The 72,089-nt window shown below is 37.7% G+C and overlaps 1 protein-coding gene across 1 annotated transcript; it reads right to left on the bottom strand.

The window, feature by feature from the left end:
• Positions 1-18,728: 18,728 nt before the first annotated feature.
• On the bottom strand, positions 18,729-41,460 carry gfra1b (gdnf family receptor alpha 1b). Its single transcript, XM_020936691.2, has 10 exons — positions 41,421-41,460; positions 40,949-41,251; positions 40,415-40,498; positions 29,188-29,366; positions 28,870-29,042; positions 26,099-26,208; positions 23,664-23,798; positions 22,577-22,770; positions 18,959-19,006; positions 18,729-18,878 (listed from the first exon to the last, which is right to left on the bottom strand). Exons 1-10 carry the CDS (start codon positions 41,458-41,460, stop codon positions 18,729-18,731), a joined length of 1,416 nt encoding a protein of 471 aa, XP_020792350.1.
• Between the last annotated feature and the right edge of the window lie 30,629 nt (positions 41,461-72,089).

Genomic DNA, 72,089 nt, shown 5'->3' with positions numbered 1-72,089 from the left:
TAAAAACAAGTAAAAGTATAAGATTTCAATCAAAAGCTAAGCTAAAAAGGTGGGTCTTGAGCCTACTCTTAAAAACATGAACGTTCTCTGCAGCCCTGAGCTCCTCCGGCAGGCAGTTCCATAGACGAGGGCCATAGTGCTGAAAAGACGCCTCTCCGTGAGTGTGTGTCCTGACTTTGGGAATGACCAGGAACCTGCTGCCAGAGGAGCGCAGGGTCCGCGAGGGTTCGTAAGGTAAAAGCAGTTCTGAAAGATAAGAGGGCCCAAGACCATTAAGACATTTAAAAACCAGTAAAAGAACTTTAAAATCGATCCTGAAACACACAGGGAGCCAATGCAGTGATTTTAAAACCGGTGTAATGTGGTCCCGCCCTCTGGTCCTCGTCAGGACACGTGCTGCTGAATTTTGTAAATAATTGCAAACCTGAAATACTCTTTTTGGGAAGACCAGAGAGCAGGGCATTACAGTAGTCTATTCGACTGGTGATAAAAGCATGCATCAGCGTCTCGGTGTTGGCCAGAGAGAGAATGGGGCGGACTCTGGCTATGTTTTTTAGGTGATAAAAAACAATTTTTGTGATGTTCTTAATGTGTGGGATAAAAGTTAGCTCAGAGTCAAAAATGACGCCCAGGTTTTTCACTAGAGGAGATGGGTTAAAGGACTGTGTTTGGAATTTGGGTAAAAGTTTCTCTCTCTGGGCCTCAGGACCAATGACTAAAACCTCAGTTTTGTCCTGGTTAAGCTGGAGGAAGTTTTCTGCCATCCAGGACTTAATTTCTAGAATGCAGTTAAAAAAGGGCATCCATTGGTCTGGTGTCATCAGGAGACATGGAGATGTAAAGCTGCGTATCATCTGCATAGCTGTGGAAGTTGATTCCATGTCTCCTGATGACACCACCAAGCGGGAGCATGTACAAGTTAAAAAGCACAGGGCCTAAAATGGAGCCCTGGGGCACACCACATGTGATTTTATGGACCCTGGAGGAGCATGTGTCTACACTCACCATAAATGTTCTGTCTGTGAGGTAGGATGTGAACCATCTGTGAACAGCACCTGAGAGGCCGAGGTGTTTTAGGCGAGTTAAAAGAATAGTGTGGTCTACTGTGTCAAAGGCAGCGCTCAGATCCAGTAGAACCAACACGGTTACCTTTTGTGAATCATAATTTAATCTAAAATCATTTAAAATCTTTGCCAAGGCGGTCTCGGTGCTGTGGTTCACCCTAAAACCAGACTGAAATTTTTTCCAAGATGTTGTGATCGTCTAAGAAATTATTTAGTTGGATAAAAACAAGTTTTTCTAAAATTTTGCTTAAAAAATGGTAGGTTAGACACTGGTCGGTAGTTGTTAAAATCATTAAAATCTAAATTGCTCTTCTTCAGCAGGGGCCTCACCACCGCTGCTTTGAAGGCAGAGGGAAAGACCCCCGTCTGAAGAGAGCAATTCATCATGGTTAAAAGCTCATCCCTAAAAGATCCATAAAATGACTTAAAAAATGGAGTGGGAATTGGATCTAAAAGACATGTGGTGGGCCTCACTGAGGAGAAAACTTTGTCAAGCATCTCAGCATTAACCAGAACAAAACTGTCCAGTGTTTCCTCTGGTCTAGACAAACACTCAGATGTACTAAAAACAGAGTTTTGACAAGATAAAATATCACATCTGATAGTGTTTATCTTACCCGTGAAGTGGTCTGCAAACTGCTCACAGAGAGAGTCAGTGGGTGTTAAGTAAAATGTGCTAAAATCAGGGTTTAAAATGTTGTTAATGGTTGAGAAGAGGACCTTAGGATTATTCTTGTGATTGGTGATTATTGTGGAAAAGTAATGAAAAGTAAGAACTTGTATACTGTATAGTTGACAATGGTTCTCAGTTTTATGCTATTAGTTATAGTAAGGTTTGTTAGAAACACTTTTCAAAATTGTTTTCTAGATAGCCAAACATCCACCGTTTAGAATAAATAGAAAAACTAACTACACAGAAACTACTTTGAAAGTAACACACCTACTTGTTTACAGTTTTTGTTAGTAAGTGCAGTACAGTAGACAAAGCTAACAAATAGAAACTGTAAACAAGTAGGTGTGTGCATTTCAGAGTAGTTTCAGTTTTTGAACATTTTCAATCAAAAAAAAACTTTTGTCTAGTTGACAAATTGAATCCTTTGCTATGGATTAGGGATTTTACAAACAAATAGGAAAACTGTTAGGAAAAGCTAGAAAAACAGCTATGAACATAAACTTAACTGTAATAAGTCACCCACCCATCACCCACTTTGTCCACTTTCTTTTTGTTTCATGTGCGGACGAAGAGGAGGAGGAGGAGGAGAAGGAAGAAGAGGGTCCGAGGGTCCCGCATCATTTTGAGATGAGTTTTTGACAAAGACTTGAATGTATGGTTTCTTTTCTTGAAGATGCTACTTAAGTGTGCTGCTTATTTTCTGCAGAAAAGTGACGATGGATATTCATTCTGTCAGCAACTTTTGGGATGTACTTTGCCAGGTCATGGTCAGTCATTAATGGAATGACAGTTTCGTCAATCTGAAAAAAGAATAAAGACAATGTATTAAATCATATAATCAAGCATACAAATGAACACACCAAGGCTTCACATTTGTGGCACCCTGGACATATTTGCTATAAAAAGACACCCCACAATAAATTTTTATTTGGTAATGTTCTGACTGTATTTTGGTTAATTTATGTGTGGCACTAATTCACTTTTAATTATTCTTATAATTAAAATACCAAATATAATTAATACAAAATTAATCCAGTAGGTGTTGGTAATGGCACAATGACCTTTATTGTTTATATTATTGTATTACTATTGTGTATAATATTAATGTATAATTCCAGTTTATATTGCATATGTAATTTCAAGTGCAGGTGGTACAAAGTATTAAGTATGGGGTTGCTTTTATGGGCTTACTTTTTATAGGGTTACTTTTGTCTCATTAATATTCACAAATGCACAGATGGTGATCTACAAATAGTCATTGGTTTGTACATGTGTTTTGATATCCACAAATGCCAATTTAATATTTGTAACTTGTATTTTGCTATTTACAAATAGATGGGCATTTGTAAATATATATTTTTTTCATTTGCAAAAAATAATTTCATTTATAAAACTGAAAATTCTGTTTGTAAAATGTGATTCGCATTTGTGGATCACCAGTTCCATGAATCCACCGATTCCCGGTATGACATAATTTTGAGACGCTCAAACTCATAACAGATCCACAAATACAGACACGTTCTTGACCAGCAGGTGGCAGCAGCTGGCACGCGAAACATTTGACTGTTGAAATGGAAGCGTTTCTTGCTAACTTAACGTCACTTAGGCTAATTTTTACCTTTATCAAACGCCTCAACAGCTGAGGACTAAACCAGAACTGAACCAGGACCGAGTGTCTGAACGACCGGAATTGTGCCCGCGGTGGCGGTGGGTGGACCGGCTCAGAGCTCCGCGCCCCGCGGGGCTAAACGCTCCCGTCACCTGAACGCGCTCCGCGGATTTGGGGTCCTCTTTCTCTCTCTCGCTCGTTCGCTCGCGCTCTCTCTCTCTCTCGCCTTCTTTCTTTCAAGTCCAGGACTAATCTTTGTGGAGAGAGAGGGGACGGGGTCCTGGTTTAGTCCTGTTTTAGTCTAGTTCAGTTCTGGTTTAGTCCTTAGCTGTTGAGGCGTTTGAGAGACGCTTCCATTTCACATGTTTCCATTTCGCATGAGTTACACACTGTATTGGCTCTGGATGAAATAAATCGAGGGGTTTCTTGTCAAACTGTTGTGGCCCTCTTTATTTTTTAGCGTATTATTGTCCAGCATAGCGTTAGATTTACGAAATGTTTATTACGTGGTCGTTAGCATATAACTTCATTTCGATGCTAATCGCTACGTCAATGAACAATGCAAAAACAATTCTACATGTGGCAGTGATTTCTATCAGGCTCTGGTGTTACTCACGTGTAGTTGAGTGGTTGTAAGTCTTCAAAACAGTCCTGGTATTTCATAGTTTGTGGTGATAAATGGCTAACGCTAAGACGAAATTGGGGCTAACACTGGGTCTATACAGGTCTATTCGCATTTCATCCAAATCGGTATCTTACATTCTACATGGATGTGTGTTTGGCACTTGTATTGTAGGCTATAGATGTTACGAGATCAATGTTCTGAGGTGGAAAAACAGAGAAACTTACATTTTCATCCTTCAGTGTCTGGATGACTCCCTCCTCTGTGTTACGCTCCCTCAAAAAAGCAGCAGTTGAGCATCTATTGCTACATGAACACACGGTAAACAATTAGGACAATTTTACTGTCACTTTACTCCATAACATTTCCACTATAAGCAAGCAGCATTAGCTCACTAGTGTTTAAGCTAGCATTTTGTTTTGTTTTCTTATTTAGCTATAGCATGCACACTATGCCACGCTACTACACGATCCTGGATTTTATGTAAGCCTACATTTACATAAGCATACATTTGAGTAGGGAACAATATACGTTGTCAAAAATGGGGGGGAAACATATAAATAATGATATATCTTACCTTTATTTGTGTCTGCTGAAGTCTGAGGTCCAGCTAGCCATGTAAGAAGGACTTGCCAAATCAACCGAACACCACGCCCTGTTTGTTTAATTGGCGGCATTTTCTTAATTCGTGGGAACGATTTAGCTAAAATGTGGGAACGATTTAATCAAAACGTGCGAACGATATATCTAAAACGTGCGAACGATATATCTAAAACGTGCGAACGATATATCTAAAACGTGCGAGCGATATATTTAAAACGTGCGAACGATTTAGCTAAACTGTGGGAACAAATTATATATTGTGGGAACGAAATAGTAATTTGAGGCGACGATTTAATATCTTTTTTCGCGTACGTCATCGGGCGGGCTCCGTAGTTTTCTGATCTGTTATAATGTTGTTTGCGAATCACAAACATAACTGGAGTTGTGTTTTGTTTCATTCACACGTTTAACATAGATACACTGAATAGTTAAGTGTTTTTCTATCAAACAAAAACACACTTTTTGATAATTCCAGCTCTGGAATTGCCAATCTCTACTGAACTAAAGGTAAAATGTAGCTGTTAACTTGAAAATCACCACTACATGACATCACAAGGTGGAACAGAGCATTTTGAGCTTTAGAGATGTAGACAGGCTAATAATAAAGTGTTACTCAAACATGTGTGAATGAAACAAAACACCAACTAAACTCCAGGAGGTAACAACAGCATTATAACAAGGCTTAAAGCTCACATGAGGCAATTTTGTGTAATCTAGGACCTTTAATGAACTGGAACAAATACTGTAGTCCTTACTGTTTTGCAGGAGCAAATTAGACTAAACTTTGCACATTTTATTGTTCGAATGATCAAACTACAAAGCAGTTATGAACGAGGTGTACTATTGAGAACAGTTGTTTTTGCAATGTACTGAAATTGACAGAAATGGTGACTCCTGTTTTTGCTCTATCCTAACAAGTGTGTAAACAGTGTCGCCTGCTGATGTTGTGAGTGGAGATTTATAAAATAAATCAGATTTGAGCCACAGTGTACTCTGAAATAGAACAAGGACATTTCCGATCCAGATGAGGAGGGTCGGCTTTCTCATGTGGATGTGATTTGAGCGGCTTACACTGGACCAAAGTCATCCATTAGTAATTACTGTCAGTTCATTAGCTCTGATTTGTCTATCTGAGCTGTTTTACTGTTGGGTATTGAATATGCCTAGTCAGAAGTATTTCTAGGTCATCACCCCATTTTAAATAGTAATTAAGCAGAAAGTACAAATTATACACATTTCTGTACTGTACAAATATTATTTTCTTTATTTTATTGCCTGAACTTAATTGAGTAAAATAATGAGTACAATAAGCATTAGAAAGACAGTAATAATAGTAGCACTTTAATTAGCCTTAATAAAGCAGGAAGGAACAAAGACTTAAATCATAATAAACAAACAGTTAATTAAGATCAGTAGGCATAGTAACTACAGCACTTAGGGTTAGGAATTAGGTTATTTAGTAGTAGTAGCAGCAGCAGCAGCAGTAGTAGTAATAGTAGTAGTAGTAATAGTAATAGTAGTAGTAGTAATAGTAGTAGTAATAGTAGTAGTAATAGTAGTAGTAATAGTAGTAATAGTAATAGTAGTAATAGTAGTAGTAGTAGTAAGTAGTAATAGCAGTAGCAGCAGCAGTAGTAAGTAGCAGTAGTAGTAGTAGTAGTAATAATAGCAATAGCAGAAGTAGTAGTAGCAGTAGTAGTACTAGTAGTAGTAGTAGTAGCAGCAGTAGCAGTAGCAGTAGTAGTAGTAGTAGTAGTAATAATAGTAATAGTAGTAGCAGCAGCAGTAGTAGTAGTAGCAGTGGTAGTAGTAATAGCAATAGCAATAGCAGTAGCAGCAGCAGCAGCGGTAGTAGTAGTAGTAGTAGTAGTAGTAGTAAGTAATAGTAATAGTAGTGGTACTAATAGTAGTAGAAGTAGTAGTGGTAGCAGTATACAGCACTTTTTGGCTGTAGTTGAAGTAGTAGTAGCTCTGAATGTAACGTGTTTAGCAGTCACTCGTTACTAGTAGCAAAAGTAGTAGCAAGATCTGAAGTATCAGAAAAAGTATGTATACCATTTACTTTTTAATAGAGTATAGACTTTGAGTTTCCCTTCACATTTCCAGTAGCATGCCTGACTAAAGTACCCCCAAAGTTTAGTGGCAGGTACATGCCCAGGTACATTTGCATTGGCGGAGCTGTCACTTGAGGAGATGTGAGCATGTCTGTGTAATGGGCTGAGTGAGAAAGGTTCTCCGATCAGGTCAAAAAGATCTCTCTGTGCCAGCGCCTGATCCACTTAGTCATCAGGGAGAGTCATGCAAAAGACAGGAACATTGGGTGAAATCAAGAGAAATTGAATCATTTTTACTTTGAAAAAGGCCCGATGATTATGTGATATCTCATTTACTCACATGCAGTATTGCAAAAGAGAAAAAACTTCAAGGTGTAAAGATTTGAATTCTAAAGAAGCAGCCTGTTTATTCACATTGAAAATCAGAAATGAAAGTTGTTGCCTTATATTGCACTAAATATGAAAGTGGGGCAGCGATAAGACTATATATTACAAGTATTGATTCATAAATAGTAAGTAAGCATTAGTTGGCATAAAGGTGGCTTGTGTAACTTTTCTGGTGGAAGGTCCATCACTTGCTTATTTCTATGGATATATCATTGCTCTGCCTGGAATGTTCCACAGTATGACATTAAAGCTATACCTTAAATGTATTCAATTACAGGTGTTTTACAGCTTAAATAAAACATGCATTCTGACTGAGCAGGGTTGCCTCTCCGCAGATCTGACCTGTAAGTTGGTCTGTGAAAATACTGTGAAACACTCCAGACGAAGCAAAAACATCCTCCACCAACCTCAAACCTCCACCAGAAAAGTTGATTATATTAATATTTGGCATCTAAAAGACTCATATTTGCATGGAACAAAGGTTTTTATCATAAAGAATGCCTTATTAAAATTAAAATAATAACATATGATTGGTGATTTTGAATGAAAAATGAACTAAATTGGTAAATATTCTCCATCAAGGTTGACTTGTTGACTACTAAAATAACAAGTTAGTTGCGGTGGTACTCCTGCTGTACTTTGAAGGGCGTTGTCATGGCACTCTGGTCCTTGAGTTAGATAGATGAACCCCTCATTGCACATTAATATGGTAATGTTTATCTTTCAGAAGACTAACTGTCAGTCAAACGCCCTTGTAATCATGCTATTACCCCCTCCTGTGATGCTCCAACCACTGATACTATTAACACCCTACAGCCTCCTGAGCAGTCATTTGGAATAAGATATAAATCAGATGACCTTCTTTTTTATTTTTATTATCCATTTGTGGGCCTGTCAAAATTATTACTATATTGACTTAGCATTCAATATTATGAAAGCTGGAATAATATTTTTTGGGGTCAATATTTACTTGGGTACTTTTTATTTGTACTAACAGGGAATTTGTGATTATTTTTTGACTACATGATCAAATTAAATAGTAAAAAAGTTGAATTCATGGCTTCTACAATTCATTACAAATACAAACTAACTTGATTCTTTTATTTTTAACTATTTTGTAATAATGTTTAGAATACTTTTGTGATTTAAAGGTGCATTGTGTAAGTTTTCTGGTTATTTTTTCCATGGAAACGTGATTGCTTTGCCTGGAATGTTTCACACTTTCTTGGTATTTAACTTTTCTATCTTCGTGGAGACTAAACCAAACCAAGTTACAGGTCAGATCTGTGGAAAGGCAACCCCACTCACAGTCAGAATTTCTTTAAGGTATTGTTGAGCTATAAAACCAGCTGTAATTGAATAAATGTAAGATAGAGCTGTTTAATGTCACACTGTGGAACATTCCAGACAGATGCCAGATACCCAACCAAAAAGTTACACAGTGCACCTTTAAATCTGCTCCTGGGTTTGTGTGTCTGTGGCGTAAATTTGTTTCAATATTATCGTTTATCGTCTATATTTGCTTCAGCAGCATATCAGACTTCAAATTGTGGCCTATCCATATTTGCCGCTAGAATAAAACACAAGTTGATACTGTTTTAATAAACCCACTAATTTCTCATAGTCATGCTCTGGCACGTTTTGAGTTTGTTTGGGGCGTGTGATGATTGACCTCGAGTCTGAAAAACATCCAGTCTGGGGGATTTTGACCAACCTGGCGCCCGCTTCAAGGTGTAAGTGACAGCTATTTTTCAGCGTGACAGTTCAGTGAGCTGGGGTCAGTGCTAAGTGCAGGAGAGGCTCAGCTCAAAATATTCAAAGTGACTCCTCTGACAACTGTCCTTTACACTAACGCGACCATGGGCACAAGTGACTCCGCAACTATCTGTCATCCTTGGACACGCTAAATATTTTGTGTATATAATTTAAAAGTGTGTATATATGTTTTTGGATGTGTACTTTGGAGTATAAGCAGTAAATAGTGGTTATCTGTTATATCTGTCACTTTAGCCTTTTTGCTTACAATAGGATGAGACCTTTTGAAAGATACAGAGACGGTGTTTGACAGAAGGAGCTATTTTTCCAGAGTGTTAACCTCAAAATATATAGAAGATTATGTTGTTTTAACACAGGTTATCTTTGTATGGGGTACAGTTAGATGCCTATGAAACATCTACTATTTTACATTTATTTGTGGACATTGTTAAGCGTCTTAAGCAGGGGTGGGCAAACTTTTGATTCGTGGGCCACAAAGGGCTCTAAAATTTGACAGAAGGGCTAGACCAGTAGTAGATGGATCCTCAAGAGAAAGAAAAATAACATTGGAAATAACATATGCAGAAAACATGCCCCATGTTATTGAAATATTCCGTAATTTAAAATCATTACAAAGCATTACATCTAAATATCTGTCTTTCAAGTCCCACAGTATTTACTATTTATTGAAATTACTTTTAAAACACTGAAAATTTTTATTATTATTACTATTATTCAAGTTTGGCAGGCCAGATTAAAAAGATTAAAGGGCCCCCGAGCTGTAGTTTGTCCACCCTGGTTTAAAGTATACAGTTTCAATGGTAAATAGGTATGTGGTGAATCAAATTTGAATATTCAGCGCAAAATCCCTAAATCCTTTGGGGACCTACTTGGAAGAGGGTGGAGAGCTACTGGTAAATGTATCCTATGACCACATAAACTACTATGAGCTACTTTTAGGGTTGCTATTTATGAACTACTACTACTATCCCATATATCCTATGGTCGGTTCCTATAACCCCATTACTACAAATACTGCTATATTACTTTTACTGCAAATACTACTTTACACCAACTCTATGGTCAGAAGAGCAATCCCAACTTCAGCCAGTGCATACTAGTATGTGTTGTTGTGTACTTGGACAAGACTCGTCACCACCTTTCCCATGTGATTATGGTGATGCATGAGTGAATGGTGGTGATTGGAGGGGCCTGGGCTGGAGCAGCTGTGCCGAAGTAGAAGAGTGAATGAATAATGCAACGATTTGAGAATCTTGGAAAGAGCAAATCCAAGGGTATTATTACTGCTAAAAATTAATTCATGCCATTTAAATGTTGCTAAGCATGTCACATTAACATGAAGAGCTCAGCCATATGGGAGGAGCTTGGAGTAGAGCTGCTGCTCCTCCACACTGAGAGGAGCTAGCTGAAGTGACGCCTCGAGAGGAAGGATTTGGTGGAGGAACTATGCCTTTTAGCTGACCTGGGAACACCTTGGGATCCCTCTGGAGGAGCTGGAGGAAGTGTCTGGGTGAGGGAAGTCTGGGAGTCCCTGCTTAGACAGCTGACCCTGTGACCTGGCCCTGGACAAGCAGAAGAAGAAGATGATGGATTATTCCATTTTTAAAGATGTACTACGTAACTTTTCAGGTTTGGGTTGCTTGTCTCTGTATAGATGATCTTGCTGTGCCTAGAACAGGGGTCTCCAACATTTTTCCTCCAGTGAGCTATACCTTTACAAATCAAAAATGCTAAAGAGCTACTAGTTTTAGGGAGCACAAGAAACTGAGTAAATATAAGAGCCACGGCGAGCCTTAGATGAGGTACAGATGTCTATACAACTTCAAACATTATCCATAGTAGGAAACAAAGTTAGGCATCAAAGTGCTATATGCATAATGGTAACAGGCATTTAATTAACCAAATTTTACTTATTCAGCACAATACTTGTGATTCACAAGATCCTTGGCGAGCTACTTGGAAGTGGGTGAAGAGCTACCAGTAGCTCCTGAGCTATATTTGGACCCCTGGCCTAGAATGTAAGTGAATAAATATAAGGTAGAAGATAACTTTCATACCATGGAAGTGTGTGGCAGAACCTCCACTAGAAAAGTTACACAGTGCACCTTTAATACTGGTGTGATTTATCTGTGAGTTCACATTGGAAGGTAAACAACATTAGAGAACTGGCGACATCAGGTAGATTTAAAAATTAAATCAGACTGCATTTTACCCTTTTATGTGAAATCCCTTTGACTTTCTCCTCTTGTGCAGTTCTTAGCCTGATCCTCCTTGAGCACATGTAATCACCAGCTTTTATGTGGCTCTTCAGAAAAAGCTGTTTATTGTCACACATGAAGAGCGCAGTTACCTTCAGTGTGTGCCCCCCTCCGCTCCTGCCCACTTCAGATCGGTGGATTAATATCACGCTTGCTTTGCCATCCCTCGTATCATAATTACATCTAAACTGCAGCGCCTGTTCTTTACAGTGGTGCTGCTGCTGCTGCATGTGGCTGCACCCATGGGCCACATTAAGACTGGTGTAATGACGGACATCTGCCGTGTACGATACGCGTGCGTTTACGGGACGCTGCTTTCTCTCCTGTCAATTTGCTCGCGGGCGTAATTGAAACGTGACGCAAATGGAGTGATTATCGGAGGTTTTGTGTGCGCAGGTAGCTCACTCAAGTTTGGTTTGCAGTGAGTAATTGCTTTTTTAAATTTACTGTCCTTTATGTAAGTGTTATAATTGGTTGTCGCCACTGCTGGAATGTAACAAAGAAAAGTAACAAAGTACTGTATTTAAGTGAATATTTTCAGTATTTGTACTTTACTTAAAGGTGCACTGCATTTCTAATGGAGGATCCGCCTCCTGCTTGTCTTCATGGAAATGTCATTGCTTTGTTTAGAATGTTCCACAGTACAGAATACACGTGTGTAAGGAGCGAGGGAGACAAGCATGTTATAAAACTACACTACATTGCTATTCAGATCTGTGGAGAGGCGCCCCCTATTCACAGAAGGAATAGGAGCCACTCTATTTGAGCAATAGGAGCACAAGTAATGAACAAATACTAGATGGATATGTTTAATGTCATACATGAAACATTCAAAGCAAAGCAATAATATTTCCATCGAGAAGTACGCAGAAAAGTATAGCGGACCCCCACCAGTACAGTTTAAAATGAATACATCACTACATTTGAGAGCAGGTATGTGCACTTTCTCCTCCTTTTGAACAGGACTGAAAAGTAAAAGTATTTTTTATTACTGTGTGAGACCTCCAGAAAAGCCTACAGGATTTACTTTTATCAAGGTCATAGTTTGAGCAAACAAAAATATACAGACAAAAAGAGGAAAAATAAATAATTCAGTTGTTTCTGTTGAACCAAATTCAGTATAAATCTTTGTAAAAAATCACTACATTTACTTTACATAAGCTTTATTAGATCTCAAAAAACACAGATCACAGAGGACTGAAAAATATTGGGGATTTCTGGAAAATCAATCAGTGAAGCCCTAAACTCTCTATATAATATGAGGTGAGAGAAATGTCATTTTATTCAGTGTCATTTAACTAATGAGCTACTCTGTTTCACATACAAACCTGTCCAGCCAGAGGCACACACTGTGACAAGACTTTACAAAGACAAGTGGATCTGGAGCTGTATCTTGTCTCCCTGACTTTAGCGGGTATGATTGACAGGCAGATTAACTAATCAAAGAGACGTCTAAAACAAACATGACTACTTACAGGTTAAAAAAGGGTGGAATAAACAACATAAAGGACTGAGAAACAGCCCATATTTGTGCAGAATCAACAACTGGAGCACCAAACTATTATTTATTTATTATTTAAGAATTTCTATATTTTGTTCTGAATTATACAAGAATTTTGGAGAGTTTGGACAGAGGGTTTACACAATCAGACACTGGTCCAATTCCAGTCCCCTCTGGATTTGACCAGAATGTAGAAGCAATTGGCTGGTCAGGCAAATGTGTCATTGAAAAAAAATTTTTTTTTAAAAACAAAAATCTGATTGCATGATCATGTTCGGTTGTCTCATTTTAGAGACACGACAGAGGGAGAGGTGACCAGAATGAAATTCCTTTTCTGGTTTTGCCAGGCAAGGACTCTGGGGAGACTGAAAGTTCAACTTGGATCTAGTCTCCACTTTAGTTTTCATGACTCACCCAAAATATCAGTACTTTTAGTTGATACGTGACACTCACTAAAACTATAATGAAAATATTTGAGCTGCATTAACAAAGTGAAAGTTCATGTTTTCCCCAGTTATAGGATCAAACTCACAACCTCTCAGCTCAAAGAAAACAAGACACTAATCACATTTCAAATGTGGTGCAACTCCACTCAAGAGGCTGACAGCGTGTGGGCTTAAGTGTGTTTCATCACTTACATAGAATGAACTCAGAATTAGCCTGGGGTCTCTTTTTTCCATAGACTTACATGTAGTGCCAGGAAACACACAGGTAATGATCCACAGGGCCCTAATGTGACGTGATGTGTTGTTTTGGCAGAGCTTCAGAGAGAGGAGTGCTTAAGTGAATGTGCAGCTGGCTCAGGTCTGGCCTGCCTCAGCGGAGTTTGTGTCGTGTCAGATGATTGGTCGTCAGTAATTTAAAGGAGCCATAGTCTCCTGTGGCCCGGTCATTACAGTGATGGAGAACATCTGGAGCTGGATTTTGATTGGCTGCTGTCAGCTGGAGCTCTCCGTGGTGCTGAAGGGGAAGGGAAGTACACTTGATTTCTAAACTCACAGAATGGAGGCGGTTTTGTTTTTTTTGAGGGCCAGAATGAAACCTCTTCATACAAGCGTGTAGGTCATGCACAGAGGGAAAGTCAGAGTAGACATAACAAGATATGTTTCACAAATCATATTATAAAGACACTAAACTAACATACGAAATCATCCAGCTTCAAATTGAGTTATAGCAAGTTTGCCTTTACAATGTTTTGATCTTGAAGTTGGCTTTTTTGGTCATGATTTTATGTTTATTGAGTTACTGCATCTCTGAAAACCTTTGGCTTTACCTTTGAGCAGTCTTGCTGTCTCACTGCTTGACCATATTACCATATTATATGTCAGTTACATTCAACCCTGCCAAAGCTACTGGGTTTCAACTTCCATTTTGAGAGTTCTTTTCTTCATTCAAAAGATAAGAGAAAGAATTAATATGATTTGTTTTTGTTATTGTTAGTTGCTATGTCAAAGTTCTTATTTTTTCATCATTTTGACACCCATAGATACACATAATTTTTGGATTTTGTTGGACTCTATTCATGTTGCATTTACATTGACTGTAATTAAGCTTAAAGCTGCACTTGTTATCTTTTCTGGTAGGGGATCTGCCACGAGCTTGTTTCCATGGACATATTATTTCTTTGCCTGAAGGGTTGCACAGTATGGCATTAAACTCAGATGGTGATAGATAGATGATTACATTGACAGTACACTTTATCAGGGATGATTACATAATTAAGTATCGTATAATTACAGCAGACGATGGTACAGTGATAATCCAATTGTATATACAATTTTGGAGTTACAAGAACTCTCTTTTAGTCCTTGTCATCATATTATTAAATGGTCCCCTTTTTTAAAAATCTATGTTATAATGGTGTTTACTTACTAAAAACATACCTTGAGTTCTGTTTTGTTCTGTTTTGTTTCATTTGTTTTCATTTTTTTCAATTGAAAATACTCTGTTCCACCTAATGTCATCTGGTATTAAAAGTAAAAGGTAGCTGTTAATTTGAAGACTACCACATCATGATATCACAAGGTGAGATGAAGCAATTTGAGCTTTGGTATTAAAAGGGTTACTTAAACATGTGTGAATGAAACAAAACACGACTATATTTATAAAAAGGTAACAGCATTCTAACATGACTTAAAGCTCACTAGAGTCAATTTTGTATAATATAGGAGCTTTAGCATCAGCATCAATAATTAGAAAATCTGAATATCTTTACCATTTATCTCCCATCTCTTGACAGATTTCCAGCTAATAGCAGAGAACAAAACGCCGTCTCTCTTTAGCAGGCCTCTGAGCAGACACTTGTCATTTTCATTTCATGCATTACACGGCGGGGTCTGTGCTCCTTCTCCGCTCCTGTGACACGTCTAATAAATCTGCTCCGTTCTCTTTAGGTCAGGCACTCCATCATGGACCAAAGCAGGAGGACATATTCTGAGCGAGACGTGTCCCCCCGACTGTCCACCAGGCTGTCCTCCGCGGGCTGTGTCCTTGTCTGCAGTGTCATTCCACCATGGGACAGATGTGATGGGATTGCTAATGTATGTGTGTCTGCTGTCTACAATCCTGTTAAAGTAAAAGCTGTTTACCTAATATACTTATGAATGCATTAGTTTGATAGGAAAAGAGAAGGATATGGGAGTCTGATCTGAACAAGGTACCATTGCTTTTCTTGCTTTTTGATTGCATTTGGATGGATAAGGAAACGTAACGTAACCAGATTCTGCAGCTTTTCAGAAAAGTTAATAATAAAATGTGAAAATATCAGTGGTTAAAGAGCCTTTATTACACTGTTTTCTGATCTGTTATGTTGTTTCCTTACCAAAAACATACCTGGAGTTTTGTTTCATTCACACATGTTTAACACACAAACCCTGCGTGTTTAGGTTTTTCACTCAAACAGAAATACTCTTTTCCATCTTGTGATGCCATGTGGTAATACACGAAGTGCACTACTGTCTTTTAAAACTCCACATACTAGAATCATTTGGATAATTTCAGCCTTGGAATTGTCAATCTCTACTGATCTAAAGGTAAAAGGAGCTGTTAAAAGTCGAAAACTACCACTACATCATAAGGTAGAACAGAAAATTTTGAGTTTTTGAGAATTACACCAACAAGTGCGAATTAAACAAAATACAACTCCAGTCATTTTTTGATGAGGTAACAACATTATAACAAAGCTTAAAGCACTCAAGAGTCAATTTTGTACACTGGGTCGTGATCCTCAGGTGTTTTGCAAGAGATTTTTTTTTGGTCACCTTGTCACGATCTGCATGTAGTTCTGGAATATACAGGGCTTATTTAATGTCCAAATAGGTGACTTATGGATATCATTATTGCTGGTTCAATTACTGTTTTTCATAGTTTAAAACTTTAATAATACTAATTGTTCAGAGAGACACGATCACTCAGTCAACAATAAAATATCCTCATTAATGTTCAATGATGCTCAAATCCACCTTTATTTTGTGATTTATGAATAATGTCTATTGACTTGGGTTGCAAAGATTTGTGGCTTTTAAAATATGGGTCCCCAGAAAAAGTTTGGGAAACACTGCAATAGAAGACTTTACTATTCTAGTAGGGTATGCCACTTGCTTGTATCCTTGGAGGAACTGAATATTCTACAGTATGGCATTACTGATCTCCATGGAGACGAGCAAGTGGGAGACCTTCCACAGGAAATGTTACATCTTGCACATTTTTAATTTTAATGTTTGTGACTGTCTTTCAGGGCAACAACTGAGATGTAATTGTCCATATTGTTAATATTTTACATCATTGCAATTATCTCACTGTTGGGATTTTGCTAATGTAATTCTAATGGCAGCAATTAGAGGCAATGGTTGATCAGAGCCAACAAACCCCTTTTATACTCTTATACTGTATAGTTCACATTTCACATTGACCAAAATAATAATCATAAAACATTAAAAATATATATAATTAACATGGATATTAAACTAATGTGATGCCATAACCTTCTAACAATTCAAATTTGAGATGTTGCTTTTCATTTTTAAAAAGTATTGTGTATCATATTTGCGAAAGTAATCCCTCATTCACACAGTGGTCCATGGTAGAAAGATGACATTTGACCTTTTTGTAAATCACTGGTAACAACATCATATTTCCATTTTTCATTTAATACATTTTGTTAGATCTTCATGTTACAGTTAATCCTCCATAAATATACAGTTTTCACTTGGTGATCAAAATAGAACAGACTAGAGTCATGTCTTATTAAAAGTGATAGTGTTTAAGCTACAGCTCTGAGGCCTGATCTCCATAGACACTACCAGACGCTAGAAACAGCACAGACATATGATACAAGCTCATCACAGCAGCAGTGTACTGTTACAGAGTGCACACCTCATGTTTGTATGCTCACTGGTGTTTCTATGTACAGGCGAAATGTGTGTAACAATCTGTGTGACATGAGACTCTGTTTGGTCCTGGATTGAGTCCATGATGTGGACTTGGTTTGGTCCTGTTTTAGTCCTTGTTTAGACCTGGTTTAGTCCTGGTTTTGTTTCAGGTTTAGTTCTGGTTTAGTCTTGTTGTGGTGTATGCGCAAGTGTGAACGCACCCGAACCATGGGCCTCCTTGGTGTGGCTCTCTTTTGATCTGAGACAGGACTTAGATACAGTGATAAAGAAGACATATTATGCTTTTGTCTGCTATACAGTCATTATGTACGACACCCATTGATCATTGTATTATAGTTTGAACATGACTTCATATTGACTGAAAAATAAGATTATTCTTTTTTCATTTGTGCCTAAATGGCTTCTTGAGGCTGCGTATCACCCTTTAATAAAAAATAAATAAATAAAATAATTGAGAACAAAGTTAGTGAAGCGCAGCACGGATGGATTAGCCAGGATAGCGCCACCTAGTGCCTCCACTCAATTTAATTTCTCTCCAGCGACTAGGTCAGGAATTGGAATACACTAGACGGTTTCAAGTTCAGGCCAGCCAATCAGTGAAGAGTCATACATTCTGTGTTGACAACGATTCCCAAGATCGACGATTTAAAGCCGAAACAAAGAGAATGTTTGGTGAATTTTATCAAGGGGAAAGATGTTATTGTCCTTCTTCTTTCGGAATTTAGGAAAAGCTTAAAATACCAGTTAGCCCTGTTAGCGGAGCATTACATATGTCACAATGAAATAGTAGAGATTGGTTAAATTAAAAAAGTGCCTGCCTACTGTTGAGTGAACGAATCCTAACACTGTGAAGTCAGACGGTTTCTACGAAGTAAAACTGGCTAATGAGGCTAGGGATGGACAGGAGGTCAAGGGAAAACTGGATTTTTTGCAAATGCGTCTTGAATGTAGGAGAATAAAGATCACAGAACCACTCACCTATTCACACACACACACAAAACATTTTTCTGTAGCGCTATTCTACCTGCAAGGCACTCAAAGCACTTTACAACAATGCGACTCACCCATTCACACACTGGTGTACGCAAACGCTGGGGGCAAGGGGGGTTAAATGTCTTGTCCACGGACGCAACAACAGCATTCATCTGTGGGAGCTGGAATCACACAGATGTCAAGAGTGGGATTCAAACCATCAACCTTCGGAAGAGGAATTTTGTATAATATGTCTCCTTTAAGCTTTTGGGAAAACTTTACACAGGCCTAAATGGTCAGAAAACTGCATGATAATGTCAAGTCCACAAAGTATGTCATTACAATATCGAAACAGTCCTAACAGTTGAAACAAGTACTCCTATTTGTGTTGGTGTTTTGTTCTGTGAAGATATTTTAAACTAAACTTTTCCCAGGACTTGATCGAAGCAACATCAGTAAAATAAACCTACTTTTCTTTAACATGATCCACTGAGCAGCATTTTGTTTTACTTATAATTTTGATCCAAAGTGGTGCTTAGACACACACAGCACAAGAAGCAGAAGATAGTCCACGATGCCATCCATTTGAATGTATTTATATCCAGAATGACACAGTATTGAAGTCCATCCAGGCTTCTCAACACGTAATCACAGTCTAGTTTGCTGTAGTCTGTTCAGCCATTTTGTCAACATGAGCAAAGCACAGTCACCAAAAGTCCCTTGGTTTTTACAGTCTGGTAAATCATGTCCACACTCGAGTCAGGACCAGCAATCAAAACAAAATTATTTCTTTCAGTTCTTGGGAAACTCTCTGGATTCTACCAAAGTCTGAATTCTTCATAAAGCTTCACTGATGATGAGAAAGAAAAGAGAATGGCCAGGAGGAGAGTGACTGGATGTGAAGTCAGAGGTCCACGTGAGCCACTGCGAGCTATGGCATTTGAGCTGGATTCATCGAGAGGGTGGTTCTGTGCATGAAACACAACAAAAAATGACATTAAAACACAAAGACGCATTATACTTTGCAAATGTTCATTGTTAAACTTACCTCACAAAGAGAAGTGTCCACGGAGAGATTAGACACCAGTTTCTGAGCCTGCGAAATCAGAAATATTTGATTAGACAAAAGACACATTTGACAGTACACACATTATTACTGGATTTATATGGTTTTTACCTTGACCTACATTCATTTCCTGCAGATGGATCCAAACTTTAAAGGTGCACTATGTGACTTTGTTACACTTACACATCTCTATGGAGACTAACCAAATTACAGGTCAGAACTGTGAAGAGGTCACCCTGCACACAATAAAAGTGCAATACCCTCCACCAGAAAAGTTATAGTGCACCTTAAACCATAATTACTACTTAGCTAACTGGCTGAAAGTACATTTTTCATTTATTTTCCCCATAGACTTTTAGAAAATTTCAAATATTAAAAGTTCAAAGGCATCACAGAGGGTAAACAGCTAACTAATATGTATAATGCAATTTTAAATACAACAAGCACATTTAAAGCACAAGATTCTGTGAAATAATAATAAAGTTTAATAATATAAGAAAAATAATAAGAAAATCTATGGGAAAAATGAATGAGAAATGTACTTCTGGAACTAAGGAGTGGGGACAGTCACTGTTGAGCTCCATTTAACTTTAACTTTAACCTCTTTTAATCAATATCTGAACTTTAAAGCATATTCTTGATCTAATAATAAAGACTGTACTTAATGGGGAGGTGATTTTGTCCTCATAAGTGAGTGTGTCAAGAGTGTGTGTAAAGTTTTTCGTCCCCACACTCTGATAAACACCCACCCATGTCGAAGTATACTTTTAATACTTTTGCACTATCCCAAGTTTAGTTAGAACTTTTTGATATTCTTTCTTCCTCCGCTTTCTTCACTCCCCACGGGGCAGATAGGACTTTGTTAGTGGTTTGTTGGCAATGGCCGCAGTTTAAGCTCGTGACAGTTCAATGCATTAAAAAGTTTCTCTCACTATTATATTCACATATCTACAAGAGTCGAAACCACCAGGCCCTCCTACAGATGCAGAGATGGACTCTGGCGAATGATAAAGTGACTCTGGGAACACAATAAACACCAGGCGTAGTGTGTTTTAAGTGGAGAGAATCGTAAAGAGAAGAATGATTAATTGCCTCATAGGAGGTCTTTTTCTCTGGTCTGTTTTTCTGTTATATTTTTTCAGTGATAAATCGTATTATCACTATTAAAAGCCAATATGATCGAGTGTGGAAGTAAGGCATGTGATATGATCTCATTTAAAAATATATAGCTCCGTGTACTGTGGGATTATCAGGACTGAGCGGAGGTCTGAGCCAGAGATGGGGAAGTAGAAAAGTCATAAGAAGGCCACGGGCAAATTATGCTCAAAGAGAAAACTATAGTGTTAATTTAAATGTAAAGTAGTTTGATTCCAGTTGCTGAGTTTGTAGCAATCCATTTGTGTAGATACATTTGCTTGAGAAAGTTATTTTAGAATGTTTTATCCTGCTTTTATCCTGCTTTATGTTATTTTGAAGTAAAAAATGCAATGTTTTGTAGCAGGGATGTCCAAGCGTTTTCATCAAGGGTCACAATCAAAACACAAACAAATCAAGGGCCATAGACTGGTGGTCAATACAGTGAACAATTTAAAACAGATTAGAATGAGTCACCAAACTTGTATATGCTTAGATCCTCACCAGGACACACCAAATATTTGATGTTGGGTTTATCAAAGTAGATTTTCAAAAACTGGCAGTAAAAATACCACTTAAGGCAAGGGTCTCCAACCTGTAGCTCGAGAACTACCAGTAGCTCTCCACTCCCTTTCAAGGGGATTTCTGAATTATGCGTATTGCCCTGAATACTCAAATCTGATTAATTAAATGTCTATTATTAATCTATCATTTTGATGCCTGATTTTGTGCACTCATAAATTAATATTATCTTATGTTTATCTAACTGTACCCCATCTAAGTCTTGTCATGGGTTTTATCTATTCTTTATTTCCTGCAACTGTTAAAATTAGGAATTTTCATTTTGTAAAAGTAGCTCAACCTAGGAAAAAGGTTGGAGACTCCTAGCTTAAGGTATTATAGGCAAATCCACCTAGAAGTCTGAGCACTGAGAAAAATAATGCCTGATCGTACCCATACTAGTACGTCGCAGCATTTTATTGTTTTTTTTTTCTTTCTTTCAAATTATTAATTAAAAGGTGCACTATGTAATTTTTCTACCATCTGCTTGTCTTAGAGATATAATTGTCTTTCAATATCTTTCATGGTAAGACATTGAACATACCCATTTTGCCTTTAATCAATAGCACATGTTTTTATTACTCAAAAAGATCTTGAAAGACCTACATTCTTACTGTGAGTGGGATCGCCACTCCTCAGATCTGGCCTGTAACTCGGCCTGGAGGCATCACCTTCTTGTGTACATGGATTAAATGCCATAACATCTCAGTGGAGTGGGGATGTAACAATAACATGATTTAATATCATCAAAGTTCTCACAATAATATCATGGACCATCACAATATATCGAATTACAAGTCTCTTTGCTTAAATTAAGAGTTATGGTGCAGCAATAGCTAAAAAAAGACAGAGGGAACGACATAGACCATGATCCTTTGCTCCATTTCAGTGCAGACTACAAGAAGAAATAGCAGTTCTAAGCACTTTTAAGTCTTAGTTCTTTGGATTAAGTCTTGTCAAGGCATTTTACAAGGAAAAAGTAACATATTAGCCTCCTAATAAATATAAATATAATATCGTGAAAATATCGTACCGAGAGATTTGGATATTGTTACATCCCTAATCGTGAGCCTCCCCACCATATCGTGAGCTTTCCCATGATATCGCAATAAATATTGTACTGTGAGGTTCATACCCTGACAATATCATATTGTGAGACTTGGATATCGTTACACCCCTACAGTGGAGACAAGCAGGTAGCGTAACCTCCACCAGAAAAATTACATGGTGCAGCTTTAAGTTATTTGGATGAAAAAATGATCTTACATTTGTGGCTACTTAGCCCAGCTCTGTTAGTGAACTTTATAAATATTCTGAAACACAGACACATAAATCCCCATTATCACCATGGGACACTGGCGAGGTTACCATAGCGACAATTAGCTTTGACGTGACAGATATGGAAAGGCTCTCTTCTCACTGTGGGCTCGTCTTTCTGCCCAGGAGCGAGGATCTATCAAGGTGTCATGGCCACACGTCTTTCAAATCCACTTCTCCCCTCAAAATCCTCCGCCCCCTCACACAAAGAAACCAGGAAACTTGAGATCCAGCAAAGTGAGTATGACAGGTTTGCTTCATTTGGTGGGTTAGTTCTTGTGGTAAATATTTAACATAGTTTTACATCAGTCAGTTTGTGAAGAAAAGTTGAAAAATGAATACCTCTATCTCTGTCATCAATGCACAAAATACCATAAAAACCCAAAACAATTTACAAGCAAGGAATACAATTTTCTGACAGCTTAAACATTTATTTTAGTTATTTAGTTATTTATGTTATTTATGTTCACAGCTGTTGCTTATGTCCAACCAGGAAATAAAATCATAATCATAAATTTGACCAAAATGCTCAAAAATATAATGAAGTTAACTATATTTTAGTGAGTTGTGCATGTGCTAAAATCTTACCTGCATGCCACAGGTGTTGAAGGAGGCGTCTGCGTTGAGGTCCAGTCTGCTCATGTCCGTTAGCGTGTCCAGAGAGTTACTGTTGTGGTCTCTGGTCCTGGTCCGGGTCAGGCCTGGCTCTGTGGGCTCAATGGGGGGCTGAGGCTGCCACACTCCCACATCTGTGCCATTACCAAATGCCTGGATGGCATTACCTGCAGCACAACAAAGTCCACTGTGATGTGAGGAAACAGTTAAGATAAGTTCAGCACTATGATTCAATATGATGTAGTTTAGGGACTCAAAACTACTTTACACTCTCTAGCCTTGGCACAGTAGTATTTCACTTAATTATATGTGTGTATTCTTGGTACAATGTAGAGAAGCTTTTATCAGAAATCATCTCTGTTTTTGCGATTAAGGCACTTCGGCTCCAATCCAGAAACCATTTTATATTGAGGACGTCTTGATCACTAAAACAGAGTCCAGACGACCACAGATGAAACCTTCTCTACTTTCAACCTCTCCTGGATGAATGAAGGATCACACAATCTCATAGTTCTTGGCACATTCAAATAAAATGATTGATTGAAATTAAATAAACAAACACAAAACATTACAACATGGTTAAATGCTCAAAATAGTACACTTATAATATTGTTGACTTATATATGCAAAAAACATTTTATAGATATCAAATTTCAACAGACATGTGCTTTTATTTGCATTATTGTTAAGCCTGTAACCCTATAACAAGAAGGTCAGAGGTTTGAAACCCTAGGTCTATTGGTGTTTGTATACATGATCTGCTAGTGTTACACTGATTTGTGCTTACAGAGGCTTACAGAAGTAGTCTTTTAAAACAGTATGGGAATGAAATAAGACGTGCACTTAAATGTACGGTCATTTTGATAGTTCACAAAACTTATATATGACTAATAAAACATTTGCAATCAGTCTTTTTATAACTATTATTCAAAGTGAATTAGAGAAGTTTCATAAGATGAATTAGACTAAATTAACATCACATTAATACTAAGAGTAGGCATCTTATTCCCATCTGAAAGCTTTCTAAAGCAGCTGGAGTAGGCTGGGCTGACACACTCACGGAGGCAGCGATTGTCTGAAAAGAACTGGCTGAATCTGTCACAGTCGGGTTTGTTGTTGCCGCTGCTGCTGCAGTCGCACCAGGGTGACAGGCTGATCCCCTGGGAGCGCACGTAATTGGGTGTCATCACTGTACCTGCACACAGCAAAAAACACATCTAAGTTACATTTACTGTCAAAGTGTGGGGAGGATTTAGTTAGAACCTATGTCTTAACAAAATGAAACAAACTAGACCATGTGCAGTAATTAAACCTGCTTATTTCACCTCTAGAGGAGTACACAGTATTTGCTGTATTCTGACACTTTTCTGGTTGTACATATGTTTGTATGTTGAATCAGACCACGTAGCCTATTGTGTTGCCAGTTAAACATTTTTCCTTCCTGGTACTCATTTGATAGTTGTAGATCCCCAACCATCACACCAAGGTAACTTTAGAATAGCATTTAATTTACTGCATTATGTTATTAAGTTATAGATGACACCAAAACTTTGCCTTCACTTTGCTGGTTTGATAGTTTTGGTAAAGTTTAGCATGTTACTTCCTAGTTAGACATGGGTTGCACATGTGGGATAAGTATTATGTATGTCTAGCATTTACTTAACAACAATATAATAAACAAAGGCCCAAACTTGTCTAATTTACTCAAATGTAATGATTTGGCAAATGCATGATTATAACTTTAAAGTAAGGTTTCATAAGGCTCTGCGTTTTGGATGAAAGTTTATTGATGTAATAAACATGGGGATGTGAAGCTAACTATATGCATTACACTGTCTGAAGCTCTATTACTCAAATTAAACTTAATCTGAGCTTTATTTTAAAACAGTCTGACCAGAAAGAGCTGATTTGGTTGAAACAGATGAGATGATTTGTGCACTTAAAAAAGTCTCTCACACATAAAATTACAGTCACAAGCAAGCTCACTTTCACCTTTTTGTCGAAAATCAAACTCCTAAACTGGGCCATGAACACTCGTATTGATCACAGGCTCTTGAAAATTAAACCCATTTTCATCTTAAAACCTTTTGGACAGTATTTGCTAATGTGTGCATAGTGTCACCAACTGCTGAACATTCCGCCAATAAAGATACATGTAGAACACACCCAGCATAATTTCACTACAAAATATCAATTGTTGACATAGATCGAGGAATTTCCTGTAATTTTCAGCTTTTATTTTTCAGCTTTTTTTCACAAACTTACACTTTAAAGACTGATCAGTATATATAAATAGTAGGGCCGGGCACGTTAATGCGTTAACTTTGCGTTAACTAATTAAGTCATTAACGCCGACAATTATTTTAACGCCGTTAACGCAGTTTTTATTATTTATTTATTTATTTTATTGTAAACATCTGTTTCTCACTGGCTTTTATTTTGAAAAAGTCCACCGCGAGCGTTTCTTTAAGTTTGACATCCTTTCTTTACACTTTTTTCACTTTTTTCTGACCACGTGAGATGCAATGTGCCCGAGCCTCCGCGAGCCGCGGGCCCGGCTGCGGGTTCGGCCGCAGGCTCCGGCTCCGGCCGCAGGCTCTGGTCGTAGATTCAGCCGCGGGCACCAGCTCTGAGCTGAGCTTATTTCTTTAGTTCAGTGATGGAGTAACTGATTTACCCAGATACCATTGGAAGAAAAAATGTGATTGGTCCATTTCCATTCCATTATATTAACCCTTTGTTTCCTAAGAAATATCAGTCCAAGTTTATAACACTGATCTAGAAATTATTACTCATGTAGAGTTTATTACTCACTGCATAAAAAATATTCAATAAATATATTAGTAGTACAAACGTCCATTAAGTATTTTTTCTTGAGCCTTCCCTGAATACCTTGAAGACTCTGAGGATTCCACTGTGAAAGAAATGCTGTTTGCACAACAAATGTGTGGCTCTTTCATTTACATTTCCAATAAAAGAGCGCTATACTCTACTTTTTAATTCATTAATTGATTTTGCGTATAACATGTGATTAATTGCGATTAATCGCTCGAACTCATGTGATTAATCACGATTAAATTTTTTAATTTTTGCCCAGCCCTAATAAATAGTACTAATAATGTTTTGCCAAAATCCCTGTGCTAGTTTCTACCTTTGGAGCCTTGGTTTATGTGGTGTTTTGAACAGGTGAGAGGTGGAGCTGTGGGTTCATCCAAGTGTACCCAGTGTGAAGCCAAGTATGACTAGTGCTGATTAAAATGTCCACAGCGGCTCCCCTCCATTCAATCCTTATTATTTCGATTCAATGGGACATAATTTTGCCTCCATAAAACCACCGCGAGAGAGAGACAGGATGAAAAAAGACAGCTATTTCTGCACCTTGGATTGAAATTTGTGAACAGTTTGAGCTGGATGGGGTTGGTAATTGTGAAAAGGCTAAAAATGTAAGAGGATTTTGTGTATATGAAAATAAAAAAGTCATAAATAAGAGCTTACCGATGAGGCCAGAGTAGGACAGGAGGCAGTCTGCGTAGTTTTCTCTCAAACAGCCGGAGATGGAACGTGGCTCGGGCTGGCAGTTGCTCAGGAAATCTGCTAATCTGGACCTATGAATACAAGTGATATTTTTTATATTGCTGGAATGAAAATCACCTATAGAACATTGACAAATAAAAGTGATTATTCTTGGTTTTCGCTGGGATAAGGTTCACAAAAGCACCATATTGATCTTGTGTCTTAGAATACTATAGAAAAAAACTCTGTGCCAGTTTTTGTTACACATGAATAGACCCAGTATCCATAAATGCAAAGAAAAGTATCTGCATTTTCTAACACTGAATTCCACTTAAATTTTTAAAGTGCACGGTGTAACTTTTCTGGTGACCTGCTTCTCTCAATGTTATTGCATCGAATGGAATGTTTGACAGTACGAGATTAAAACCGAACTGGACTCTAAAGAGATAGATTTTAAAGGGACGGTTTGGAATTTTGGACATAGGGCCTCATTTCCTAGTGAGCCAGAGTGTTGGAAACATGTTGAGACACTTTTAAAAAACTTCCATGCAGTGTTTGTATTTGCAGAGGTCGCTGGTGCTAGGCTAGTGCATGTTAATGGCCATAGTTAGCCTGCCACTAAAAACACTTACCCACTCCTCAAAACACCTGAAGCAAATCTATTATTACGCCAGACTGTAAATGTCTGTGTTGATAGAATAATGTTTGAAATAAAACTAACCTTGCATCGCATGAATTGTCTCATGTTGAGGGACTATTTTCTCATATATCAATTTGCTGCTGCCAAACTTTCTATCAGGAAGTACTACTCGCTCCTGCTGCTCAGACAGAAATCCTTCAAATGCAAGGTTGGTTTTACTTCTAAAATTATTCTATTGACACAGACATTCACAATGACAGTCTGATGTTATAATTGTTTTGTTTCAGGTGCTTTGTGGAGTGGGTAAGACTGTTTTTATTAGCAGGCTAACTATGGCCATTGACATGCACTAGCCTAGCACCAACAGCTCTGCAAATACAAGGACTGGATGGAACATTTAAAAAAGTGTCTCCACATGTCTCCAACACTGAAGCAATAACATCCTCATGGCGACAAGCATGTGATGTATACGACCGTGAGGGCTACACACTCAAATAGAATATAATAGATTTACTAAGAGATTGGGCCCCAGGAGGATGCTTTGAGGAAAAAAGGTCATGGCCTGTGACTGAAAAGGTTAAGAGCCCGTGACATATCGTGCCCCTTTAACCACAGACTCACAGAACAGGACAGTCCAAACTTTTTTTCATAGAGGGACACATATTGAAACATTTTCCACAGTGAACAAACACAGACTGGTGTCAACACTGTGACTCATTCAAATTGGTGGTGTATATAGTTTTGACAGAGCCACTCCACCTTTAAAGGGCCCATAGTACACTATTTTCTGTTCTATGTTGTAATGTTGTTAATGTTGTTTCCTCATCACAAACAGACCTGGAGTTGAGTTTGGTTTCATTCACACATGTTTAACACACACATTCTACATATTTAGGCTGAGCTCTTCTCTCCCAAAAAAAAGTGTGTTCTACGTAATGTGACTAATAGAGATGTAACAATGACCGAAGTATTGTGAAATCGTATCGTCAAAGTTCTCACAATAATATCGTGGACCATCACAATATATTTAATTACAAGTCTCTTTGCTTAAATTAGGAGTTATGGTGCAGCAATAGCTAAAAAAAAAAAAGACAGAGGGAACTACATAGACAATGATCCTTTGCTCCATTTCAGTGTAGACTACAAAAAAAAAAAGAAAAAGGTTCTAAGCACTTTTAAGTCTTAGTTCTTTGGATTAAGTCTTGTCAAGACATTTTAAGAGAAAAAAGTACCATATTAACAGTTTTGTTTTCCAATAAATATCATACCGTGAGATGTATATCATGAAAATATCTTATCGAGAGATTTGGACATTGTTACATCCCTAATCGTGAGCCTCCCCACGGTATCGCAATAAATATTGTATCGTGAGGTTCATACTGTGACAATATCATATAGTGAGACTTGGATATCATTACATCTCTAGTGACTACAAGTGCTCCTCTGTGTTTTTAAACACCATACACCTTCACTAGAACCATCTGGATCATTTCAGTCCTGGACTTGTCAATCTCTACTGAACTAAAGGTAAAAGGTATCTGTTAACTTGATATCACAAGGTGGATGTATTTTTTGTTTGATATTTTTTGAGAGAAAAGCTCAGGCTAAATATGCTCTACACCCTAGACAGATTTATAAAAAATAAGGATTGGAACATGTGTGAATGAAACAAAACACAAATCTGTGTTTGTTTTTGACGAGATAACAACATAACATCTATTAAAGAGTCAATCTTTCGCACTATAGGACCTTTAATAAGGCCTGCACATTAATGTAGGTCTGTGTAACAATGCGATGTGATGCAATGTGATGTTATTTTATAGTTGGAGAATCATCCAGTTTAGTAGAAGCCATTAAGACCAACAGAAATAGGTCTGAGGGCCACAATTGATCCCCAAACCACAGTTTGGACACCCCTGCCATAGAATGTTGATTACACATGAAAGCAGTCAATGAACATGTCCAAAGTGTGAACAAAACCAGACCAATGATTTATTATAAATCTAGACAAAATCTTCTTGTGTGTCGCATCTCATCTTGTGGGAATTGTCTGATCACAAGATTTATATTTTCTTATTATGTCAGCGCATGAAAAAGCCTTGATTTATCAGACCTGCAGATGTAGTTGGCCTTGCAGGTGTTCTGGAGGGACAGACAGTTGGGCTTGTCCTTGTCCTCATAAGAACACACAGGCACAATGGTCTGCCTGCGACGCTCTGCACACGCCGTCTGATCCCCTGCTGGACACGAGCAGAACAGCATGCCATAGCTGTATTTGGTGGGCACCTGCTCACCGCACAAAAGAGACCGACAAGAAAGCCACGCATTAGTCACATCAAATACACCCAAATTAGTCTAAATAAAAACACGTCTCTTTTATGAAGTCTTTGATAGCTGACAGAGGTGTTTGAATCACAAAGTGGGCAATTACCTTGTCAAAGAAGTGGCGCAGGGCCTTGTGGCATTTTCGCTTATTGCAGACCTCGGACGCGGAGACTCTGCTGGTACAGGGGTTGATGTACGCCGAGCGGTACTTCTTACACGTATCATTCAGGTTACACGCTTTGGCTGCGCTCAGGCAGTTGTTTTCCTTCGCGGAGGGAGGCTCAGCTAACACACAAGAGGAAAGCAATGCCAGAATAATTAGCATTGTAGTATTATGTAGGATTCTAGCTCCTGTTTAGGAAAGGGCGTGCAGGTTAAACAGAGAGGCTGGGGTTGAAAAATGAGGAGAGTGTAACTGAGTACACACAAAGAGAAAAGGGGAAAGAGAGAGAGATGACAAAGTTACATAGTGTTTTGTATGTGTGCAGTGTAATCAAGTTATAGGTAGTGACTACTGATATTGCTCTATTGTTCTGTTGATATTATATTATGACATTAGCAACAAACACAGTGGAAGCTACTGAGGTTTCCAGTAGTAAATGAACAATTACATTAGGAGTTGTCACAGTTAATTAATATAAATGCTTTTGGCTAAAACAATGAGTGAAAATAGGTTTGCTGGAAGTCCAGCAATTACCCTTTAGCAGTGTTGGGAAGAATACTGTATTTAGTTACAAAATACTGAATACTGAATACCCCAATTAAAATGCATTTTGAAACGTATTCTGATCCATTGTCCAATCAGAATGCTGTATTCTGTAAACTTGAAATACTTTTACATCATGTTGCATTATATTATAGTGACAAAACAGTCATAGCACAACTTTATTTTAGTTGTTATGCATTAATTTGTGTCTAAATAGAGACAAAAACATGTACATGCCCACACTGCAAGAGCTGCGTTTCCTATTTTTTCACAAATACTCTGCAGTTTAAAGCCAAGTATTCCTTTGATTTTAGAAAAGTAACTGTATTCTGAATACCATCAAATGAAGGAGTAACTGTACCGAAATAGTTACAGGTACATGTATTCAGTTACTTCCACTGCTTCACTGCAAAAAACAAAATCTAGTCAAGTGGAGTTGACTTGAATCAAGAAAGGTTTGTCATGATTTGAGTAAATTTCACTTGACAAGTAAAATGATCTGCCAGATAGATCTATCTATCTATCTATCTATCTATCTATCTATCTATCTATCTATCTATCTATCTATCTATCTATCTATCTATCTATCTATCTACCTTTTAGCCAGATGCTCTTTCCTGACATCACATCCCTAAGTGCTCGAAACTCCTGTGTTTGGATTACATAAAGTTTCGGTGCCCTTTCAACTAATTAATTTAACAAAAAGTATTTAAACTGAACACTAATAACTTGTTGTACTTTATACAATAATACCCATAATTAACTGAAGTATTACACACAATACCAAACAGAAATCTATTGTAAAGCCTGCATGCACACCTCTCCTCAAGGTGACTCCTCTTCTTCCACAACACCACAACTACACAACTCAAACTAACACACTGGCTCATTTTGGAGCTCTAAAGCTGTTATTGCTCCTCTGATTGTGGTACTAACGCAAGTGTAGCCTTAGCCGTTAGCATGGAAGAGTGCATTTGGTAATTGTGACGTCTGAGGAGGAGAAGGAGCTCGGTACAGGCTCTGAGCTCCGTAGAGTGATTACATTTGAATGGAGTCTTGAACCATGGGTTAATCACACATTACCAGAGCCATTACTTACACGTGACCGGGGCCTTCAGATCTCCTGCTGTGTTAGACTCAAGGGGCGAGCCTGTGACACCCTATGTCAGTGGTTCCAACACATAATCGTGCTCTTTAAATAGGCTATTCATTAAGGATATAGGCTGAATATATGACGTACTGAAGCAATTCAAGTTCCCAAGTGCGTGTATTTGCATTTGAGCTTGTCCTCTCTGATAATAGGCCTGTCACAGTAATTACTATATCAACTTATCTTTCAGTGAATTACAAAAGGAATATTATTTTTTGGAAGAGCAATGTTTATCGAGACGTTTCTGTTGTTTTTCTGTTCTGAGGGTTGAATAAATGACTTCTATGACTCATTATAAATACAGACCAGTGTTGGAACGCACTTTCTACTACACATTTTTTAACAGGACTGAAAAGTAAAAGTATTATTTGTTATAGTTGGAAATCTGCTGAAGAGGCTGAGGATGAAGAATCAGAGGTGGGACCAAGTCATTGTTTTGCAAGTCTCAAGTAAGTTTCAAGTCTTTGACAAGTCAAGTGAGATACAGGCCTACAATACATGACTGTCAAATACAGTCAAGTCCAAGTCGAATCTCGAATCACTGGCCCATAAGTCCAAGTCAAGTCCAAGTTGTCTGTTTTGAGCTTCAAGTCATTTCAAGTCTTTAAACCAAAGTACCAAATATAATATAACTTCAGTTTTTGCAATTTATATGACTTAAACTAAACTGTACTTAAAAAGTCATGGTATATTTATATATGAGTATTTATAGAGTATATAAGAGTTGAAGAAATTCATTTTGTTAATTTTCCTTTTTAAATGTTTTGACAAAATCTTAGTGTGAATCATTGTGGTCAGAATAGAAAGAATCCTGATTTAAAAATGCTTCTCAAGTCTTCTCAAGTCACAGGCCTCAAGTACCATTTAAGTCCCAAGTCACTGACCTTCAAGTCCAAGTCAAGTCCCAAGTCTTAGTCCATTTTATCAAGTGAGTCTCAAGTCGTAAAGTAAAGTCATGACTTGCAAGTCTCCACCTCTATAAAGACCAAAGAAAAATATACGGATAAAAACTATTTGAAAAAACAATCAATTCATTTGTTTCTACTGAACAAAATTCAACAGCAGTCTTTATTAAAATCACTACATTTGAAGCGTTATTAGAAAATACTTACTTGCTTTTTAATCTTTAAGTGCATTTTTTAATGGATACTTTCATCATTTTATTTTTTCTTAAGTCTAACTTTGCTCTGGTATCTGTACTTTCACTTAAGTAACAAAATTGAGCACTTCTTCCACTACTGCTTACATCTAAAGTGTTTCATTCTAATATTTATTTATTAGCAGTTCGTTTAGCATTTGGAGAGAATAAGCCTGCTTTAGGCAAATTCCAAATGCACCTGTCGATTAGAGAAATGTGTGTTGGCAAACTGACAAACTGGAGATACACTACAAATTAGACTCCTGTTTTGGTTGGTTTTAAGTTCTGCCCTGAAGCGAGGCCACCACGGAGCACGTCACATGATGGTACCTGAGGGTAAAGTGTGGAATCTGACCTTTGACCTATTCACCAATACAATACAATAACACCAACAGAATGAGCCCAATTATGGTGTCCTCTGGGAGTTTTTCTATTTGACACTGTTCAGGAGTTTCAGGCAGTTTATTCAGAGTTTATTCTTTCCTGATTTTAGTTTTTAGTAGAGACCTTTCCCCATTCAAAATATTTAGATTTGAATTACGTGATCTGAATTATGTAATTGCCATGGCGACAGAGAAGCATTGCCATAGCTTGGGACCAATAGGAGAAAGTCACTATACATTGTTTTAAAGGTGCATTGTGTAACTTTTCTGGTGGAGGGTATGCTGCATTTTTTTTCTTTAGGAAGATGCTATTGCTTTGCTTGGTATGTTCCATAGTAGGGCATTAAAAGTCTATTCGGTCTTATTAAAGGTGATTCTTTGTTCAGAAAGAAAAGATACTCAGTACACCTTTTTGTATTGATGCATATTAGTTACTTCCAGGTGAGACAGGTTTTAGTGGTTTAAAATAGACCTATGTTGCACAAAAGTTTCAATACAGTACAACACAATACAACAAATATATAATACAGTACAATACAATGCAGTAGTTCTCTGTCTTTAGTCAGTGGATTCGCCCACAGCCATTCCCAGCACTGTGCAGCACAACTCTGAGGTCACACTTTTCTCATAAGCCCCTCCCTGTTCCAGCAGTGTTCAGACTCCTTCTTCTGTAACCCAAGAACTATGACTATGTATCTACTTATTGATCCATACAAAATCACCACATAGCGGTCCTTTACTGCGGTGTACCCAAGGCTGGAGTGTACAAATGTACACCGAATCTATGGCACCGTCTTTTGTTACATGTTTATCCTCCGTCTGAATGCACAGGACCAGCTAATGTAGAGTCTGTATACGGAGAAAGTGAAATATGTGCTGCCAAGATCACTAAATCCATCCAGGAGTCAAGATGAATTTATAAAGTGTACTTATGTAATTAGCTAAATCAGAGTTGGCACAATCAGACATTTTCTCATCGGGTATTAATTAAAAGTGGTGCAGTGACCTCAGCATATTGTCAGCAGGTCTGGACAAAGCACTATATTTGGGCGTTTTGAAATTAGTTTAATTTGAAGTAACCATCTGTCATGAAAATAGAGGAAGCAAAGATTACGATTTTATGAGCTTTAAATATTACTGTTGTCTGGATACTGCTCAAAATAAACTAAAAGTACTTTAAACTATCTTTTGAGTTAATTGTATAACTGATTAACTTCTATAAATATATTGCCAATAGAGACCTGCTGAATTTCACATGTAACCTTTCTGGTCAAGAGGCCATTACCTGCTTCTTCCCATGGAGATGTTACTGCCTCACATGAAATATTCCACTATAAAGCATTCCTTCAAAACATTAATTCCTAGTGGGGTCACCGCTCACAGATTTGACCTGTCTCCATGGAGGTAGATTATGTTAATGGATACTGTGGGACATTCCAAGCAAAGCAACATTTTACTTGAGATTATCAGGTGACAGACCTTCTACCAGAAAAGTTACATAGTGCACCTTTAAAGGGCCCATATTATGCTATTTTCTGACCAATGTTATGTTATTTCCTCGTCAAAAACTTACCTGGGGTTGTGTTTCGTTACATTCACACATGTTGAACACAAATCCTGCATATTTGGGCTGAGTTCTTTTTCTCAAACAAAAACACAGTTTTTCATCTTGTGATTTCATGTGGTTACAGAAAGTGCTCTGCTGTGTTTTTAAACTCCATACATCTTCACTAGAATCATTTGGGTGATTTAAACCCTGCAATTCCCAATCTCTACTGAACTAAAGTAAAAGTTAGCTATTAACTTGAAAACTACCACTACATGACATCACAAGGTGAAATGGAGCATTTTGAGCTTTAGGGATGCAGACAGACTAATAATAATGGATTACTAAAGCATGTTTGAATGTAACAAAACACTACTTCAGGTATGTTTTTGAGGAGGTAACACAGTTATAACATGGCTTAAAGCTCACAAGAGTAAGTTTGTGTAATATCAGACCTTTAAGTAAGCATCAGCTTCACTGCAAAAAGTAATATCTAGTTAAATTCAAATGACTCAAAGTAAGAACATTTAATTTGATTGACAAGTAAAATGATCTACCATTGAAAATGAAAGATATTTTTTTCTTGATTCTAACAAAATAAGATTTAGTTTCTCATATTAAGAGCAAAGAGTTGTTTTTCTTCTTACCTTTTGAGTAACAAGATGTATTTTCTTATTTTAAGTGTGAAAAGTCTTGTTCCATTAGTAGATAATTTTACTTGTCATGTGCAATTTACTCAGATCAAGATAATATTTTCTTAATTAAGGTTATTTAACTTTTAAGATTTTAGTTTTTGCAGTTCAAAGAGAGCGATTAGTTCATTTTCACCATCTGAAAACACTCAATAATACACTGACAACAAAAGTTACTTAAAGTTGCTGGAGACTTGACTCAGTTGCCCTACAGATTGGAGTTTACAGTTTTGTGACTTGACGTTGACATGTTTGGAGATCAACATGGCTGGCGTGTGACTAATGGTGCATGGACAGCTTGTAGTAGTTTGAGTGCTGTGTTCAGGAGTGTGTGAAAACATGGCTGGGTGCACCTGTCCACTGCCTGAATCACTCCGCTACATATCCATTAGGTCACAGGTTAGATCATCATCGCAGTTCAGCTAATGGGAAATGGATTTTGCCATTTATTGTAGCTCTTGTTAAAGAACACTGTGCAACTTTGTATAGTTTGGCGGTGTGTGTACATTACAAAAACAGATCACGACTTAGCATCTCACTTAAATAGCCAGAAATAATGAGAGTTTAATGAGGCAATAACAAACATCTTGCACCGATTTCAAGCCGTGAAGTTCAGAGAGGACACTGAGTATAAAAAAATGATATGCAAATGACTATATGTGAAGTATATCTTTAGCTGTTGGAAAAGTCAAACTGAAATGGTGGCAGAGAAGTTATCACTATCCCATGTGAGGAAAATAGGAGCTAACCACTCAGCCTATTCGCTGTGAGAGTGAATGACTGTAAAGTGTACTCTCTATGAGGTAACCCTGGAATTAAAGGGCCCATGTTACGTTATTTTCTTAGTTTCCTGTTCAAGAGCATAACTGGAGTTGTGTTTTGTTTCATTCTCAAATGTTTAACACGCAAATCCTACATATTTAGGCTGTGTTTTTATCTCAAACTGAAAACTCTCCACCTTGTTCCACCTTGTGATGTCATGTGGTGCTACAGAAAGTGCTCAACTCAGTTTTTTAAAAAACTTCGTACACCTTCACTAGAATCATTTGAAAGTTTTCAGACCTGGCATTGATAATCTCTACTGAACAAAAGGTAAAATGTAGCTGTTGTAGCTCTTGAAAACTACCGCTTCATGACATCACAAGGTGGAACTGAGCATTTTAAGCTTTTGAGGGGGCGGCAGAAGCTCAGTTGGTAGAGCGTTCATCCACTGATCTGGTTGTTGCTTCGAATCCCTGCTCGAATCCCGCTCTCCACATAAAACATCATGGGTTGAGCGGTCAGATCCACTGACCCACAGGTTGGCTGGTGTGTTTCCAGCTCCTGAACACTGTTGTTGTGTCCTTGGGCAAGACACTTAACCCGCCTCGCCCCCAGTGTCTGTTTACACTGGTTTGTGAATGTGTGTGAATGGGTGAGTGGTTCCTTGTTATAAAGCCAGTGCCTTGAAGGTGGAAAAGCGCTATAGAAAAATATGACTACTATTTGAGATGTAGACAGACTAATAATAAAGAGTTAGTTTAGCATGTGTGAATGAAACAAAACATAACTCCAGATAAGTTTCTGATGAGGTAACAACATTATAACATGACTAAAAGTGCACAAGAGTCAATTTAGTGTAATATAGGACCTTTAACTAAACCACTATCTAGTCTAACTTCTGTTTATAGGCACCATTTTGAGAACCATTCAAAGGATAACACTTTTTCGTGGTAACAGTGGTCATTTTTCATCACTCTGAAAGCCATAGTTGGGGGCATCGGTTCTGGCAATGTGCAAACCATTATCTTAAGTCACTGGCAGATGACGAATCAATAACTTGAGTCAATATTGGCAAGTGATCAATTCATTTTGTACAATTTCAGAGAGTCTAGTAAAAAGCCCTGCATTGCCAAGCCAAACAAATGTGAAACAGTAAGTTGCATCACGGCAGCCACTGAACAGCTGAATGGTTCCCCCAGACTGACTAAAATCTTTGCCTGGGGCTGTAGACACAATGAATGAATAGACTCAAGTCATCCCAGATCTCATCACATTATTCTCCACGGCCAAATCAACTCCAGCTCCACCAGACATAACAATGGCATTTTATTATATGTGACCCCAGCTTGTCTAATCAGTGTTTTCTTTTCAGATTTTGTGCATAATTATTGGTTATTGTTAAACATTGTCGGGAGCTGGACAAAGAAAAGTGGCAATTGGATTTGATGGTCACACGACTCCAAAAATGACTGAAACATAATCTCGCCATAGACCTGCTGTGGCTGAATCTATAAAGTGCACTTTTAAACCACATGAAGGATTGCTCAGTATTGAATTGTATCAGGTGAATTTTAAAGGAGCTCTGTGTAACCTTCATTTATGGGGTCTGCCATCTGCTTGTCTCCATGGAGATGTTTGTCTTGTTTAGAATGTTCCACAGTATGGCGTAAGACTTGTTTATCTCCATGACGACAAGCAGTTCAGATCTGTGGAGAGGCAAGTCCACTCACTGTAAGAATTGTTAAGCAATATTAAGATCTGCAATGTAAGAAGTAAGATAAGTTTAATGCCACATTGTGGAACATTCTAGACAACACATCTACATCTATGGCAACAAGCAGGTGACAGTTAGCCAGACTGGCAACACCTAGTGCCTCTGCTCAATTTCATTTCTCTCCAGCGTCTAGGTCAGGAATCGGAATACACTAGATGGTTTGCAAGAACTCCGGAAACTGAAGACCGTGCACTGGCCAATCAGTGAAGAGCTGTGAAGCCATGACGTCAAACTCAAGCACCTGTCTATGTCACTTTTGTGGTACAGCACAAGAGTAAACAAAGCAGTCGAGATGGATGTAGACAAAGACATATATTCTGTGTTGGCAACGATTCCCAAGAGCAAGGATTTAAAGCTGGAACAAAGAGAATGTTTAGTGAATCAAGGGGAAAAAACATTATTGCCCTTCTTCCTACGGGATTTGGCGCATTACATATGTCACAACCAATTCGAGTGAACGAATCCTAATGCTGCGAGGTCAGACGGTTTCCATGGCTGATGGTGACAGACCCACCACCACAAAAGTTACAGAGTGAACCTTTAAGGCAGTAAAGACTTGAAAGTATTCATAAAATATCATATTACACATTATTTTCTAAATCCTATACTTATATGTTGTGTCCTACATTATAACTAGTCATTGTGCAGAGCATTATGTCAGAGGCATTGCCCCGGGCCTGTCTTAGGTTTACAGGATTAAGGTCACTTGCTGTACACGATTTCCGGATATCTGCCCTATTAATCCCTGTAATGTATATTCAAAGTTGACTCTTAATCCCAATATTAAGCCATAACTCCTCCTGCTTTCAAGATACAGGGTCTAATGATGATAAAAGAGTTACCCACCTACAAATGTTAAATAGAATAAAAATGACAGAAAAACCTCACTTTGATAGAGGAGTCCATTAGCAAGAAGATAAACGCACATGCATTCTAATTCACCTCAGCTTCACAAATTTCTTCACCAATTTTTGCATTTTGAGACATTTCTGTGAGAATGCCGTCAACAGAAGCTGCATTGCTAAATCTTTAAAGGTGCACTATGTAACTTCTAAGGTGGTATGGCTACTACTTGCTTGTTCCCATGGAGATGTTATTTCTTTGCCTGGCATGTTCCACAGTAAGGCATTAAACATATATCCCTTGCATTTGTTAAATTATAGGTGTTTTCTAGCTCAAAAATTCCTTCAAAACATGAATTCTTACCATGTACAGGCTTGCTTCTACGTAGATCTGACCATTAACCTGTTGATTTACATTTCCATACTGTGAAATAATCAAGACAAAACCGTAATATCTCCGTGGAGACAAACAGGTGGTAGACCCATCCCCAGAAAACTTACACAATGCGCCTTTAAGAGCATTGTCATTACTGGAGGAGAAATCAGATGGAATAACCCTTTTGTCTATGTCCAACAGCAAGAGCAGCGTTTTGAAAAATACTATTAACCATTATGTTGTCACACATGGAACACTGCCACTGTGATGCTCTAAGTGGCTTCTATTACACAGAGTCAAATGGCATTTTTTTCTTGGCTTGTGTATTGTGTCTGGCTGAGCGGCAGACCACCTCCCCAATCCAACCATATTAAAAATGCCTTTGTTCTAGGCCCCGGTAAAAGCCTGCAGATGGTTAATTGCTGTGTTGCTGTTTTTTTATCTCTCTATTTTTGTGTGTAATATTAGCCTTTCTAAATATACCAGTGTGCTCCCAGCTTCACTCAAAAACAAAGTGCCATTACAATAAACATGGCAGGTTTTAAGCTAAACGGCATCCTTGTTTCACGCACACACATACTGTAAATGGAGACGATTTGAATGCAGTGTATTGCTCAAGGGCACGAAAACAGTGACTGTTGCAGGACACAGCACAATGTTTTTAATAGAAGCTTTTTGGCATTTTTAGTCATTTACATTTTATTCCAGCTTTTTGTTGTCCTGTCAAAACTTTGGGATTTGTTAGTCACATTCAAAAATTGTCTCTTTAAAGGTGCACTGTGTCAGCCCGCTCAATTTCATTTCTCTCCAGCGAATAGGTCAGGAATCGGAATACACTAGACGGTGGGAAAAACCCCGGAAGTGCGAATTCAAGCACCAGCCAGTCAGCGAAGAGCCATACATTCAGTGTTGGCAAGGATTCCCAAGATCGATTTTATCAAGGGGAAAGACGTTATTGCCCTTCTTCCTACGGGATTTGGGAAAAGCTTAATATACCATTTAGCCTCGTTAGTAGCGCATTACATACGTCACAACCAAATAGCAGCGATTGGTTAAATGAAAAAAAGTACCTACCTACCTCAAGTGAACGAAATCTAATGCTGCGAGGTCAGACGGTTTCTACAAAGTGAAACCGGCTCATGAATCAGGCTAGTGAATTGTGTAACTTTTTTGGCAGAGAGTCCTGCACCTTCTTGTCTCCAATTAGAATTTAGACGTTATTATTTTTTCCTTGAATATTCTACAGTATGGCATTTAATTTAGCTATCTCCATGGAGACAAGCAGGTCAAAAGTTACTGGTCAAATCGATTTTGAGATAGTTTTGAGAAATAAAACCTGTAATTGCATAGATACAAGAAATATTTGTTAAATGCCACACTGTAAATCCCAGGCAAAGCAATCACATCACCATGGAGACAAGCAGAAAAGTTACACAATGCATCTTTAACATTAAAATATGTCATATAGTGAATGAAACAGAATCAGCAAGAGAGTGAAAACCAATTTCTTCTATAATTCACATAACACTTCCCATCGTCTTCAGAAATATTACTGAACAATGTGAACCAGTTGTTTTCTCCCACTCCACGCTCTGTTAAATTTTCCAGCTATTTGACCAGTAAGCTGTACCAAAGCTTAAGAGGGACAATTCGCCTTCAAGTAGCACATAACAGCGTTTACGTGACAATGGCAAACAGCATGCAAGCTCTCCGGATTGCCCTGAGAGTTAACAGTGAAATCTCCTAAATGAGAGTGTATTGTGGAACAGGTCAAGATGCCATAACTAAGCTTCTGTTAAGGATGCTGGGTGTTGAAAGCAGAATTTCATAGCAATAGACAAAAGTGGTGGTGGAATAGTGACACTTAAGCCGGTTTAAAGTGAAACTGTAACATAATGGGTGCGTAGCTTTACAGTGCACATTGCTAAGTCTCTGGTATGCCCCTGATGTTGACTGTACCTTACCTGCGATAATAGGGGCCAGGCGAAAGATGTCAGAGAGGCGGCTGTTCACAGGCTCATATGGGGAATACTCCAGCAAGTCGTTACCTGCACAATACAATAATACAATTTTATTATACATTATAGCAACATTTAAACTTGTATATACACTTTTTTTTTGCCTCTTTCACATTTTTATATTCATCTTTTTAATTGCCTTTAACTTATGCCAGGCAAAGCTGATTAAGGATATCGTCAAGGATTTTGTGTTCTGGTCTGGGCACTGCTCCAAAGACAAGACCAGTGCCTTTGTGGAGGTCAAGTCTTTCCAAAAAGCACTTTCCCCTAAAATGTATTTAAGTTAGAGTACTTTTTCACTGTCTGAAGCTTAAGTTGATTAAATCTAAAAAGAAAAACAAATAAGATTTATTGAAATAATAATACACAAGGTTAGTAGTTGGCTAGACTATTGCAACCGAATTAACACTAAAGCTGTGCGTAATACTTTTCTTGACCTTTCCTCTTGTCTTCATGCTAAGATGAGTTGACAGTTGGTACCTTGCAGACTCTGAAATATGCTCCAAAAGATCCGGAGGCAGTTCTTCTCTTTCTTCATGCCTCGCCTGCACCGGCATCTGTACAGCGGGCTCTGCTTCATGGCTTCGATGGCGCTGCGACACTCGCCCTGAGCCTCGGGGCCAGTCACCGCGCTGAAGTTGCTCTCTCTGCCCGCCACGCACTGCCTCATGGTCCGGTACTTGGTGCTGCAGCTGTACTCTCTCAGACACTGCTCACTGGCCTTTACGCAGTCCATTGGCACTGATCGGGACGCACCATCGCCCTTCAAACTTAACCCAACGTCTGACAAATAAAGAGGAAACAAAGCAAAGTCAAAACAGTGGAGGATTACACGAATTTATACTGCTAAAGAGTCCCATCTACAAAAATATCACGGGCAAACTTTACATGCGACTAAACTTTACGCACGGTTAAAGCATGTACTTTACAGATGCATCGCGTTAACACTTACCTTGCAAAGAAAGCACAACGACTAAAGTTGTTAAAAGCATGTTTCTATGTGATTTTTAACGGTTGAGGTGAAACAAAATGTTGGAGAGTTAAAGCTGTCTCCTTTTCTCGACTTGGCACATCACGTTGATCCAAACACAGGTAAAGCATCCATTACATCCATAATTGTGCGTCTCAGCTCTCCTCGTGCGTCCAGAAGCGCCACTTCGGACCACGGACCGAACAAAGTGAGAGTGCAATCGCGTTGAGCAAACGGAGATCACAGGGTGCCACGCAGCTGTCAAACTTTGGTGACTCAAGTCTTACCAAAATCTTCACAAAATACTTTTACGCAGAAGTTGTGCATTCAACTTTGTCCTTTAGCGTCCTTGGTGGACTGAAAGCACGTTGGCGCGGTACATCCCCAAAAGTCGATACATAAATTCCCTCAGTGATGGAGCGCCGTTTGATCCGTGACCGGACTGTTCTCTGTGTGTGCTCTGCTCAGATGAACAATTGCAAAGCTCCAGACGAAACGCGCCGTGACGTCATGTGACCGCCGCGCGCACAATCCCCATAATGAGTCGCGGGCGTTTTAGAGACTCTCCTCCACAGCTCCTCAAACAGTCAGACTAATTGATGACCAGAGGCGAACGGGTTACATCTGTCAAAACGGGACCAGCCTGCGTAATGGCACGGGATATTTACGGTCACCCACTTCATTACGCGCTCACACTTTTTCTGCAGGACAAAATAAGATGATGCTCTGAACTTGACCCCGCAACCCCAGTAGTCATATGTTTTATCTATTTTTTGTTTTGTTTTTATCTGTTTGTTTTTATGCCACCATTATTATAATTTGTTTAGATCTTTAGATTGCAAGTTTTTAAATGCCCTGTATATTTCATTCACATGTTTCACTAACCCTTTATTATTAGTCTGTCTGCATCTCAAAAAGCTCAAAATGCTTTGTTTCACCTTGTGATGTCATGAAGCTGTAATTTTCTCATTAATGGGTACCTTTTATCTTCTGTTCAGCAGAGATTTATCATTCCAGGGCAGGGCATTATCCAAATGATTCTAGTGAAGTGTATGGAGTTTCAAAACACAGTGAAGCACTTCCTCAATTACCACATGACTTCACAAGTGTTTCTGTCTGAGAGAAGAACTCAGCCTAAATAAGCAGGGTTTGTGTGTTAAACATGTTTGAAACTAACAAAACACAACTCCAAGTAAGTTTGTGATGAGGAAACAACATTATGTCATAGATTAGAAAATAGTGTAATGTGGGGCCTTTAAACAACTAAAAATAATATTATCTCCTAAATAATGTTTTTACTACATGGTGAAACTCAAAACAATGACTATGTGATAACTTTGTATTTGTGATGATTTTGTTTTACCTTTTTCAGCAGGGTGAATGTTCCCCTAGAGAGGAAGCACCCTGAGACATGGAAGAAAATACTACAATCAGTGAAAAGAAACAAGCACAAAAGTAAAAGAATATGTTTTTTACTTTTCTACTTCTACTTGAATTTTTTTTTTTTTACTTTTTGTATCTGTACTTTTACTCAAGTAACAAAATTGACACCTTAAGCCAAAGATGTTCATTTTGTCTTCTTATGTATTTTAACTTCTTGGATTCTTCTCTGGGCACCACCAACACCGGTGACATTTTTGAAGCTGTCTTGCAGCTAGCAGCCGAAACACATCAACAAGGTAAATACACTTATACTTATACTACTATATTGTATTTTAAAAGAACCCAAGAAGTTAAAATTGACACCTTCTTCGATCACTGACTGTGGTCACGGTGACAGGCCTTACTGTTTAAGTCAGGTACTGCTAACTGTCTTTGTTTTGCACTGTTAACATCTTCCAAATCAATCCACGTGGTAACTTTCTGTCACTTCTCAATTTTAAAATATCCCACAGCAGATTACTACATAGGCTGCAGTGCCCAGTGGGTAATATTGTAAAGCGACCACCTCCACACTACAGCTTAAATTAGTTCTTACTGTATGCACCTTCCCGTCAGCTGTGCAGACTCAGGTAATACATCTCCCATAATGAAGTGTTTAAGTTTATTGGATGGCCCCTTTTAAAAGCCCTGCGCTGTGAGACCAGTAAGTCAATACATTTCATTGGGACGGATCTCGAAGCCAGATAGTCATTAAATATGTATTTGCTACATCTTTTAATACTCAATACTGAACGCCAACTAAGATTACATAACTAAAAGCACACACAGAAAAAAAAAACATATAAACTCTTCTATAATAACATCTAAACAACTATAGCTTGATATATGGTGCGTTATGTTGTTATTGATGAAATTCCATTAGCCATATAGGAGGTGTGGGAACCAGTTGTTAAGTTGGTGCCTCTAATGTACAGTATTTCCTGCATATGATATGTCCTGCTTAAACAAATGGAAAATCTATACCAAATCATCAATAGGAAGTATAGGACTGCTGCTGGGTGTACCCTTCACTCAAGCCATACAGAGATTCAAGCCATATATAACCCTTCTAAAGCTTTCTCCCCTAGACTTATCCATCTCTGTAGCGATCATTCATTTGATGTGTCCCTTAAGAACGCCCGAGCTCTCACCGCGCCGCAAATTTATTAGGTAAAATCGATAACATTGTTCTGTGGCCATTGCAAGCCCCCCACTAGCCAATTACTGCCCTCTTGACTAGTGCCTTCTACAATAGGGCTCGGCAGTAACACAAAAAGTAAAACAAAAAATAAGAGTTATGGTCTGAACTCAGTAGTTAAAGGTGCTTTGTGTAACTTTTCTGGTGGAGGTTTTGTTAAATGCTTTTCTCAATGTAGATTTCTTTGTCTGGAATGTTTCACAGTATAGTAAAATCTTCTTTCTTCGTGGAGACCAAACCAGACCAAGTTACAGGTCAGATCTGTGAAGAGGCAACCCTGCTCAGTCAGAGTTTTTCTTTGTATTTTTAAGCTATAAAAGCACCTGTAATTTAATAAATGTAAGGTAGAGCTGTTTAATGTCACACTGTGGAATATTCCAAGCTGAGAATTAACATCTCTATAGAAACAAGCAGGTGACGACCCCTGGCCAAAAAGTTGCCTTATGCAAAGTGGAAAGTACTACAAATTTCTACTCATTGTTATTGTCACGTAACACTATTCACAAACTAGAAACTTGCAAAGTAAAACAATGAAAGAAAAGAATACAATTAAATATTTAGGATACCCAAGTACGCGTTCAAGTCCTGCTGCAAAAATGGTAAAACCAATATGATTTGCATTTGCTTTGAATAACGATAGAATCAATGGATGAATTCAAATGAAAGAACTAAATGACACAATGGTGTTTATTTATTGTACTATTTGAGCACATACTAGGCATGTGGTCATAATGTTTTGGCTGATTACAGTATATATTGCACAAACTTAATTGAATCCAAGAAATGTATTCTACTGTATGCAGCTTAATCCACTTTTCCTCTATTGAAAATACTGTAAGTGGTGTGTGTAAAGGCTTGTGTCCAAATCCCTGTGTGAGCCTGGAACATTGTAAGCTGTTTTTAGCCATCTTTTTCCCAGGAGTCTTTTTCAAAGCCTTGCTGCAGTGTGTGGGTTTCATATGGACGTGTAATATGTGTGTCAGTGCAGTCTAGTCACAATGGAGAAGTGGTCTGAACAGGACACTTGTTTCCTCCATGAGCAGTATGTCCTGCTCTAACATATTCATGGGCTGCAGCAGCAAATATCAGAATTGAAGTTGTGCCCCTGGTGAATTGCAGGGACAACAATGCCATCTAGTGGGAAACAGCTCTATGCACATGGCTCTCAATTGTCAACTAGAACAGATTTGATGTCATGTGCTATATACAGTACAAATATATATATATATGTACTATTGAAAAACACAAAATACATTATACTTGCATCTTTAAAAAAAACCCCATAGAATTCCAAACTCTAACCTTGTGATGAATATGTGGCAATCATATCTTATCCCTGTAGAAGAGGTATGACTGCAGGGTCAAAAGAATAAAAGTGTGATTATTTATTTATTTATTTATTTTTTGCTCATGAGGGACAATATACAAAAATTTCACAATTACATTTTGTTCATTTATTTTTTAATAAATCAATATGTTGTTATTATCCATTATATTACAAAAAGAAAAAATCTAATGGTGGATTCCTGGAATTACAAAGAGAAACTCCCGAAAAAAGGAGATGCAATAAGAAAAGGCTGGAGAACACAGAATCATCTCAGGCATCTCCAGCTTCCAGGGAACCCTCATTTAAGCAAAGGCCCAAGAATGTACGTGTTTTTTTTCCTTAAGACCAGAACCAGAAAAACACTGAGAGGAGCTGGCTGTATCCACGTACTAACTAGAGAGCGGAGGCTGCCGCCAACAACCCCAATGTTGACCACCAAAGATATGCCAAGAAAACCTGGCATCACAACAATGGACAATCACAGACATCTCCAGCACCTAAAAACTCTGTCCCAAGAGGAGGAAAGAGACCCTTTAATACTGGAAAGGCAAAGGAGAGAAGAGCCGATGATGGCAGATCTAGCTGCCCAAACAAAACCGACATGGAGACTCAAGCTCCCAAAAACTGGGGAAAAATGATAATGGCAATGGACCCCGACCAGATAGAGAGGGACCAAAATGCAACAAGGAACAGACTGAAGCAACAGAAGCTTCACAGGTGAAAGAAAAGCCTAAGTTTGTGCCGGCTCCTATACCCACAGAAAATGCCTGGCTTAAAATAACAGAAAAAAAACATTGGAAGACAATTCAACCAGGCAGGCTAATGAGGTTATAAATGATGGTCAAAAATAGTATAAACCCCCTCAGCCAATTCATGTGTATCTTCAGAGACCACCGAGACGTCTTCTGAGAAAGGCAGGTGACTGCAAGACAACTGAAAATGGGGGAAGAGGAACCACATTCCAAAATAAACCCTCGCACCAAAGCCTGAGTTATTGAGGTGTTTCCTTCAGAACCACAAAAAGACCAGAGACCACCCAGCCGTCGTCCAAGAAAGGCAGGTGACCGCCACATTCAAGTGGAAGGTAAGGAAGAGAAGCCAGCTCTAAAGTCTGAGGTTATTGAGGTGTATCCTTCTGACCCTCCAAAACAACAGAGACCACCAAGACTTGTTCCAAGAATAACAGGAGGCCGTGAGACCATAACAGAAAATGTTCAGAGACCTCATTCAACCCAGGTTCCACCACTAAAGAATAAGTGTGTGATTCATTCTGTCTGCCTGACTGAGAAAGAACAGGATAATGACAACACCGCCAAAGATGGAGGTTGTACAAGTGTCTTTGCAGAGACACAGTCTCCTGAAAACAAAAACTAGAGCAGGAGTAGTAAACAAACTTTGAGGTTGCAATCTCTCCTGATCATTCAACAGTCACACAACACCAGCCCCAGTGTGGTCAAAGAGAAACCACCAAAATCTGAGCCAGAAGATGCCAAACCAAGTGTTCGGTTCTAATGTGAAATACCAGATGAACGAGAAGCAGCCATCATGAGACCTTCAGGAGCTCAGCAAACAGGCAACAAATGATGAAAAAAGAAGAAAAAAAGTGCCAGGGCTGGATTCCACTGTTGATTTGGTGATAAACCTGGAAGCGATGTAATCTACCTAACTACCCCTCTTCCCCCCTTCCCCCTTCTCCCTTTCCCCACTCATACCCCCTTCCCCCCCTCCTCAACTGCTACACCCCCTCCCCCCAAATCAGCTTACAGTCAGTTCTGAAGAGCAGAGGGAAATCTGCTGTTGACTCAGGTGAACTATATATTTGTCAGTTCAGCAACTGAAATAAAGTTCATTTGGGTGTTCAGGAGGGCTTCCTTGAACTAACAGGCATTTTGCAAAGCTGTCTAAACTAATTTCCCATTAGAATTGGCCAATACCAGCCAAAAAAAAAAAGAAAAAAAAAGAATGATGGTCAAATCATTCTCATTCAGCCAATTGACGTGAGCCTACTGAAAGAACATGGACCACTGAGACATTTTCCAAGAAAGTCTAAACTAATTTCCCATTAGAACTGGCCTATACTAGCAAAAAACAAACGAACAAATAAATAAACAAATAAATAAAACATAAAACACACACACATGAAATAATAAAAAGCAATCATTTTGAGTTTGTTTTAAATTATAAACATCAAACTTGGTCAAATAGTCACATTTATATATAGCACTTTTCCACCTTCAAACCACTCAAAGCACTTTACATTAAGGAACCAGCCACCCATTCAGACACAAGTGCACGTAGATACGGTGGGCGAGGTGAGTTAAGTGTCTTGCCCAAGAACACAACAACAGCATTCATCTGTGGGAGTTGGAATCACATCACCGACCTGTGGGTCAGTGGATCTCAGCCAGTGATGTTCATGTCAAGCGCGAGATTCGACAAACCCTGTTACCAAAAGAGCTCCTGCCGCCCTGAGACCAGTATTTAGCCAATAGTCAGCCACATTACTCAACAATACTGTCATTATGAATCTAAATCTTGTATTTGTCACTATTTTATATGAATCTAGACTTCCATAAATCAGGATTTTTGTTGTGCTTATAACCTTGCCTGCTGATTACACCTGACCTACCATAGTCTCTGGGTCACCTACAGAGCGGCTGTCCCCTGGGTAGCAGCTCTACTATCCCCGGTCACCTTAGCTAACTTTGTACACAAGCAAATTGATTTCATCTTGGCATACGGGGCCACCATAGCTCTGTATTCCTCCAGTGGGTACACATTGTTCTCAACACAATCCTGGCAACAATATGAAGAGACAAGCCCTGAAGAACTGATTAGATTCTGGGAGCACCTTGCCACTGGAATTTGCATATGAGTCGATGCAAATATAGGTGAGCTACTTAACCGAGTGTCTGATAGTGCTTTTTAGGAACAAAATATCTGACACAGGGCTACTTTGAAAAGGTGAAAATACTGACTTATAAGTTCAAAACCATGACCTAACATTATTGTTTTGACTGGGCTTTTAGAAACATTACGAAAGAATTTGGGCAAAACAGATATGTTATTATCAGTGACATTTTGAGGATTTTTTTTACCATTTAAAAGATAAAATATTCAGTTTACCTTTTTTTTTTTATAACTATGACATAGGTGCAAATGTATCATTACATGGACAGAAGGATGAACAGGTTTTGCGTTCACATGGCAACAAGACATTCTGAAACCGCTATATAGTTTAAAGTACCCATAGTATGCAGTTTTCTGATGTTTGTGAGGAGGTAACATCATTATATGCTTAAAAATTGGAGTACATTTGGCATAATATAGGACCTTTAACATTGTGTTGGAAGGCAGGTCAAAATTCTATAGTGGAATTTGCTGTTTAAATGTCAAGTTAGCAGATTTGTTGACCTGTTTTGTAGTTCATATCTCTGTAATTGCTGGATCGATACATGAAACAAAAAGCTCAACATCTTCTCTATCAGCATAATAAAACACAGACAATTATTTTTTCACAATAGCTTAGAAAGTGGTGCAGTACTTCAAGTATGTGAAAGTACTTTAAACCATCATAATCTTATAGCAAGCTTGTGGAGCCAATCCCTAACAAAGGTTCAACATTTATGGATAGTACATTTTGATATTTCTTCCTAAAATATTAAGTCTCCCATAGAGTTATATAGACCCCTGTCCTCTATCTGAAATTATGACATCAGATTCTAACACGTGAAGACAACCTACTGAATGAAAATGATAATACAGCAACAAATATAACATGCACTGGAAAAGTTTATGTCCCACATTGTTTACACCAAAATAATATATTATTTTAACCAATATCATGAACTCTCAACCCTATATTTTAAAAAACAAACACACACAAAAAAAGCATATAGACTCAGAAAGTGAAGGCATCTGGAAGAACAAACAGATTCAGTAGAGGAGAGACGAGAGATTTTTCTGCGGTGGTCTGAACCAGGACCTGATCCCGAGGCTCTGCTCTGATCTGAGCACACAACGTGGGGTGGCTGTATAAAACTGTTTCCACACAGAATATATATTTGTTGTATTTTCGTCAGATTTGCAGCCACAGCGCATCGATTTTTAGCATCAAAAGTAAAATGCAAAGTGATATAGATTTCTCTCTGCAGTGGTGCCTATTTTGGAGTTCATAAACTTTTTCAGACAACTTAAGAGATTGAATTTAAGGACATTTTTTGAAATATATTTTGGATTCTTTACTCAAACACATCCAGGAAATCTTCATACAAGCAATTAAAGGTGCACTATAACTTCTTCATTGGACCATACACCACCTGCTTGTCTTCATGGAGATGTAATTGCTTTGCCTGGAATGTTCCACAGTATGGCATTAAACTCATCTAGCTTGCATTTATTAAATTGCAGGTGAGAACAATAATACCCTAAAAGCATTCTTACTGCGACTGAAGTTGCCTTTCCATAGATCTGACATAAGAAGCCTAACCCTTCTTCTTCTTCTTCATCTTCATCTTCATCTTCTTCTTCTTCTTCTTCTTCTTCTTCTTCTTCTTCTTCTTCTTCTTCTTCTTTTTAATGAGTTATGAAAAAAATATAAACAAAGGGGCAAACATATGAAATGGCTACCTTTTGACTAAACTAATTTGAACAGAAATTAACAAAACAACAACTAAAATCATGTCATATATTTCAATTTACTCCTTCATTATAGCTTATGTTAAGATGTTGAGATGCAAAAAGCATGCACACACTCCTCATGTATTTGCCTATCTTTAAATCAATTACATGGTTTGAACTACTTTACCTCAACTACCCCCCTTTTTCTGTGATAATGTGGTAATCTATATTCTCTCATTCAACCTCAAACACACGTTATTGAGCACAAGAATCACTATGCCACGCGTTGTAAACGATGAGCTCCAGTAGGGGGCAGTATTGGTGCGCAGTGAGAAACAGAGCAGCGCCTTGACGAGAAGACAGAACGGCATTTCATAACAGCTCCGCACGAGATTGTCTTAAAATAGTGCTGAGTGTTGCCATTGTCTTGTCACCTCGAACGCTCTGCAAGGATCTGGCCATCAAACCCACATCTCAAAACATCTTCAGCCCGCACCCACTTAGGAGGAGCCACCTTGACAGTGCACCCGTCAGAGCCAGGCACCCATGGGTGAAGAACAGTAATGTGTATCCCGTATAAAATGCCTATTGTATGGCTGTCTTAACTGGACAAGTCACACACAAACATTAGGAAGTGTGGGAGTGAGGCCACCTGCAGGATTAATATTGTAATGCTGTTTCTTTAATGTTCTGCTTATGGTAATGAAACAGCCAACTTGCAGATGGCTGTTCAGCAGCAGCTATACCTGAGGAGTTATAATCATGAATTACTTAACATGTGGCTTATATTTGTTTCTTGACCATTAAAGGCCCGATATTAAAATAAATAGATTCTTGTGAGTTTTAAGCCATGTTAGAATGCTCTTACTTCCTCTAAAACATGCCCAGAGTTGTGTTTTGTTTCATTCACACATGTTTGAGTAACCCTAGTTTATTTATCTGTCTACATCTTCAAAGCTTAAAAATACTCTGTTCCATCCAGTGATGTAATGTAGTTGTAGTTTTCAAGTTAACAGCTACCTTTTAATTTTTGCTTAGTAGAAACCGGAATTTCCAAGGCTTAAATTATCCAAATGATTCTAGTGAAGGTATATGGAGTCTAAAAACCCAGTGGAGCGCTTCGTCTATTGACATCACAAGGTGGAACAGTTTTTTTCTCCTTTCTATACTCAGCTTATCTGCAGGGTTTGTGTATTGTGAATGAAACAAAACACAGCTCCAGGTATGTTTTTGATGGGGAAACACCATGATAACAGATCAGAAAATAGAATCAGAAAATTGCACAATCTAGGCCCTTTAATGGTGGATTTTATCTACGATGGGTTCATCACAAAAGTAAAATTAGATTTTTATTTTTTATCTTGTAACAGTGTCCATTTCAGACATGATATTGGTAAATCACTGCCTTATAGTTGTTTTATATTTTCTCTTTTCCATTCTTTTATACACTACTGGTCATAAGTTTTAGAGCACCCTAATTTTTCCAGTTATTTATTGCAATTCAATTCGTGCAAAGTCCAATGAAGAGTTTGAAATGGTACAAAGGTAAGTACTGAACAGCCAGAGGTTAAAAAAAGATTAAAGATAACAAACACAAGTCCAAGCTTTGATAAAACTACCTCAGGAAAAAGAACAAGATGGTAAAGCTTAAAAACATGGAGTGTCCAGCACAGTCTCCAGAGTTAAACCTCATCGAGCTGGTTTGGGATGAACTGGACAGAAGAGTGAAAGACAAACAACCTACAAGTGAAACACATTTATGGGAACTTCTGCAACAGACTTGGGAAGAACTTTCTGAAGAATATTTGATTTCTATTGTAAAAAGAACGAGACAGTGTTCAGTTGTTATATCTGCCAAAGGTGGACACTTTCAGGAATAAAAAGTTTAGAATATGTTTTGGTCAACAGTAAACCATAAAAAACTGGAAAAAGTGTGTTCTAAAACTTTTGACCGGTAGTGTATTAGCCTAACCTAACCTGGGATCCTCATTGTAAACAACATTGCTGATTTTATATATTCAAAGGTTAACCACTCACCAAATTGAATATTTTTTTTCCTTTTCTATTGCCTATTTTTGGTGGCACATTCAATAAACACTCACCCTCCAACCAGAAATCTGCTGCTTCAAGTCTGAGTTTTGCTGTTGGGTAAAAACATGCCACCCCATTCCAGGTAGGTAAGTGAAGCAAATCTCCCAGATCACAATGCGCTGTAGTGACACCTGACAAAAAAGTGGAGCTGGATGAAGAATTATACATATTTACTTTATTTGACCGAGACATAACACAATAGATACAGTATTTGGCAGGTTGTATTTTCTCTGTCATCCCAAAGCAGAGGAAGTGGACTCTCTTCTCCACTACATTTTTCAACAGGACTGAAAGTAAACGTTGTTTTTTTACTGTTTTGTGAGTCCTGCTGAAAAGTCTGAGAGTTTATATTTATCAAGTTTGTAGTTCGAGCAAATAAAATAAAAACAGCTAAAAAAAAAAAATCAATCGTTTCGAAATTCAGCACAAATCTTTATCAGTATCACTACATTTGAAACTTATTACATCTCAAACTCTGTGCAACGTAACTTTATTTTTTGCTCTTTAAGTACATCATTAATACTTTTACTTAAGTAGATATTTTCATTTGATACTTTTACTTAACAAAATTAAGTACTCCTTTCTCCACTTAGACTTAGACTTAAACAAACTTTACTGATCCACAAGGGAAATAACTAACACAGTAGCTCACACGTCACACTATATTATAATAAACATCTACTGTAAATTCCAAACAATAAGCCGCTACTTTTTTTTCACACTTTGAACCCTGCGGCAAATAAAACGATGCAGTTAATATATGGACGGATTCTTTGTTTGGCACATTATCCATTCATATATACAGTCTATGGTTTGGCAACACAGCGGATACACGCAGTCTGAGTGCAGAAAGCGTCACTGTCTGTGGTTAACACATGAATCTAGGGTTAACATGAAGTTGCTACACTAGCTAGAATGTTGTCAGTGCACTCAAATAGTTTATCACCATTTAATCTAATAATTTATGATGCTAAATTAACATTAGTAAGGGGGATACGTCTTACCTGTATGCGTAAATGACGAGAAGAAATGTCTCAAACTTCAGTTGCCGGACATCCACTCACAGCTGATTGACAGAACTAACCCTGCCCCGGAGAGTCTGAAATCTACTGAAATCCTCCAAGATACTGACATGATACAGACAGGACAGAGGCTCTTTCTGCAGGAGACATGTGCAATAGAACGGAGAGAGAGACAAGGGTGATGCGCTGAGGAAGATGCTCATTTGATTGTGTTTTGAACAGTTATTTTGCGCTTCATACACACACCCTCCTCATGGAAAACAAGAAGAACGAACAAAGAAATGCAGATGATACAGATTTTAAGTCAACAGTGATTGATGTGGTTGTGGAAGAAGGAAACAGAGCTGCTGCATGTGAGCTCGGCATCAGTGAGTCGATGGTGAGATTTTTGTGATGGCAACGTGACAAACTGACTCGATGCAAAAACCTTCAGAGGTGATAAAAGCAGACAGCCTGAACATTCTTGAAGACATGGACACCTGCAGCTTATATTCAGGTGTGGCCTATACATGTACAATTTTAAAATTTAGTTAAAATTTTGTTGAAGCGGAGTATATTCAGGTGTGCTCAATAGTCCGGATTTTACGGTAAATAAATATCAAAAATAGACTGGTGTCAAATAAGATGTAATTATATAAATGTATATGTACAAGTAAAAATTAAATATCAAAATACAAGAGGTGCTAAGGTAAAAGTGCATTTGACAGACCCCACACCATGAAATCATACAAGTGTGCAGTATTATTTACCTGTTATATTCTGTCTGCATTCTATTCTTTTTATTTCAGCATAATAAAACAGTATATGTAAGATATTTCCAATGCTACTCATGCCATCTCCCCCTGCAGTGGTTTAAGACAGCAAGACATATTGAAATTTGTTATGAACTAACTCTATTTTTGTCGAGCAATTACGCCACAGCGCCACGGGTTACTCTGATTTGGATCGCTTCCAACGTAGTTATGTAAGAAGATTGCCCATAATTTCCAAAGTGCAATATCTAAAATGCAGATCATTTCGGTGGTAATCTCTCCATGATTAGGCAAACACAGATAGTAATTGCACGTGAGAATAGATAGAGAGTGCTGTAATTGTCTTGGTGGGGACTGGGGGGTTTTAAACTAAAGGAAAGGCAAATAGGATTCTGGTTTCTTATGGCTCCTTGGGGTCACATATATCGGCGCGTTTGGATCTGTAGTAAAATCGCACAGGTAAAAACAGAGCAAACTTCGCAGGGAGGCCCCATAATGGCTGTTAGGAGACGCTAGGCAAATGTAAGTGGTGCAAAATAATATTACATCAAATTTTCTTCATTCATTACACACGTCTGGGTTGACATTTTAACCTCTGATCTCATACATTGTGGTTCTTGTTCGTATTGATGGTACCGAGTTTAACAAGGGCAAAACTGCAGTCCTGAGTTGGCAGTGGTCAGTAGTCTATCTATCAAAAGTGCTGCAAAGAGAGAAAACTGGTTTGGGTTAGAACCAAAAATGAGCCAAGATACTGTAGGCAACTACAGCTTTGATAGCAAAAACTGTGAATTATTTTGTTATACTGTACACTGTTGTACACAGCCCACCTCTGGATTAATTACAAATAAGCCAGTTTGCAAAGACTGCAGGTGGCCTATAATGACTCTTTGCAGGGGCTTTTGAGGAGGTCATGATGGACGAGTGCGACAGAAATGTTTGTTCCTGCACAAGTGAACACTTTGCAAGCTGCACTAAGAATTTTTATTTTATTTGCAGGCTGAACAAATCGGACAATGAAATAATAATGTCATTCACAAATATGAGATTCAGTTGCAATAAGACATCAGGCCATTATGTGGAGACATTGGTATGGTTGTCTTTTAAAAAACATATATATATATATATATATATATATATATATATATATATATATATATATATATATATAGTAAAGTGCTGTCACCATACTAAAATATCAAACTTGATTTTGATTCTAAGGAATTGGCCTGATGCTCGTTGCCAATCTCACAATTATAATCAAAAAACTTTTTGTAACACACTTTTTACAGACAATATACTGTAAATGTCTGTAATGTTACAATGGTCTTCAAATATTTAGGAAAAGTATTTTGTCATATGTGATTGCGAGAATAATTGCAATAGTTTTGATTCAAGTCTCTTGCTATTTTTGTGACTTATTTTGAATAAATTTTCTGTATTTTCTGGACTATTGAGTGCACCTGAATACAAGCCTCATCAACAACATTTTTTAATTTTTTTAATTTTACATATATAGGCCGCACTTGATTATAAGCTGCAGGTGTTCACATCTTGAAGAACGTTTTCAAGTTCGAGCCATCTGCTTTTATCGCCTCTGAAAGCTTTTGTTGTCTTTTTGCATTGTCAGTTTATCACACCACCATTACCAACGTCTCACCATCGACTCATTAATGGCAAGCTCACTTGCAGCAGCTCTATTTCCTTCTTCTACAGTCACATCAACTGTCTTTAACTTAAAAGCTGCATTATTTGCATTTCTTTGTGTGTTTTCCATGAGGAGGGTGTTTGTATGAAGCACAAAATAACTGTTCAAAACACAATCTAGCGAGCTTCTTCCTCGGCACATCATGCTCATGCACATGTCTCCTGCAGAAAGAGCCTCTGTCCTGTCTGTATCATGGCAGTGTCTTGGAGGATTTCAGTAGATTTCAGGCTCTCGGGGGCGGGGCTAGTTCCGTCAATCAGGTGTGAGTGGATGTCTTGCTTCTGAAGTTTAAGACATTTCTTCTCGTCATTTACGCACACGGGTAAGATGTATCCTACTCACTAATGTTAATTTAGCATCATAACTTATTTTATCACACAGTGATAAACTATTTGAGTGCGGTGACAATATCGCTAGCTAGTGCAGCAACTTCATGTTAACCCTAGATCCATGTGCCACAGGGCTCAAAGTGTGAGAAAAAAGTAGCGGCTTATAGTCTGGAATTTACGGTGTTACCATTTATATTTTTTTTCTCTTTCTTATTATAATATATTGTGACTACTGTGTCCAAATAATTTGCCTTGTGGATCAATACATTTAGTGTAAGTCTAATCTACTTTTTTACACAGTATCAATAGTTATTTCACTTTTTGATCATTTTGACAATGTAAGATACAAGATGCATCAGGTTAGTCAATACAGTATAAGTAAAAGATGACAACCATTATATAACTTGCTTGCTTAGACAGCCAAGACAAAGAGACTCCACCATTCCTGATTTAGCCACTGTACAGAGATTGTATAAAGTGTCACATAGTCAAGCGGATGAGCTCTTTGTTCAATTAGAAAAACAATGACAACACATCGTGCTACTGTAAGTTTGATCACTTCTCAACATTATCGTTATTGTAGCAAGAATTATATCTGGAATTCAAGAGTGAGTCAGACATGCACAGTGTTGTTGTTGTTGTTTTTTTTTCCCTAGGTTTATCGATACTACTTTTGATACTGATAATAATTCAGATTTTAGAGAATAGAATGCAATTTTCACACAAAATATTAAAAGTTGTATCTGTAATATTAAAATGTGTCTAACTATTTCAGTATACCTAGTTAAATTATCTAGTCCAGTGATTTAGCTTTAGTATTCTTAAAAAATTTAAAGAGTAAATAAATACAAGTATGTACACAGACAAGGCTAGAGTGACGATTGTTTATTTTAATGCAACACACACTTACTTGAGGAAACACATGGGAAATGGGACACAGAGCGAGATAGAATGAAGGGTCTTGGAGTCTCATCTCAGAGGGGGTGTGGGTGTTGTGGAGGAGGTCTGGCTCCGGCTGGTATCGGCTTTACTGGGCGACCCCGGGTCAGTGGAACACAATTATAGATTATGCTCTCTTCTATACATGCATGATATAGTCTAGTGTGTGTGGGTGTGTGTGCATATGTATGCATTTCTTTATTATGAGCATTTTTCCCTCATTAATATCATCATTGTTATTATTATCTCTGCTGTTGCACCTCTTTTATTTGACTTGTACTTAAAGATCCTGTACACAAAATGGATTCTTGTGAGCTTTAATCCATGTTATTATGTCGTTACCTCCTCAAAAACAGACCTGGAGTTGTGTTTTGTTTTATGCATCTCCAAAGCTCAAAATGTTCTTTTCCACCTTGTGATGTCATGAAGTGGTAGTTTTCAAGTTAACAGCTTTACCTTTAGTTGAGTAGAGATAAGCAATTGTTACAGCCAGAGGTGGGGACTTGCAAGTTGAGACTTGGACTCGAGTCAGACTTGAGTCACTATTTTTAGGACTTTGAGACTTGACTTGATAAAACAGACAAAAGGACTTGGGACTTGACTTGGACTTGAGGCCTATGACTTAAGAAGAGTTGATGCTTCTCCTAAAAAATATATATATTTTCATAAAATACTCTTCTCTTTTCAGTTAATAAATGCAGCGCTGCATTTTACAGGAACAAACTGGAACATGCCCCCCCCCACTTTTCTATTTGGTACTTTGGATGGAACTGAAGTACTGTGATGTGACTCAAATGTACTACAGTAATGTACAGTACAATACAGTAAAACAGAGGGAAGTACATAGAATATGATCCTTCCATTTCAGTGCAGACTACATGACAAAATTACTGTTATTTGGCACTTTTAAATCTGAATTCTTTCTGTTCTGACTGTAATGATTCGCACTAAGATCTTGTTAAGACATTTAAAAATGGAAAATTAGCATTTCTACAACTCTTATAAATACTCATATATAAATATACCATGAGTTTTTAAACACAATTTAGTTTAAAATTCATATAAATTGCAAAAATCTAACCTATATTTGGTACTTTGGTTTAAAGACTTGAAATGACTTGAAGCTCAAAGCAGAAGACTTGGACTTGACTTGGACTTATGGGCCAGTGACTCGAGATTCAACTTGAACTTGTCTGTATTTGACTTAGGACTTAACTTGGACTTGAGGTCAAAGACTTGAGACTTACTTGAGACTTGCAAAACAACGACTTGGTCCCACCTCTGGTTACAGCCCCAGGTCTCCAGTTTGTTCACTTGTTTTGTATGTGTTTTGATTTCTTTCTTGTTCCTGTGGATTCCTGTTGTGAGAGCCCTGGTCCCTGATTGGTGGGGCACTTCTACACCTGACCAATCCTGCCTCACCTCCAGACTCCTCCCCTTACTTAAGAAGATCCTTCACATCTGGTCGGTTATGCCATTTTATGTTTGTGTCTGTGCCTCTTTAGTGTCAGTCAATCGTTTTTGTACTAGAATGTGTCTGATTTTGTTTGTGTTCAGACACTTGATTAGTTTAGTTCTGTTTTGTAATGATGGGCAGATGAAGCTGCATGAAGCATTGAAGCCTTTCATCCAGTTGGTTCACTCCAGCACAAAGGTTCTTGAAGCTTCATTTGCTCTAGCAGGACATCTACTGGACGCAAAAATATCAGTTGGCATGAATTTGGCGTGTGTGGCATTTTGCAGAAACCCTGTGAATAAAACTGTCAGCAAAATAAAGAAGTATGCAAAACATGTATATTGTAGTGATGGCAGTATATTGTGTATATATACTGTCAGTATGGAAAATGATGAAAATAGAAATCACAGCAAAATCCAAACTATTTCCTGAATCAGTCATGTGGTACAGCCAGGCAGCAAGGCTTTGGACATCATCATTTTCAGCTCCTGCCCTAAATGAAGCAAGCCTTTATACACGCATCGTGGAAACACCCTTTCTCCTCCTAGGCACACGCTTTAAATCCTCGATACAGAACGTCACATCACTCCTGTTTTGTGCCTTTTTATTTTGTCACTCGATTGTGTTTGTGGGTTTATGTGGTTTTAGTTTGGGGCACTTGTGATTTAGTTTTGTTGTGTGTCCTTTAGTTTAATCACTCATCTTTGTATAGACCTGCATGACCCGCTTTTTGGCACAAAACATATGTTAATTCTGTTATTTTATTTCTTAGTTTAGATAATTTTCTGTACACATTTTAGCCTGTTTTGTTAAGTTACCCTTTTACATTCCTGTTAATGAAACATTACTTAATTTTTTCCATTCTCCACCTTGTTTTTTTTTGTTTTGTTACTTCCACGACCCTAGCGAGCTGGGTCGTAACGGCAATTCCAGGACTGAAATCACCCAAATGATTCTAGTGAGTTTGAAAGAAGAACTCTTTGCAAATGCAGCCTAATTAATGCACAGTTTGTGTTTCTAACGTGTGAATGAAACAAAGCACAACTCTGGGTGTGTTTTTGACACAACAACAAAACATAGATCAGAAAATAGTGTAATATGGATCCTTTAACTGCAAACCTCTGTCATGTACTCATACATCTCTCACTTTTATATCCACTTAATCTTCCTTTCTCTCTTCTACATCTGCGCTTCATGTTATAAATATTGATGTTTACAAAATAAATAAGTATTGATGGTATTCATTATAATCTAGCTATTGATTTTTTTGACAGGAATGACTATCTGAAAGTTGTCATTGGTTTTCCTCACATGCTCCACAGTCTCACAAATAAAGCCCTACATTCCAGCGAACAAGATGGCGGCTCTGAACATGTCATCTTCTGTGAGAGCTGCTGGAATTTTTATTGTTTTTCTTGAGCTCTTGTTTCTGAGTATCCACACTTGGTATTCGGCTCCACACTTCCAATTATCCTTGACATGATAACACACCATAATGTGACTCACAAGGGCAAATGGCCACTGCGTCCACAAACACTGCTCCCGAGTGGTTCGTTTGGACATAAAGAAAGTGGCACACAGACTTTAATGACCAGAGGAAAAAAGTGAAAAACACCAGAAAACCCGCGATTAAGAAGACATGTTCAAACTCGCCGACCTTCAGAAAGTATTTGATGAACTATATAAATCTCTAACTCATAACTCATATATTCAAACAAACTGGCGCCATGGCAACCGTCACTCCCACTGCAGATCCAAGTGAGCTCCAGGACTGAACTCTGAGCAAGCAGACTGAAGTGTCATTTGAGGGCTTCTCAGAGTCGTGCTTCAAGGCCCAAGTATGTGTTTGAAAATTGTTATGAGAACTACTTGAGTAAGGGTTTTTAAAAGTACATTAATTTAACTGTATTCAAAACTGCTTCTCTCCACAGAGCTGTTGTTGCTGTACCTGGAATGTTCCGCATTATAACATTAAAGGGTCCATATGACACTATTTTCTGATCTACGTTGTAATGTTGTTTTCTCATCTCACATACCTGGAGTGTTTTGTTTCATTCACACGTTTAACACACAAACTCTCCATAGATACTAGTAGATTGAGTTCTTCTCTCAAACAGAAAAGACTGTTCCACCTTGTGATGTCATGTGGTAAAATAGGAAGTGCTCCACTGTGTTTTTAACTCCATACACTTTCACTAAAATCATTTGGATGATTTCAGGCCTGGAATTGCTCATCTTTACTGAACTAAAGGTAAAAGATAAAAAGGTAAAACTTGAAAACTGCAGCTTCATGACATCACAAGGTGGAGCAGAGCATTCTGAGTTTTAGAGATGTAAACAGATTAACAATAAAGGCTAACTCAAACATGTGTAAATGAAAGAAAACACCATGTATGTTTTTGAGGAGGTAACAACATTCTAACATGTCTTAAAGCACACAAGAGTCAAATATGCATAATATAGGACCTGTAAATGTATCAAATTACATTTGTACAAAAACAAACTAATAAAAGACACATTGTGAGAAAAGTCACCTCTGTAACTAGGGCTGGGTATCATTAAGAAGTTGCCGATACGATACATATCTCGATAAATAGGCCACGATACGATACATATCTCAGTGCACTTTCGATTTGATATGATATATTTCAAATCAATTTGATACGATTAAATAAAAAATGTCTAAATCATAACTGTGATACTAAAAGTCTTTTTTAACACAAACATTTTAATCCTCAAAACAGTGAAAATGTCAAATACGTCACACAAACTTTCCTTACTCTGAACAAACAGCAAAACTGTAGCACTGTAACAAAATAATTTTATAAAATAAACCAAAAGTACTCTCAGTGATATATCGATACAGCAGCCCACGATATTGATACTGTATCATCACATTAAATTATACGATATATCGATATTTTTGCACACCCCTATCTGTAACCTGCTTGTCTCCACGTAGAGCTAACGCTATTTTAACGCAAAGCAATAACATCTCCATGGAGACAAGCTGGTAGCTGGTGGCGAACCCTCTACCGGAAAAGTTACACAGCACTCCTTTAATACTTGGTTTGATATTCTGGTTTTGATTTAATTTCCACAATTTAAGCGGAGCAAATCAAACAAACCAGCTTATTTATTTAGTACATGTAATACAACAGCTAGTACTACAGTGACTCAAGTCGCATTAGTCATCTAAATATGTTTGTGTGTTCCTTTGTAATGTTTTCTATATGCATAGTTGAATCTGTATATTTTCACGGTCTTTTGCATTCTACCCCTCATTACTGCTTCACCACTGAGTTCATTGTTTACATCTTGTACCGCTCGGTAACCTTTAGTGAACGTTAGCCACGTGCTCTTGTTCATTATATTTTAAACACATAATAGACATGAATGGGGTATTTAATTCACTAACTTGCTGTGGGCAGTGACCTTTGACCCCAGAGGAGAGATAATGCCAGCCTAGTCTCACAAGATGTGCTTATGGTGCATTCAGCAGTGCCGCTTCAGCAGAGCACAGAACACAGTGAGGGCTGAGTGGTGCTTTAAATAGGACATATATACTTCACTAGTATTTATATCCAGGGACAGAGATGGGACTGATCAATGGAGAAGAAAAGGCCAAGGGGAATCCATAACAAACTATTTGTTCAGTTAGTTTGTGGAAAGAAGTACAATATTAAAACATCATCTACTTACTACTTACTCTATTGATTACTGGAATATTGATAAATGCAAACATGAGCTTTTTTTGCAATAGGGCTGCAGTTGACTAAAGAAATTCTTGGTTGACTAAAAAGGTGCATGGCAGAAGTGCGAAAAACGATTGCGTATGTCCATGTATCTGACCCAGACTGCTCTCACAAGACTACACCTGCAAAAATAACTACTTATGCAGAAAAAAGTACTAGGAAACAGTATATTTTTATGAAGACAATTAAACTTGAATCGGGGGTGTAATCTGCATTTTTACATAGAAATATAAAAAAATACAAATTTTTCTGTGAACTCACTAACTCACTTGTCCTTTCTGCTCTGGTCCCATATGAATCCTTATCATCTAAATAGAATAATAATATAGAATAATTTGTTGACTAATACAAATTTTTGTCGACTAAGACTCCCTCAAACAATTCATTAACTAATAATTTTTAATTTATTATTGTTATATTTATTTATTTAACATTACAATCTATACACATAACGTCCGAGGGCAAACATGCCAGTACCAGATTCTAGCTTATGTAAGCTCATTTATATCTGCAGTCCTTGCAAAGCACAAAATACATAAACGTTATAAAAAGTAAATAGGGCCTACCACGTTCCAAGTTGAGCAAAATGCTTATATTCTGCACCTGCACTTCCTGTTAAAGGTGCACTGTGTAACTTTTCTATATTTTCTGGTTCACCATCTGTGTGGTCGCAAGATGTTATTGCATTGCCTGGGATGTTCCGCACTATGGAATTAAACGTATCTATCTTCCATTTATTAATTACAGATGTTTGTATTGCTGGAAAAAAAGGTAAACATGCAGATTCTTGAGCAAGTTCACCTCTCCTCAGATCTGACCTGTAACTTGACCTGGTGGCATCTTTTAAGTTTCCATGGAGCATCACCTGCTTGTTTCTATGGATATATCATTGCTCTGCCTGAAATATTCCACAGTATGACATTAATCAGCTCTACCTTACATTTATTCAATTAAAGGTGGTTTTACAGCTCAAAAACATGTAGAAAAACAGGCATTCTAACTGTGACTGGGATTGCCTCTTCACTGATCTAAACCCGTAACTTGGTCTGGTTTGGTCTCCATGAAGATAGTATACCATAAATAAAATACTATACTGTGAAACATTCCAGACAAAGCAATAATATCTCCATGGTGAAAAGCATTTGACGAACCCTCCACCAGAAAATTTAACAACTCGCCTTTAACTGAAACTTTCATTGCAGAACAATAACATTTTAAGAGGCGGTGTACCCTCTACTAGAAAAGTTGCACAGTACACCTTTAAAAATAAATATGACATTAATATTTGGTTGTAAATTTTTAAAAACGTTGAATTATGGTGACATGTTTTCGTGCTTTGAGGTCATAAAACATTAATTGTAAACATAACTTCAGTAATTTCACGTGATTATTAAAATTGTGATACCTTTGCTATACATTGTACACAGGGGTATTATAGTCACTAGAGACCAAAGAGCTGAGCCGTTTTTGTTCCATTCTGAAAGAAAAGGTGGCTGTGGTCTTTCACCTCATTTTGACAGATTGCATTGACTTGAGTATCCCTGGCTCTGTGCTGTTGTATTGAATGAATCTCCACAAAACAGGATTTACAATGATTCGGTGTATTATAAGAGCTTGTATTTATTTCACTCTTGATATTGGACTGAAATTCTCAAATCAGCAGAAAGCCAACTCTCCCCCTCTCTCCTAAAATGTGCTCCCATGACTATGAATAGCATTATTTGGTTCCACTCTCGGAGCTTTCAGACAGCAGCAGACAGAGGTGCGCTCATGACGGGCCTCTCAAACGCTTGGGCTTGTGTTGCAGTTTCAGCTCTTCTCCAACTTATTCATGGGGAGAAAACTTCCATAAGCGCTCCTTTCATCCACTTGTTCCTGTCCGTTATGGTTTCACTGTGTGGGTTTGTCACTGCTCTGTTCTCCTCCCTCATGAAGATCGCTTTGAATTATTTATGTCTACAAAGGAGGAAATATGGCTGCTGGTAGAGACATTTAGGGACTGTCCAAAGCACTGAATTCATAAGCTTGAAACAGTAATAATGAAAGATGCTCTTTTAATTTTTAAGTTATGGGTGATTGGGATCTTTAAGCTTGTAGTATATTTGACTGTCCTTATTGGTACTTTGCAGTGACATCATGCTGGGGGTGTTCTACATGGATCTCTATGATAGAATGTTCAGCGGTTAACCATGGACACACAATTCACATATTAGCAAACACTGTCAAAAAAGATTTAAGTTTTCATGAAAAGCAAAAGAAAAATTACAAAACTATTTTATCAGCACATTTTCAGGACTTGAGTCACTGAAAAATGGTTTGCTTAGCATGGGACTGTAATAAATGTGAGAGAGACAGCATGAAACCAGCTCTTTCTGGTCAGATTGTGCTAAAATAAAGCTCAGATTAAAGCCTAACAAGCCTCAGATATAGCAGTGCTTACAGTTAGCATCACACCTCCAGGGAATGTTGATAACATCTAGCCAAGCTGGTGCCACCTAGTGCCTCTGCTCAATTTCATTTCTCTCCAGTGACTAGGTCAGGAATCAAAATACACTAGACAGTTCGCAATAACCCCGGAAGTGCAAGTTTGGGCACCAGCCAGTCAGCGAAGAGTGATATATTCAGTGTTGTCAACAAGGATTTAAAGCCGGAATAAAGAGAATGTTCGGGGAATTTCATCAAGGGGAAAGACGTTATTGTCCTTCTTCCTATGGGATTTGGGAAAAGCTTAATATACAAGTTAGTCCCGTTAGCGGCGCTTTACATACGTCACAGCCAAATAGCAGTGATTGGTTAAATGATAAAAAGTAGCCGTCTACCGTTGAGCGAACGAATCCTAATGCTGCGAGGTCAGACTGTTTGTACAAAGTGAAACGAAGTAAAACCGGCTGATGAATCAGGCTAGATAACATCAGCTGCAATAGGGAAATCTGGCCTCATGCATGCTTCTCTTTGGATGAGTTCCCTCCAGAGGGGTACTGAAGGATGGGTCAAATGCAGAGGACAAATTTCTCTACAGGGACAATAAAGGCTAACCTCAACCTTAATTCCTCATTCATCATCCCCATTTTTCCCCCAGGAGTGGCCCATAGTAGGCAGAGCTTCAAAGATAATTCTAACTTCTAAAGGCAGTACCTTCAGATTGTGAGTGATTTCCAGATGGCAGCCAAATGCCTTGATTTCAAAAAACAGTGTGCAGATGGCTACTTCGGAAACCTTCCAGTCTGTTTGTGCTTAGGAGTCCACAACTATAGCTAGACTAGAAAAGCCCAACTTGGACTAAGAACCAAATAAGGACCGTTTTGCTGTGAGGTCACCCACTCTTTAAAATCTTTCTTTTACAGTTTTACAGTTCATTGCCAGGCTCAAAGAAAAATGTATAAAAGCACTACGCACCTTGCAGATTTCAGCTAAATAATTTCACATATTTCCACTCCTCTTCCTTATGTTTATGTTGACCATGGAATGAATAGACCTCCTCACACTGAATTATTGATTGCAGATATTTTCCGAGTAAAGATAGAGTTGTTCAATTATTTAGATGTCAACAAACACCAAATACAATAAATAACTGCAGATTTGTAGCCTACTGAATTAGGAAATTATGGGAAATTGTCACTATGAAACTTTTGACCGTGCAAAGGTTTTGTTATGGCAGGGTGCCTCCGAGAGTTCTTAAGATCAGGCTCCTCCAATTATTCCACGCAGAGTTGAGTGGCTGAAATAGTTTAAACCACTGCTCTTTCGGCCTCTCTCCCCAGCGGACCACATTCACTAATGCACTAATAACAGTGCCGGTGGCTTCATCAATGATTCTATTATTACAATAGTTATGAACGGAGATTGGTCCCTCACTTAATGCCCAATGCTGTTTTTCTTCACATAGTAAGATTTCTACAAAAGCAATATTACTTACTCCAAAAAAGTACTGACTGAAATGATACTGACTTAACAAAATTGGTATCCACCTTATCTGCCCACTTTTAATTATGACTGTTACTGAGCCACACTTCCATTGAGCAGGAATCCCATTAATTTCTAAATGAGAACTGCTAAAATATGATTACACGCCAGTTGATTTGTGTCTTCCAACAGATTTTTTATTTATTTTTTTCAAACCAACATTTTGTTTGTTTTCATACCTAGGTTTTGATGCTGTCGGTAACACTTTATAATAAGGTACCATAATAAATAGCAAACTAGGAATGACTTAATCCTTTGTTAATATTTGTTAATTGTACTAAAATATCAGTTCGTCATTAACTTAGTTGTTTGCTTTATTAACTACTACTAACTAATATCTTATTCATATTTGTTAATAGTTAACTAAATGTCTTTTTTTAATAAGTGTGAGAGATCCACTTTAAAATATTTGCTATCATTAATAAATGTTATGAGAAATATTTGTAAAAAGTTAGTAATTACTGTTGCGACTTTATTATAAGGTGCTTCACACTTATATTACTAATATATTAATTAAGCTTAACCAAATTTATTATAAGGATCCTATGAGGAGTGGTTCATATTGAGATAAGAAGAATCACAGTTTAATAACACTTAAATAATAATGTGTCATTAATAGTGATGTAACAAAAAGGAAATATTGTGATATCATATTGTTAAAGGTCTCTCAATAATATCGTGGGCTGTCACAATATACCGAATTACAAGTTAATTTGTTTAAATGCATTGACAGCTAAGAAACATACACAACTACATATCCCATGATTCATTTCAGTGCAGACAACATGAAGAAATATGTTTTTTACTTTAATTCTTGGGATTATAATAGTATTGATTTGCATTGAGTCGTATTAAGGTATTTTAAAAGCAACAAGTATCCTATCTATAATAGCTTCTCCAAAATATTGCAATAAATATCATACTGTGAGATGCATATCGTGATAATATCGCACTGTGAGTCTTCAGTACATCCTTCGTCATTAGCTTTTATATTAATATATAGTTTGTAAATAAACATTTAGCATTTAAATGATGTAAAAATAACTGTTAATTAGTGCCATGAAGACATTTGGTTAACTATTCACAAATATGAATATGATATCAGTTAATTAATTGTTTTCTATTTGTTAAAACATTAATACACAAATTTCATGCAAACAACTAAAGTTTAGTTAATGATGAAAAAAGTATTAACTTGTTCCAAAATGTTATTAACAGTTAATAAACATTAACAAAGGGTTAGATAATGATAACTTTGCTGTTTATGATGGCACCTTATTATAAAGTGTTAGCATGCTGTCTTCATTTCGATGGAGGCAGGACAACAGTTCCATCCACAGTCCGACTTCTTTAGGACACTATCTCAGATGTGGCAGAGTAAAAAGGCCCCCTCGTCCCGGTTTACTGTCGAAAATATCAGGTGTGGAAACAAAGTGACTGAATAAATGATTGGAAAACCACATGAACCTTAATGGATAAATAAAAACAGGTTTCAAGGCTATAACTTATTTGCTGTCAAGACTGGCAGCTCGAGGAAAAATATACAACTGTAATCTCAGTGGTTGTAACTGTGACAACTTTGTGAATAAGGTCAGTAGTTTTTAAACATGTCGCCCCACCAATGTGATGATAATACACCAAACATATAAATGAACCTTTTGGCAAACAAATTAATTTTTCAAGCTAAAACAAAATATCCCAAAAATGACCATAAGATATATATACAGTTGCAAAATATGAAGAAAATATTTTTTTTTCTTTTTCATTGCTTCTTTTCTACTCCCACGCCACCCCGAGTGAGCCTTCAGTACAGTCTGCAGTGAAACATCTATGTGCATGTTCTTGTGCACCTCAGGCCATTTGCTGCTCAGGGCTGAGGTCACTTAATCATTCATGGTGTGTACATAGAGGGACGACCATGACCCCCCTTCTCAGAGACTTTGATGTCCCTGATAAGTCCAGAGCAGTGAAAGCCTTGGTAGAACAGAGCTCAGCATTTTGGACAGGCCCACACACTGTCTCCTGCTCTCAGCTCTTATCACATATGATTACACAGGCTTTTCCCACACACCTCCATTATACATTATATACTGTGTCCGTCAGGTTCATACCACTGTAGCTCTCATAATCACACCAAAGAACAAGATTGCCTTGTTGGTTTGGCGGTTACTACCAAGTGGTGGATGAAGTACTCAGTTTTGTTACTTAAGTAAAAGTACAGATAAGGAAGCAAAAAGTTACTCAAGTAAAAATAAAAATATCACATTTAAGAATCTATGCAAAAGTACTGAGGTACACATTTAAAAAAAATACATTTATACCTTAAGAGTAAAAAGAAAAATGATTTCACAAAGATTTAGGGAAAGTATTCAATGTTGATTAAAAATTATACAGATTTTGAACAGTTGAAATATGAATTGATTTCTTAATTGTTTTATGTATGTTTATGTGTTTATTTTTGTTTGCTAAAACCTAAAGCTTGAACTCAAAACTTAGGATGTTAGCACAAACATGGTAAAGATAACTCCTAAAATCAAACTGGAAAGTACTTTTTACTTTTCAGTTCAGTTGAAATATAGCCAGGCTGGCGCCACCTAATGTCTCCTCTCAGTTTAATTTCTCTCCAGCGACTAGGTCTGGAATTGAAATACAACTGACGGTTTGCAAAAACCCCAGAAGTGCAAGTTTGGCCACCAGCCAATCAGCGAAGAGACATATATTCAGTGTTGGCAACGATTCCTGAGATCGAGGATTTAAAGCAGGAATAAAGAGAATGTTTGGTGGATTTCATCAAGGGGAAAGACGTTATTGTCCTTCCTAAGGGATGTGGGAAAAGCTTAATATACCAGTTAGCCCCATTAGCGGCACATCACATACATGACCACCAAATAGCAGCGATTGGTTGAACAAATTCCAGTTACGGTTTCTACGAAGTGAAACTGGCTGATGAATCAGGCTAGCTGTAATATGTTGTAGAGTAGAAAGTACAGGTCCCAAATGTAGTGAAATAAACGTATCCACTTTAAAAATGACTTAAGTAAAGTACAGATACCTAAAAATTTTACTTAAGTACAGTGCTTTATCGCTTGTCCTTCATTTCCTTCCACCAATGGTCAGTACTATGTTACTACTAAACTGCTCACTATTACCACTATCTACTACCAGTGGCTGCTAAATTTATACTTGTAAGTTAAAGTATAAAGTACAACAACAACAGAACAAAGCCAGCTATGCATGAAGTGTTTAAAATTTAGACCTCTACAAACATTTTCTAAAATGTCTGTATTTTTTGAATCAGTTTAGCAGTTCATATTTCAGTCTTCTCTAAAATGTTGATGCTCCTGGCTGTGTCTGAAACGAGCCCTTTGAACAGAATACTACTTTTAAAACCTAAATTCCAAATCTAATTGCAATACTTGTCAGAAAAATCACAATGACATTTTTATCTAAAATTGTGTCGCCCTACTTTGTGTCTCCATGTATCAAGCAATTACACCTGAAATAGAAAACTATCTCTCACTTTATCCTGAATACCACATTTTCCTGTGTATTTATGTGATTAAAGCTTTAAGGTCACACGTGCTACATCTAAAACAACTCTTATCTTAAAAGCACAAATCTCTGCTGGGTTGGTGGTTGGTGGAGTTCTACACTGAAAACACAGAGACTGCAAGTGTTTCATCAGAATAATACATATAGATTTTCCCCAACTCTGATAACACTGTGTGGATGCATTTTGAGCCTAGATGCTCATCAAGATCCACAGCCTGCCTTAGTGTCTGTCAGATAGCTTCTCATTATAGACAATATCATGGCACCAATAATACAAACCATTATGGCTGTATTGGAGGCAGGATAAAACATTCTGTGATGTCTGATTACACATTGGAGCTGCTCAGGGCGACTTAACAGTTTCATCACCCAAGATTCAAATAATGAGCTTTGTGCCACTAATCTGGTATCTTTAAAGGGTTCTGTGCATTAATCTCATGGAGCGTGGAATATCCTTAAGATTTCCATATTGGGAGTTTTTGGCCCCAATCTGTCTTTGTGTTTTATACTGTTAAAACGTTTGGGTGCCGAGAGAAGGCATGTTGATAAGAGGCTTTTGTCTTTCTTAATACAGGCTTGACATGTATTCTGTGTGCTAAATATTTTTGGTGTTGTTACACGTTGAATCTGCAAGTTGCAGTTGTGAAGTTTTTTTTCTGGTAGGGCTTTATTTTAGGGTGCTCTAATTAACATCTAAGTAGCTCCTAATTTGCATATGTGCAAGTTGCTAATTCAGTGTTGATGAGTATTTATACAGCCCTTACTGATTTCTTCTTCTACATAACCATATTCTGCTACTAATTAGACATTTACTAACACTTCACCATTGATAAACTCTTATTAGTATGAAGCTACAACTTATTTGTATATACGTTAAAGGCCCTGTACAATTATTTTTTCCATGTATTTGAGCAAACTTTGTGTTGCACCAGTACAGCTATATTATATAAGCAGCATTAGTTCAAAATAAGTCTGCTATGTAGTATCTGCATCTAATTAGAAACTGTTTTATTGTATTTTATTGAGTATCAGGAATTGCATGTTTGGCATGCTAGTTGTTGTGCACATTCATATTTTTATGACCGTAAAAATAAAGCATAGATCTTTTAACAAGTCAAAACTACATTTCTTATTAGCCCTTATTAGCAAAGGTCTATGGCAGGAGTGTCAAACTCAAATTCACAGAGGACCAAAATTAAAAACTGGGACTAAGTCGTGGGCCAAACTAAATATTTATTGAAAAATTTCAACAACATCTGTGTTTTCTCTTCTTTCGATATATGTAATGTTAAACTTTTTCTTACTAAAATAAATGTTTAACAATAGTTTTAGATTAGTTTTAGTTTAGAAAAAGCAAAATATAAAATAAAAACATTTTAAATAAATAATATCTCTATAGTCTATCTGTAGCCGGCGGGCAGCTCTAATACATATTTGATATGATCTCGTGGGTCAAATATAATTGTATCGCCCCCCCAGGCCTGAGTTTGACATGTCTGGTCACCTCACATCATACTAATCATCAACCTTAAGGAATTTAAACTGAATATATATAAAAAAAAAAAAAAAAAAAAAAAAATACTGGCACAACTTGACTTATCCTAGACGAAACTAAGAAAAGTTAACTTAAAACATGAAAATTGTTCTAAAAGTCAGGTCTGTGTGAGAAAAAAAAAAAAAAAAAAACTCTCCAAATGAAGTAAAAATGATTTTGCCAACTCTAACCAGAAGTGGTGCCAAAAACATGTTGGTGTCCTCTGCCAGGGACAGAGCTGCAGGCACAATATGTGATTTAAAAGCACTATTTATTTTTAGAAAGAAAAAGAGAGAGAGAGAAAAAAAATCAACCATTTTACATTTTGTTTAATTTGGGGGCTCTTATGACATCCTTTTGAATAACACAAGAAACCTGATAAGGTATAAGCCTATTAAAACACTTTCATTTTCTCCCCATAGGATTAAATGCAATATGGTGATTTTGTACTTGAAGTGAATAATTGCATCATATGAACCAGTGTTACATACAAAAAAGAAACTTAATTAAAAGTGTTTCAAGGTCAGATGGTGTTATCTGTGAAGTAGCTGTACTGTATGAGCAGGGCTGGTCTGCCTCATCCCTGCATATCAAAGCAGCCACTGACCAAAATAAAAGTCAAAGCAGAACATTAACATATGAAATATTCACATTTTCTGCGGTGGCTGAACATCCAAGCACGAATTTCTAATGAGGGGAGCTAAAAGCAGTCTTACATCGGGCTGATACAGCAAAGGGTTGGCTAATAAAGGGCCAGTACAGCCAGTAGTTTACAGATAAGGAAGAATAAGTGGACATACACTGGCAGTCGGGTTGTGTTTTATGTTAAGTCAGTGTTTGGTGATGATTTGGTTCTGGCATTTGTCTGAGAGTGACATTTATTAGAGTGGTCATTGCATTTGCCCACCAATATTATCATTTATACTAGTTTTAATTTAGCGTGCCTTAATCTAGCTTCATCCTGATAATAGGTGTTAGCAAAC

The sequence above is a fragment of the Boleophthalmus pectinirostris genome, unplaced genomic scaffold, assembly GCF_026225935.1.
Source record: "Boleophthalmus pectinirostris isolate CB_2022bp ecotype Guang Dong unplaced genomic scaffold, ASM2622593v1 HiC_scaffold_14, whole genome shotgun sequence".
Lineage (NCBI taxonomy): Eukaryota > Metazoa > Chordata > Actinopteri > Gobiiformes > Gobiidae > Boleophthalmus > Boleophthalmus pectinirostris.
This window is presented reverse-complemented; position numbering and strand designations above follow the sequence as displayed.

What these genes read in the sequence shown, in the direction of transcription:
- gfra1b (XM_020936691.2), bottom strand. Translation starts at nt 41,460, where the DNA reads ATGCTTTTAACAACTTTAGTCGTTGTGCTTTCTTTGCAAG. An exon ending in CGTTGTGCTTTCTTTGCAAG is followed by an intron (nt 41,252 to 41,420) that starts GTAAGTGTTAAC and finishes TTTATTTGTCAG; the next exon opens with ACGTTGGGTTAAGTTTGAAG. An exon ending in GTCCTACTCTGGCCTCATCG is followed by an intron (nt 23,799 to 26,098) that starts GTAAGCTCTTAT and finishes TGCTGTGTGCAG; the next exon opens with GTACAGTGATGACACCCAAT.